The 72,089-nt window shown below is 38.9% G+C and overlaps 1 protein-coding gene and 1 long non-coding RNA gene across 2 annotated transcripts; one reads left to right on the top strand and one right to left on the bottom strand.

Moving 5' to 3' along the window:
- Window positions 1–6,353: 6,353 nt before the first annotated feature.
- LOC311290000 lies at window positions 6,354–8,205 on the bottom strand. The gene is made up of 4 exons (XR_014627272.1): window positions 8,127–8,205; window positions 7,653–7,720; window positions 7,375–7,471; window positions 6,354–6,477 (listed from the first exon to the last, which is right to left on the bottom strand). It is a non-coding gene; the product is annotated as an uncharacterized lncRNA (long non-coding RNA).
- Window positions 8,206–31,199: 22,994 nt separating this feature from the next.
- Window positions 31,200–67,078, top strand: LOC311289942 (stonustoxin subunit alpha-like). Its single transcript, XM_084408223.1, has 4 exons — window positions 31,200–31,280; window positions 36,904–38,625; window positions 57,036–57,071; window positions 66,090–67,078. The coding sequence occupies exons 1-4, from the start codon at window positions 31,244–31,246 to the stop codon at window positions 66,644–66,646; spliced, it is 2,352 nt and encodes a 783-aa protein (XP_084264349.1). The 5' UTR covers window positions 31,200–31,243; the 3' UTR covers window positions 66,647–67,078.
- The last annotated feature ends 5,011 nt before the right edge of the window (window positions 67,079–72,089 follow it).

The raw sequence follows: 72,089 nt of genomic DNA, 5'->3' as shown, positions 1-72,089 counted from the left end.
GACTTTTCTTCTCTACCCAGCTACAATCAAGCTCTCGCGGGGGAAAGATACTTATACTTTCCAGGAGGCGAGTGAGGCTGAAAAGTTCGTTGTTTCCTTGAAGGACTAAAACTATTGGTTTGGTGAAAAGCTTCGAAGGGTAAGATTGATGTTAGAAGCTTATTTCGACAAAAGTTCCTAGGAACCGCTCAGGCTGAGCTACATGGTGTTTATTTCTGTGTATTTTCTTTTCTGTATTATATTTTGATATGAGCTGTTCATATGTTGTTATTTTTTATAGTTAGTAGTTAATTTACTTGCACTCTTATGGCATGTTAAGTGAACAGCAAGCTACTCTGTTAAGTGCTGAGGAAGAAATGGCTTGAGGATAACTATTTGCTTGATTTACTAAAGTGTGGCGCTCTGATCCGCAGCTCAAAGGCAAACTTTATATTTTGTTGGAGGATGGGTGGGGGGCTATGACTGTTCTACCAAGATGACTGGTATATTTTTTGGGAGGGTGGGTAGTTTTCCTCCTTTTTTGAGAGGACTTTGGATGGTCAAGGCTGAGCATTTTTTGCTTGTTTATGTGGTTGTTATGTTTTTTTTTCTACTTTTTTCCCTGTCTTATTATTATTATTATTATTATTATTATTATTTTTGTGATTCCTTTTGTGTGTGTGTGTGTGTGTGTGTGTGTGTGTGTGTGGTGGATGGATGTGCCGATTTGGGCATTGACCTTACCAAAACTTTGTTCCTTAGTAAATATTGTCCTTGTTTTGCTTCTTTATATTTACAAAACTACAATGTGATTAAATATGAGTAGAATAAATGTTATGTCATGGAATGCACGAGGCCTTAATTCTCCCCAGAAGCGCATAAGCACTCTGAAGTTTCTTTTTAGAAAGAATATCCACTTTGCTTTTATTCAAGAATCTCACTTACTTGAAGCTGATGTACATAGATTTAAGAATAAGTACTATCATGTGGTCGCTTCCTCTTGCTACACCAAGAAGAGCAAAGGTGTTTGTATAGTTGCAAAATGTAATCTAAATTATACAATTCTGGGCACAGGGGGATCCGATGATGGTCGAATTACTTTCTGTAAAATAGCTTTCAATGGTACTAAAATTGCATTGATGAGCGTTTACGCTCCGAATTGTTTTGATCAGCACTTTTATAATACATTGGCTTCTATATTAACAGATCTTCCAGAGTACCAACTGTTAATAGGGGGTGACTTTAATGCTGTATGGCTGCACGATATTGATAGAACAGGGGTAACAGAAAGCAGAGATCAGCGACTGGCATCTATTGCATTAAAAAAACTGTCTACTGACTATGGTATGACTGATACATGGCGAATGATGAATCCTTATTCCAGAGAATTTTCCTTTTTTTCATCTCGTCATAAATCTTTTTCAAGAATAGATTACATCCTCTCGTCTAAAACTCTTTTCAATGATATTTGTAGCACTGAAATGACCCCAATAGCTTTATCTGATCACAGGGCTGTTCTATGTAGTTTTTCATTAAGAGTTGGTCAATCTAGGGCAGTTCGTTGGCGTTTTAATACGTCTTTGCTCCAGAATGATGTATTTATAAGCGAGCTGGGGGCTGAGTTGGAGGAATTTATTAAAATAAATGGTCCATCAGTCGATGATCCACGAGTGTTATGGGATGCGGTTAAAGGGTGCATTAGGAACAAAACTATATCTTTTGCATCCTATCTCAATAAATCCAAAAAGTTTCGTATAAATTGCTTGGAGTCTGAAATTGCAGCTCTCGAACATGAAATGCTAAGTAATCCTTCTCCAGAAAACATCTGTAAGAGACAGAAATTAGTCGATGAACTTAGCAGTTTGTTAATAAGAGAAGCAGAATTTACTATCCATCGCACTAGGCAAAATCACTATCATAGTAGTGCTCGTCCCAGCCGTTTGCTTGCTTACAAATTAAGGAAAAATGATGATTTAGCAAAGATATCAGCTATAAGGACTAAAGAGGGGGAAATAACATCTGACCCGGTATGCATTAATAGTACTTTTCAATTATTTTATCAAAGTCTTTACACGTCAGAGGTACCTCATGATGACAAAGCCTGCTTTGAATTCCTTGAATCATTACAATTACCTAAATTGCCTTCTGAAGCTGTATGTTCCTTAGAGGCACCCATTCAGTTGGAAGAATTGAGATTAGCGATTAAAGCAATGAGTAGAGGTAGGTCTCCGGGCCTGGATGGGTTGCCACCAGAACTGTTCGAGGCCTATTGGCCCCAGCTTGGTCCTCTATTGCTGAATATGCTTAACTTCTCTATTAATAGAGGCTCATTTTCTGCCAGTTCAAATATTGCAATAATATCGTTATTACTTAAGAAGGATAAACCATCTCACGACTGTTCCTCTTATCGGCCCTTAAGTCTTTTGAATTGTGAGGTCAAGCTTTACGCTAAGGTCTTAGCTACACGTTTAGAGTGCTACATGCCTCATTTAGTTCATTATGACCAAACTGGATTTATCAAGTCTAGACTAGCATCGGATAATGTCCGTCGCTTGCTTCATATTATAGATTTTGCCTCCAATTCAGAAGATCAAAATGCCATTCTCTCATTAGACGCTGAGAAGGCTTTTGATCGACTGGAATGGTGTTATTTGTGGTCTGTCCTTCAAGTCATGGGCTTCAGTGATAGCTTTATCTCTATGATAAAGTTATTGTATACCAACCCCTCTGCAGTCGTTATAACGGGCAGCAACTGTTCAGTTAGGTTCCCAGTCACAAGATCGTCCCGTCAGGGTTGCCCTTTATCTCCACTTTTATTTTCTTTATCTTTGGAACCTGTTGCTCAGGCAATACGGCAGTCGGAGGCTTTAGAACCAATCATTATTCAAGACACTCCACATTGTATTTCTTTGTATGCAGATGACATTTTAATTTTTACAAAAAATCCTTCTAAATCCCTTCCACATCTTCTTAAAATTTTCGAGAATTTTAGCAGTATTTCAGGCTACAAAATAAACTGGACAAAATCGGCTTTAATGCTGCTGGGGGGATTGGACGATCAGATACCACTTTTCAATATTCCTGTTGTCAGTAGTTTTATATATCTAGGAGTGTCAATTAGTCCCTCACTCAATATGTTAACTGCTGAGAACTACAATAAAGTTTTAAAAAATGTGGAGGATGACCTGAATAGATGGGGGATGCTCCCTACTTCCTTTCAGTCTAGACTCTCAGTTGTTAAGATGAATATATTGCCTCGTGTTAATTTTGTGAGCAGTATGATCCCCCTAGCTCCACCAGGCGGTTACTGGAATAAGCTACATTCAACCGTTAGCTCCTATTTATGGAATAGAAAAAAACCTAGAATCAAAGCATCTACTTTACAAAGACATAGATTATCAGGAGGTGTTAATTTGCCTAACTTTGAATGGTATTCCTGGAGCTTTGTTTTACGTTCTCTTGCTACATGGTTGAATCCAGATATTCTGGTGTCATGGCGTCCTATTGAAGAACGTCTAATACATCCACATTGTCTGTCTAGCCTGGTATATTCCAAAATACCCCATAGTATAGTTAAACGCAATTTTGGACCAATAATTTCTTATCTTTTGATGGTATGGCGTAAAGTCCACCGATTTGCTAAAATCCCAAACACTTTCTTCGCTCAGTCCCCTATCTTCAACAATTATTCACTCTTAATAGAGAAGAAACCAATCATCTTCCCCCAGTGGAGCAATAGAGGGGTCTGTGTCCTTAAGGATATCTTAGGGGAACAGGGTCTTCGTGCATTCCATGATTTAGAGAGAGCTTATAATTTATCAGGCACTTTTTATTTTTATTTACAACTACGTGCAGCAATGCGCGCTCAGGGTGTTCCTTGGGGTATTGAGTTGGGGAATCATCCCCTTCACGTAATCTTTGAAACTAAAGGTAAAATTAGTGGCATTGTTTCAGAGATATACAAGTTTATAACTAAAGCTTCATATAAGCCTTTATTATTTTTCAGACTCTGGAAGACAGACATTAACATCTCCCAGGATCCAGATTGGTGTGTGATTTGGACAAATATATCTCTATCATCTAGAAACCTTGATCATCAAATGATACATTACAGATTGATCCATAGGTTTTACTTAACTCCGCGAAGATTACAGCAAATGAAACTCAGAGATAACCCATATTGTGATTTTTGTCCAGATAAAATAAATGCTACTTATTATCATATGGTGTGGCAGTGTCCAGAGGTCAATAGTTTTTGGCATAGTGTTTCATCCATCATGTCCAGTATTATCAAAAAACCCATCCCTCCTTCACCATGCTTGCTTCTCCTTAACGACACATCGTCTCTAAAGCTTACCATCAATAATAGGCGTTTCCTTCTGGCTGGGTTGACAGCCGCCAAAAGGATGATAGTTTGTCGTTGGAAACCACCACATACATTGTCCGTGAGGAAATGGCTTGCTTCTTATCGGGATATTGTTCAGCTAGAGCTCTCTACAGCACGTTTGCATTATGCCAAAACCTCTAATATTGACTGTTGGTCAGAGCTATTAGAGAAAATAAATGAAATGATGTAGATAAGGTCGGATTCTTTCTTTTCTTAATTGTTTATTTCTGATTTGTTTTATATATGCTGCCCAACTGTTGTGTTTTTTTTTTTTTTTTTTTTTTTTTTATACAATGTGTAATGTTTAAATGTTCAGCTCCATGTTGTACATGCACTTCATTTAGTTCTGTTATTATTATCCAGAATATTGTATTGATTTCTGTGAATTTTATAATATGAAGGAAGAATTCAGGACGCGCTTGATACTTTCAATTATGATATATTTGTTTGATATACGCAATGTCCAATATCCTGCGCTGTGTTCTATGATGTTATGTGGATATCATAATAATGGAGAAAGGATGGATGGGTGGTAATGGAAAAGGGTTGAGAGGTGTGTGTGTGTGGGTGTGCGTGTGTTCCCTTCTTATTTTTTTTTTTTATTTATTTTATTTTTTTTTTTCTCTTCGTTGTTGTTAATTGTTCAATACCTTGACCGAATCTTGTTAAGGGTTGGAGGGTGGGTTTGGGATGGGTAGGATATGGAGAGGGAAAGAGAAACAGAGACACAGACAACAGAATAAGCAATACTTTAATTGTGCTCTGTTTTATTTTCAGTGATGATGCAATCAGCCTAAGGTTTCGTGAAGGTGTTTCCTCTCCATTGTGTAAATAATGATTGTAAGAAAATAAATAAATAATTGATCACACAAAAAAAAAAAAAATAGCTTTCTAAGGTATGGTTCGGGGAACACGCCTATAAATGGTATACCTTTAGTTAAGTTATACCTTAAGAGTCTTCGTAGCATGCTAAGAGACAACGCTATCGGGAAACGCAGCCAAGGTGTTTATGAATGAGACACTGAATTAATTGGTTTTAAAGTGTTTGAATTAATGATTCAAATGAGTATCTTTTTTTTAAATAGACTAGAACATGTTATTCTGATGTATGTGATCTCCATTTTAAACAAAACAAAAACGATTTTAAACCAAATAGATTCTCAGTTTACCCTGAATTAGGGGCCGTTCACATATCGCGTCTAAAAACGTGTGGAAAGCGCTCTCTCCTTTCTAAAAGGACTTGCGCTCCCGTGGCGTCTGTCGTTGCTATGCAACCATGAACTGCGCTCTCCATGATGACAAGGAAGTATCAGCAAAGGAATAATTGATTTCTAGCCCTCGCATTAGCTTTACTACTAGATATATTTATGGAGATGAGAAATAAAAACTCGCCCTGTACAGCTATGATCAGCTGTTCGGTCGAGTTTTCCATGTTGTTACGGAAAGGCCAAAGCTGATCGGTTGGTTTTTGTCACATGACCTGCGGTGCGCTTGTGGCATTCTGAAAAGTTGAGATGTTTTCATCTCACTGTGGCATATGTGCGCCTGGAAAAACGAGCACGCCGCAGCGCATGCGCGTCACTTCTATTATGGTATTACCGGTGTTGTCACACTTGATTAACTGGTGGGGAAATATCCGAACGTATGACTTACAGAAGGTACAATTAACTAAGAATGTTTCAGGAAACACGTATTAACAATAAGGTACAGCTTAAGGTATAACTTAGGAACGACGTAGCATTAAGAAGGTTTCGGGAAATTCAGCCCTTATCATAATTAATAACGTGTTTCCTGAAACGTTCTTAGTGTTGCGCTTTTATTGAGCAGGTCATGCAATAACATAAATTAGTTATTTACACCAATAATGTGATGCGGCTGCTGGGCAATCTGGTGAGTTTTGGAGGTGGAGCATTGAAGAAAGGGGTGTGTTTGTTTGGGTTCATTCCAAATATCAACAGTGTCCAACAGCGTTTTTGAAATATCACTTACCCCACCTTAATATCTGGCAGTTTTTTTATGTCCATCTATAGTTGCCATCATCTGAAGTCTTCACAAGTGAGGCTGGATCCAAACTGGAGCTGCTATAATCTCTAGTGAACTTGCTGAGCATCCTGATATAGAAACAGGGAAACAACAGGAGAAAGATTAGCATAGCTGCAGTTCATATTATTTCAGGCAAAAGATGATCATGTGCACTTTTTACTATTTCATCACATATTAACTGTAAAACAAGATTATGAGATGTGTTAATTGAATGCTTGGCTAAAGAGTTGTGTCTTTAGTCTAGATTTAAATTGGGAGAGTGTGTCTGAGCCCCGAACATTATCAGGAAGGTTATTTATGAAAGTAAAAGAGTAGCAAAACTCGAGAGCATAAAGATGTGAATTTGAGAACTTGTCCCCTGTAAAATACAAGTCCAAAGTTGAATTTAAAGATTTGCACACGCAGAACGTGACTTAACGCATAGACAGTGATATTAAAATAAATAAATGATAACTCAGTAAACACCATACTAATTAAAAATAGACTGCTATGTACAGTTAAGCGTTTTCCTCACATAGAAAACTGGTAGAAAAGGCTTAAAGGTCCCATGGCATGAAAATTTCACTTTATGAGGTTTTTTAACATTAATATGAGTTCCCCTAGCCTGCCTATGGTCCCCCAGTGGCTAGAAATTGTGATAGGTGTAAACCAAGCCCTGGGTATCCTGCTACGCCTTTGAGAAAATGAAAGCTGGTAATAATCATAAATGTTTCTTGAGCGTCAAATCATCAAATTAGAATGATTTCTGAAGGATCATATGAAGCTGTGATGCTGAAAATTCAGCTTTGATCACAGGAATTAATTACATTTTACAATATATTCACATAGAAAACAGTTATTTAAAATTTGTTATTTCACAATATTATTGTCTTGGTGAACATAAGAGACTTCTTTCAAAACACAATTTTTTTACCAACACAATTAGTGTATGTTTGACATTAGTGTATGTTTGAAGTTTTACTTACTAATCATATGGTTCATAGCGCCTTAGAGATGATGATCCGAGATGATGATCCGCCCAACTCTGCTACGGTGGAGGCCAGGGCATCAACATTGAAGGATCTAGGAACACAACAATCCATTTGTCACAGAGCCAAACAATATTATTATATAATGCCAGGTTTATTACAAGTAAGAAGCTATAGCTAAGCTATATTATATATAAGCTACAGCAGAGGTGAAATGCTTTTCTGAGATGAGTTTCTGAATCTATTTGACCTGCATCTGGGCATGGAGTACCTACGGCCTGAGGGAAGTAGCTTGAACTGGCAGGACAAAGGATGACTAGGGTCAGCTGCCTTCTTTGCCACTCTGTTGGAGTAAATGTGTGAGAGAGGGGGAAAGTTAATGCCTGCAATCTTGCTACATGTCCTAACAATACTCTCTAATCGTTTTTTGTTTTTTGTAGACAAGGAACCAAACCAGCAGATAAAACAGAAGGTTAAAACAGACTCAATAAAACAAGAATAAAACATTCTCATCAAAGTGGGGTCAATGTTAAAATTCCTCAGTCTACTGTAAAAATACATTCGCTGGTGGGCTTTGGCACAAACAGCATCAGTGTGTGATTCAAAACATAGCTTACTATCAATTATTGTGCCATGGTACTTGTATTCTTGTACTATCTCAATAGGTTGGCCATCAATGATAGTGAGGGGAAGAGGGGGGCTCTGTTTCCTAAAATCAATAATTAATTCTTTAGGTTTGGATTTCCTACCTGTATTTCCTACTTCTCTGGCAGCAGCTTTCTTCAGAAATGTTGAAGTCGTGGAGCTTTCCCTCTATTATGGGTTATTTTGTTGCTGCTGAAATCACAGAACATTTTTTTTTTTATCAAATTTTGTTTACCACTGAGCTAACATAGTTTTAACCAATTTTATCACTCCATGTAAGTGACGTCACCGATTACATACGTTTATGTTTACGTTTGTGTAAAATAAATTAAAGTTAGCTCACTTCCAAGTAAAACCTTTACAAAACCTCTCATATACACAAAAGAGGTGATTAAAAGCCCAAACTTTCATAAACAAAAGCTCAACCGAGTTAACTTTAACGTTAGCTTAACTTACCTCTTCTGAAAACGGTTGAGATGCTAACGGACTTTTTCCGAAGACACAAAGCCATGTCTATAAAAGTAAATATTCAACATAAGCGTATCAATTACAAGTAAGAGAAGTGTCAAGAACAGTTGTGTGTATTATCCGTGTGATTTTAGAGACTAATATCACCTGAAAGCAGTGAAAACAACAGCGAGAGAGGGAGTTTTCTTGCTTACCAGTCGCAGTGGTCCCGCGGCGTTTCCATGGCAACTCTGCGCCGCGGCCGCTCCAGTGTTTGAAAGCGACTTGAAAGTTCACGCGCACAACGCGACATCGGCCTCCCGTATAGTGGGCCGACCAAAAGCCGACGTAACGGAGCTGGGAAATAGAGCACTGTCTGACAAGAGATCTGCCTACGCCTGGCCGACGCCTTTGCGATGTTATAGGGAGGGAGGCCGACGCTCGATGTTAGGCCAACGTCGGCCCGACGTACGTGTGCTATCTGGGAAGGAGTTCAGTGTTAATCTTTAAACGTTGTTAAAGGAGAACTCCGGTCAATTTTAACATTGAGCTAATTTTTTTGTACATTTGGAGTGCTGTCAGTACAGAGAACAACAACAAAAATCGGGGTTGCCTACACCGTGTTATCCTCTTTTTAAAATTTGCACCCTGTTGACTTCAATGGGGCAAGTTTTAAACCTGCTTTTAGCCTCTTAACATCCTTGATGTGTCATTACAAGTGTCCAGCCATGTGAGTGATTCCTTCGGAGTGAACGCGAGTGAATCTGACTGCAGTAGATGTGAAAGATATAAAAATGATGTTTATTCAGCCAGCTCACATACCTGTATTTACATCCTGTTTTCGGTCGAAGTCCACAGTAGTCAATTGTCGAGTTCACGCGCATAGGTTTAGTACCTATGATCACGCGCGTGAACTCGACAATCGAGGATGTTAAGAGGCTAAAAGCAGGTTTAAAACTTGCGCCCATTGAAGTCAATAGGGTGCAAATTTTAAAAAGAGGATAACACGGTGTAGGCAACACCGATTTTTGTCGTTGTTCTCTGTTGACAGCACTCCAAATGTACAAAAAAATGAGCTCAATGTTAAAATTGACCGGAGTTCTCCTTTTAAGACCAATTATATTGTTTCATAATAAATAATCATAGCTCATGGATATTGATCCGGGAAGTTGGAATCTGTGAATATATTGCCAACTTCTCTGAACTCCTTGAGTTAAGCACTGACTGCATTTCTTTATATTTGAGTCCAAGTTCAACCACTGTAAACGCTCCATTATTAAAACACAGATCTGTCTGAAACACTGCCAGCGGGACATTAAACATCAGGTGTGTGTCGAGCTCACTACAGGTTTGCGAGGGAACGCAAAGTTTCTTGGGGGAACACAAAAGATTTGACTTTTTTTTTTCTCCCATCCCAAATTTCCCCCACCACGTCCATTAAGGGGCTCCGTAATAAACCAATGTCCTTTGCATTGCACAAGGATTAATTTCAACAAATAAAATATCTATTAATTAGTCATATAAATCAATTTAACTATAACATTATGATATCAAACGAATAGTAAATGTTCAGAAAAGCACAAGACTCAGTTTTTGGAATTAGCTTTACACATTTTATAATCATTTCTGAAATTTAAATGTATGCAATACAGTAAATTCATTGAACTACAACACTGTTTGTCCTAAAGGTATCAAACCACCTGTAAATACTTATATGTGACCCTGGACCACAAAACCAGTCATAAGTCGCACGGGTATATTTGTGGCAATAGACAACAATACATTGTATGGGTCAAAATTATCGATTTTTCTTTTATGCCAAAAATCATTAGGATATCAAGTAAAGATCACGTTCCATGAAGATATTTTGTACATTTCCTACCGTAAATATATAAAACATTTATTTTTGTGAGTGGATGCAGCACAATCGCGAACATAAATGGACAACTTTAAAGGCGATTTTCTCAATGATTTCTTTGCACCCTCAGATTCCAGATTTTCAAATAATTGTATCTCGGACAAATATTGTCCTATCCTAACAAACCATGGTAGACTTATGTATTCAGCTTTCAGATGACGTATAAATCTCAATTTTAAAAAATTGACCCATGTGACTGGTTTTGTGGTCCAGGGTCACATATATGAGTTGAAATCTATTAACTGAATTTGCATTTTCATGGGTTTAAATAAAAAGAAAATTGTTATAAGAGAGAATAAAAACAACTTTGTGCATCAGAACCGTAAGGACCACCCATTGGCCTAACGACGGAATCCAATGGTGGGCGAAGGGATAATGCGTGTATGTCTTTTCAGCGCTCCAGTGAAGTTCACTTAATTTATTAGAATTTAGTTTCAATATTTCTTTAGCTCTACGCTTAATCTGACTCCAATTTCAAACGATAATCAAATTTAGATCGTGTTTCTGATTAGAAAATAGTCATAAATGTAAGCTTGCGCGCGATTGGCCCAAAATCAGCATCCGACCAGCGCGGAAGGTCTTAACGTGTTACTGTCTTTTCTCGAGGCAAAGTATTTTTTGATTAAATGCAATACATTTGAATATGTATTCTCTTGTTATTTTATCTGACTCCATAAATGAAAAGGTTTTAATGATAGCTGTGCATCATTAAATGTGAGCGAATGTTTGACTATTCCTTTTAACTCTTAATGAAAATAATGTCAAAGTCAGTTAGAATAATCAAATGTAACAATTTATTATGTCAGGTAACTGTATCATGCCAATTTCATAATCAATTCAAAGATAATCGATACAAAACATCAAATGCTCTGGAATAGAGAGAAGATGCAAACCATTATTAAGAAATACATGAGGCTGAGAGGTCTCACTCTCACGGGCTAATCTGAGTTACAGAAAAGGCACCGAATTCCCTGCTGCATTTCATTATATAGTCAGGACCTCTTTCACTTGGAAACATGTACTAACAAAATGAATTTGCATTCAGAGGTTGCACCTTTTGGGGGTGTGTGAACATTTGCCAGGAGATCACCTTCTTTTACACATCGGTATCGTTCCGATGGCAAATTAGAGCCGATGTGAACAGGCCGATAATCATTCCTGTGTATTTGACGTGTGAAGTGCAAGATGAAGTTGAAGATGCTGACTCGCGATCTTCGCAGAAAGAGAAATGCACATTTGAAGTCTGTTTTCTTTCGTTTTGAATTGTTCTGTTTAAAAGTACACATTTCAAGCTTTCTATATGTCTCAGGTCTGTGAGGCAAGTAGGCTACCTTATACGCTGAGTTTCGGTTCATTTAATTATGAGACAAGCACGGTTCACGCGCCGGCGCCTCCGTGTCGTGATTAACCTGTTAACCGTTGCCAGTGCGCCCGCGCACTGAAGCGTTTTTTTTTTTTATTTAGTTCAAAGTTACTATCAGATTTAATGTTATACCTTGACAAACTATACATCATTAAAAAGATATAAGACTCAAGTTTCAGTATTTGACCACTATTGTATTCTGAGAAACTTATAGCGACAGTTATTTCTTAATTTGTGTCAGGAGTTATGAAATGAAAAAATGAGGCGATATCATTCATAAAAAAAACTCTGTGCTGTTGTCATGACAGCGCTTGACAAAACAACGTCACTCAGGGCTTTTAGCTCAAAAATGTGCAGATTTGGAGAAATATTGATAGATTCTCATAGGTTTAAATCATATTTCTATAGACAGGAATAATATTTATTGAATTTATACCCAAATGCGTCGATGTAATCATTATGAGTGCTGTATACGCTGATTTACTGTGGTTTCAATTCATACCAACAGCCTGAGGGTGCTATATGCACAATAATAGTCCATATATGGAACATGAAGAAGAGCCATGATCATGTGACATTCCAGGAAGCCACGAACACACACAAAGCTATCAGAGATCGCAGTAATATGCAGATAAAGATGTTTTGAAGACAATAAACATGATTGCAATGATATTTGAGTTACCTGTGTTTTTCAAGCCATGCCAGGTATTTTCATAATAATAGATTATATTTATAATGTAATGCTAATCTATATAGGCAAGGCAAGGCAAGGCAAGTTTATTTATATAGCACATTTCATACACAATGGCAATTCAAAGTGCTTTACATAGAAGAAATTAAAATAATAAGAAGAAATAAGAATAATTAAAACAGTTTAGAAAAATACAAAATAAAATACAGTACAAACAGTCGGACGAACATTGGCACAGTGCTCATTTAGTAAATGCATAGTTAAACAGATGTGTTTTGAGTCTGGATTTGAATGTGACTACTGTAGGAGCACATCTGATCTCCTCTGGAAGCTGGTTCCAGCTGCGGCTGGCATAATAGCTAAAAGCGGACTCGCCATGCTTAGAGTGAACCCTTGGTATTTCTAGCTGATATGATCCTAATGATCTGAGTGATCTGTTGGGTTTATATTCAGTGAGCATATCTGCAATGTATTTAGGTCCTAGGCCATTGAATGATTTATATACCAGTAATAATACTTTTAAATCAATCCTAAATTTAACTGGGAGCCAGTGTAAAGACCTGAGGACTGGTGTGATATGTTCATATTTTCTGGTTCTGCTCAGAATCCTGGCGGCAGCGTTCTGTATGAGCTGCAACTGTCTTATGGTCTTTTTGGGAAGGCCAGTGAGGAGTCCATTACAATAATCCACCCTGCTGGTGATGAAAGCATGAACAAGTTTCTCTAAGTCTTGTCTGGAAACAAAGCATCTTATTCTTGCAATATTTTTCAGATGATAGTATGCTGATTTAGTTATTGCTTTGACATGACTACTGAAACTAAGGTCTGACTCTAGTGACACACCAAGATTCCTGACTTGATTTTTAGTTGTTTGACCCCTAGAGTGAAGGTATGCGTTCACCTTGAGAACTTCATCTTTGTTTCCAAATGCAATGACTTCAGTTTTGTCTTTGTTTAACTGAAGAAAGTTTTGACACATCCAACTGTTAACTTCATCAATGCATTGGCACAGGGAGTCAATGGGGCTATAATCGTTTGGCGATAGGGCTAAGTAGAGCTGTGTGTCGTCTGCATAGCTGTGGTAAGCAATTTGGTTCTTTCTCATTATTTGGCTCATTGGGAGCATATACAGGTTGAACAGGAGTGGTGCAAGAATTGAGCCTTGAGGGACTCCGCATGTCATGGATGTCCACTCAGACTTATGGTCTCCTATACTCACATAATAACCTCTCCCATCTAAGTATGACCTGAACCATTTTAGGACTATCCCAGAAAGCCCCACCCAGTTTTCCAGCCTGTCCAGAAGTATGTTATGATCGACAGTGTCAAATGCAGCACTGAGGTCGAGTAGCACCAGCACTGATAATTTGCCTGAATCAGTATTTAAGCGAATATCGTTTATTATCTTTATGAGCGCTGTCTCTGTGCTGTGGTGCGGTCGGAAACCAGATTGAAAATTGTCAAAGTATCCATTCGAGCATAAGAATTTGTTCAGCTGATTGAAGACAACTTTTTCAATGATCTTACCTATGAAAGGAAGATTTGAGATCGGTCTATAGTTGCTTAATATGGTCTTATCCAGATTGCTCTTTTTCAGGAGGGGCTTGACAACTGCAGTTTTTAGGGAGTTTGGAAAACTCCCAGAGAGAAGTGAGGCATTTACCACTTCTAGAAGATCTGCTTCTAAACTGTTTATCACACTTTTGAAAAACGATGTGGGAAGTGTGTCAAGAGCGCAGGTTGATGTTTTAAGGTGCTGTACGGTTTCTTCCAAAATTTTCCCATCAATTTCTTTGAAATCAGACATAGTAACTACTTTCTCAGGTGGTTTGATCTGTCTGACCCCAGTGCAACTCAAGGATGTGCTGATCACCTTTCTGATATTATTGATTTTCTCAGAGAAGAAAGAAGCAAACTCACGGCACTTGTTGTCTGAGAGCATTTCACTGGGAATCTGGCTTGGGGGGTTTGTCAGTCTCTCTACAGTAGCAAAAAGAGTGCGTGTGTTGTTTAAATTGCTGTTTATAATATTTGAGAAGAAAGTCTGTCTAGCTTTGCCTAGTTCCATATTGAAAGCATGAAGGCTGTCTTTGTAGATGTTATAATGGACTACAAGTTTTGTCTTCCGCCACATGCGCTCTGCTTTTCTGCATTGTCTTTTCATATTTTGCACTGCTGTTGAGTTTCTCCAAGGTGCCTTTTGTCTGCCACTCTTCTTCCTGACTTTAACAGGAGCAATATCATCAATTACACCTTTAACTTTTGAGTTAAAAGAATCAAGGAGAAAATCAACAGAGTCAGCAGATATGCTTGGTGTTAAGGATATAGCCTTCATAAATAGGACACTAGTGTTCTCATTTAAGCATCTCTTCTTGACAGACACAGATCTAGCTTCAGTGGCAGGAGAGATCAATATATCAAAGAAAATACAGAAATGATCAGACAGTGCTACATCCTTAATAACAATCGATGAAATGTTTAGACCCTTACTGATAAGTAAATCTAGAGTGTGTCCACGATTGTGTGTGGGTCCATGTACATGCTGAGTCAGATCAAAAGTTTTTAAAACACTTTTGATTTCTTTTGCCATATTGTTTTCTGCATTATCTATATGGATGTTAAAATCTCCAGTAATGGCAAAACAGTCAAACTCTGAGGTAATTGTTGATAACAGTTCTGTAAAGTCCTCAGCAAAGGCTGGAGAGTATTTTGGAGGCCTGTAAATAATGATAAGTAAAATGCGTGGAGCACCTTTTAACACAATACCCAGATATTCGAAAGACAAGTAATTCCCAAATGATATTTGCTTACATTGATAGATATCTTTAAAAAGAGCAGCTAGACCCCCACCTCTCTTAACAGCTCTGCAGACACTCATAAAAGTAAAGTTAGGAGGGGCTGCTTCATTGAGGATTGTTGCACTGTAGCTGTCTTCTAGCCAGGTTTCATTTAGAAGCATAAAATCCAGGTTGTTTGTGGTTATTAAGTCGTTGACTAGAAGTGATTTATTTTTAAGTGAGCGAATGTTTAAAATAGCTAACTTAACAGACTTACTTTTCCTCACAGCAATATTAGTTTGACGTGTAATAGGCACCAGATTAGTTGGGTTTGCTGTACGGCTATTGAAGGCCTTAGACTTTCTATCATGTAATAGAACAGCAATAGAGAAAGATACAGGCACACTGGGTTCCCGCTTGTTTTGTAAACATTTGAGAAAGTTACTGTTATCAGAGCGGAGACCCGACACATATCACTGAGAGCTGGTATCAGTTGTTTTTGGTTCACCTCGAGCAGATGGAGGAGGGTGTGGGCCCTGGCGTTGTGGCAGAGGCCGAAGAGCTCTCACAGGAGGAGGGGGAGGGCGAGCTGGGCCCGCAGGCTTTGGTGGTAGTGGTGCCTGTCTTTGTTTAGTTGGTATCTGGGGGCTTGCAGCAAAAGAGTGGGATAGTCTGGTTCCAGCATGCACCAGTTCTTCCATTTTCTGTGAGAAGCACAGTAGTGGCGTTGCAGGGGAGAGGGAGAAAGTGTCTGGTGAGAGGGGCTGTTGCTCTGGTGTTATAGGAGGCTGTAATATGCTGTCCTGGCTTCCCTGGCTGTTTTCCAGGAAGTCGTCCTTGGGTGCTGAATCTTCAAGCAGTTCTGATATGGCTGTCTGTGGTGAGCTCTGTGTGCAGGGCTCAGCTGAGATTGTGTCCGTGAGCAGAGGTTGTTGTGGCGGAGTGGTGTTATCATGTCCATTTTGCTGCTGAAGTGAAGTCCCGTGGTCATTCATACTGTGTCCAGGTGTGTGTGTGCCGTTCAGATTGAGTGGATTGGCACAAACCGCAGAAGGATGATTTAGGGAGAAGTAGATATTGTCCTTTAACACTCTTGAACCAAGTTTGTTTGGGTGATGGCCATCCCGATGAAACAGTTGTCGTTGACTCCAGAAAAGATTGAAATTGTCAATGAAGTTCACTGCTTTTATATTGCAGGTTTTTTGCAGCCATGTATTTAGCCCAAGCAACCGTGAAAACCTGTTTGTTCCTCTTGCTGGGAGTGGTCCACTGATGAATGTTTGAACTTTCAGTCTTTTAAGTGTTTCAAAAAGTTCACTGAAATCCTTCTTAAGGAGTTCTGACTGCTCTTTATGAATATCATTCTTCCCCACATGAATGATGAGTCGATTTGCAGTCTTATGTTTCATCAGAATGTTCTGAAGTTCCCTGTTTATATCAGAAGTTGTTGCTTGTGGAAGGCAGCACGTAGTTGTATCCCTGCTGCTAATGTTTCTGATTATGGAGTCCCCCACTATCAGAGTCCTGGGCCCGGCTGCGCACTGAGCTGAGTGCCGCTGTCTGCTCGACCTTGAGCGCCAGTTTGCATCAGTGTTAGCTACTGGCCTATTCAGTCTGTGTTCGATCACATTCATCACATTTGTGGATTCCTCATTTACATTCATTAGTACTTCAAATCTGTTCTCAAGATGTATAGGCGGTGGTAGGAGGCCAGTGTTTGCAATCCTTGTCAGAGCTGTATCTGGGGTAGAGGATGCTACTGCGGTAATATGTGAGGCTCGTGACAATCTGATGTCTCGAGTGCCTTTGGGTTTAGCTCCCTGTTTGTGCCATCGATTAGTAAGTCGATCGGCTTGTTTCTCTACCTGTCGAGGAGTACTAGTTTCATGGGACTCACCGGCTGTATGCTGAGGGTGTCCATGACGAAGCTCTGTTGTGTGCTCCGTCTGGTTTGGTGGTCCCGTAAGTAACTTTGTTTCTAGAACTGCAATCCTTTGTAAAAGTCTGTGGCAGTTGGTGCAGCAAGTAGATTCCAGAAGAGGCATTTTCTCTTATCCTTTTAGGCAGTTGTGTTTTCCTTTCCCGGTATGTAAGCTGGTCGGGTAAAAGAATTCTCAGTTTTTGTAGTAATCCAAACTTTGTCGTATGAGCACTGTGCTGATTTGCTGAAGTTAAAATTAGGTGATAAAAGGAAATAAAATAAAGGAAATCAAATATAGAAAAAATAGGAGATAAAATGTAAAAGCGATAGAGCAAAGCGCGGAGCAGTAAGCAAGAGCGTCCGAACAGTAGCTGAGCAGGAAGACTTTTTTTTTATAGACTTTATCATTGTGCAGAATACTATAAAATAATATATTTTCTGTCTGATTTTTTTATCTGAAGCCAAATTAGATCACAGAAGATTATTTAAAACACTCGACTTGCGTGATAAAGTAAGTTTGGAGCACAAACATGGTTTTAATCTCATAAATTGTCGTGTATTGATGGTGTGCTAAGGTAACATGCTAGCTAGCTCTGGGTGCACCTGCCACATAGCCGTTATTATTTTATTATTTTTTTTCTAAATAGGAATCCTTACTGAAATGTTTCTTTATTCAAGAAGGGCATTTGATACAGTTAGATACAGTGAGAACTTTGATAAAAGAAATTAGTTATTGAAACTCTATGAATAGCCTGTGAATAGCCAGTCGTTAGTAGCTATAATGCAGACAAAAGAAATGCATATTTAGAGCCATAACCAGGCTGGAGAGGTGTGAATGTGTGCAGGGGGAGACTGAGACTGAATGGGGCTCGTTTGCACCACAAAACAATAGAGACAAAAAACTGAATGGATGACTTAGAAGATGACTAAACATCAGTAGCATTTTAGAGTCTAATCAAAATAAAGTCATGACATGATCTTGAAAAACATTTAACTAAATACAGAGTTTTAGACTTAACATTAGGGATGTCCCGATACCACTTTTTCACTTCCGATACCGATACCGATGCCGCAGCTTTGGCTATTTGCCGATACCGATATCAATCCGATATTTTTATTTTATTCTTGAACTAATACTAATAATAATAAAATATAATGGAAGCACTTTGCTCAATTAGCCACATAAAAACATCTCACTCAAATGGAGAACAAATACTTCTCCAGTATATAGTCCACAACAACAGCTGATAATGAAAGACTGCCAGCCTTTATTCAAGACCTTGAGATATGTTTGGTAACCTGAATGAATTTAAAATGAATTTGCTATATTTCAGATCAATATATTTGTTTCCTTAAAATTTTAATTAACTTTAACTTTATTCTCATCTGAATTATAAATAATTTATTTCTGTATAAAATAATACTACTTTTAAAAACACATTTGATTTTCTTTTTTATTCAATGTAGAATGTGTAACTTAAAAATAAACAGATTAGTGCTCTGTTTTAGGACAAGAAATGAAAACCAATGCAATGATGAATGTCCAAAAGATGAGATCATTTTTGCTTTTAAACAGCGCGTGTGTGTGTGTGTGTGTGTGTGTGTGTGTGTGTGTGTGTGTGTGTGTGTGTGTGTGTGTTATTTTGGTTGGGTGACAGTAACAGTTTGACAAGAGTTTACAGTTTGACAAAAGCACAATATTGTGTTTTACACAAATATAAGTAGGCTAAACACTTTTTGCAGTTTTAATGATGTCCTGTATGAAAATGACGGAGTATGTTTTTATGTTTCCACTGTTCGATTGCGCCTGTGCCTCTCTCTCTCTGACACACACACACACTCCAGCATTGCAATCTTGACATCGCAGCCTGTTCATTTTGCTGCGTTCACACCAAACGCGAATAGAGCGTCAAATTTGCGTCTATCGCGTCTAGTTCGATGCTTGAACAGTTTGAATCCATTCGCGCGTCCAAAGCGAATAGGACGCGCCGCGCGCGTATAATGATAAAGTGAGCGTTTGAAGTGATATAGACGCGCGTTCAGAGCTAAGGCGGGGCTACAGATTAGGTGTCCCTAAAGAACCCGCATATGCGCGTATCTAACAGTAACGTTAGTTCCGTATTACATTAATTAATGTGCACGCGAGATTTATTTATTTTTATACTGTGTATTCTCTGTGTAAATCCATGCACCGAACGTACGTTCAGTACGAATACGTACCGTTCCACCCCTAATGGGTATCGGATCATAGGTATCGGATAATTTTTTTTCTCCCCTCCGATATCCGATCTAGCGTTTTGGGCCAGTATCGGCACGATACCGATGCCGTGGATCGGATCGGGACATCCCTACTTAACATATTCATATTTAAAATATAATATGGTCAGACATATGGCTTTAGCTGCAGTGCATTTCTAGATTGCTACAGTGCCAACTTCAATTATATTTTCATGAAAATGTTTCATAAAAATTAATTTCTAATAACTTTACAAAACTTTGAAGCTATTTAAAACTATTTTTTTCATTATGACAATAATTAATTCTACATTTACAATAAACTGCCAGGTGTCAGCTTTCAAATGAGATCATACTTGTGTTTTTAGTGCAAAGGGATCATGAACTGTATCTGTTTCAGTTTGGGTATGTCATTTCTGGGGATTTTTCAAAAGTGGGGTTGCAGCTTAACAGGTTAAATATTTTGTACTATATTTACTTCTTATTTATTAAATCCAGGCAATTGGTTAATATTTTAACTGTTAGTTTTCTCTGTGAAATAAATTTCAAAATAAATGCGACTTATAGTCCAGTGTGACTTATATAATATAGGCCTATAAGTCGCACTGGACTATAAGTCGCATTTATTTCGAAATTTTCACAAAAAAAAACAATGTTACGGGACAGTTCTCTGTTACGGACGTGAGCGCTCTGAAAGCGGTACTAAAATTTTAAAACTGCTTTAAAACTTTAACAGAGACCTCAGACAGAAAGCACAAAGCCTGTCTTTAAATTTAATTTCGTTTTGTATTAATTGTATTAGGGATGCACTGATTGGGAAATTCTGGGCCGATACCGATGTTTAACATAACAACTTGGCCGATGGCCGATGCCGATGTTTTTTCTTTTTGTTATTTATTCCTTCTTTTGTGCCACGGAAACATACAAGTCTTTCAGCTCTTGATCACACTATCCTAGAATGAGCACAAATTCAATCAGACCAATTTATGAAACAAAAACCTTATAACCTTATTTATGACAAGTTCTTTTTCAGTGGTTATGAGGAGCAATATGAGAGAGAAATTTGGTAATCATTGTCTGACCCAACAAAAAAACATTATAATGTTAATTTTATTTTTCGTGTTCGCATTTATGAGGGAAAAAACAACATGTCAGTTCTCTGTTACGGACGTGAGCGCTCTGAAAGCGGCACTAAAAGCTTTAAAACTTTCACAGAGACCTCAAACAGAACAGCTGCCTTTCTTTAAATTGAATTTCGTTTTGAATGAATTATATCTTAATTTTAATCAATGATTCATGAACCAATTGTCTGGATTTAATAAATGACAATTAAATATAGCAGAATCACGACATGGAGGCGCCGGCGAGTGAACTGGAGTTCGTCTCATAAATTAACCGAAACTCAGCGTATAATGCACATTCACATTCACAGCGTATTTAGACACATTTAGACGCATTCATAATCATTACTTTTACCGGTTCTTTGTGGCAAGCTTTATGCGTGCGGTCGTGCGCTTGAGTGCGGCTATATTACGTAAACGCTCACTATCCTGTAGGCTATATAAGTAATTAAATTAATATAAAGGGGCGATTTGTCCACGAATGACTTAACCTGTTAACCGTTGCCAGTGCGCGGGCGCACTGAAGCGGTTTTTTTATATATATAGTTCAAAGTTACTATCAGATTTAATGTTATACCAGCAGCCATATCACCCTGTAGCCCAAGACTGGTTGCCCACTGAAGCTAAGTAGGGCTGAGCCTGGTTAGTACCTGGATGGGAGACCTCCTGAGAAAACCAGGTTGCTGCTGGAAGGGGTGTTAGTGAGGCCAGCAGGGGGTGCTCACCCTGTGGTCTGTGTGGGTCCTAATGCCCCAGTGTAGTGACGGGGACACTATACTGCCAAAAAGAGCACCGTCCTTCGGATGAGACGTTAAACCGAGGTCCTGACTCTCTGTGGTCATTAAAAATCCCAGGATGTCCTTCGAAAAAGAATAGGGGTGTAACCCCGGCATCCTGGCCAAATTTGCCCCTTGGCCTCTGTCCATCATGGCCTCCTAATCATCTCCATATACTGATTGGCTTCATCACTGTCTCCTCTCCACCAGTAAGCTGGTGTGTGGTGGGCGTTCTGGCGCAATATGGCTGCCGTCGCATCATCCAAGTGGATGCTGCACATTGGTGGTGGTTGAGGAGATTCCCCCATCTATGTAAAGCGCTTTGAGGTCTCAGAAAAAGCGCTATATAAATGTAACGAATTATTATTATTATTATTATACCTTGACAAACTATACATCATTAAAAAGATATAAGACTCAAGTTTCAGTATTTGACCACTATTGTATTCTGAGAAACTTATAGCGACAGTTATTTCTTAATTTGTGTCAGGAGTTATGAAATGAAAAAATGAGTCGATACCTTTAATATGAATTATGCGCGTCAGCCGCTTTCATTCATAAAAAAACTCCTGTGCTGTCGTCATGACAGCGATACACAAAACAACGTCCTTCAGGGCTTTTAGCTCAAAAATGTGCAGATTTGGAGAAATATTGATAGATTCTCATAGGTTTACATCAGATTTCTATAGACAGGAATAATATTTATTGAATTTATACCCAAATGCGTCGATGTAATCTTTATGAGCGTTTGGTACTCTGATTTACTGTGTTTTTAATTCATACCAACAGCCTGAGGGCGCTACATGCACAATAATAGTCCATATATGGAACATGAAGAAGAGCCATAATCATGTGACATTCCAGGACGTTAAAAATAAAGTCATTTGACATGGTCTTGAAAAACATTGAACTAAATCCAGAGTTTTGGACTTATTATCTTCAGATTTTAAACATAAAATGTTTAGACATGTGGCTTTAGCTGTAGTGCATTTCTAGATTGCTACAGTGCCAACTTCAATTTTATTTTCATGAGGATGTTTCATAAAAAATTATTTCTAATAACTTTACAAAACTTTGAAGCTATTTATAACAATTTTTTTCATTATGACAATAATTAATTCTACATTTACAATAAACTGCCAGGTGTCAGCTTTCAAATGAGATCATACTTCTGCTTTTAGTACAAAGAGTTCATGAACTGTATGTGTTTCAGTTTGGGTATGTTATTTCTGGGGATTTTTCAAAAGTGGGGTTGCAGCTTAACAGGTTAACCCTCTGGGGACCAAGCTGTTTTTGGGGTCCTTGAGATGTTCTGACATGCTCTGACATTTGTGCTTTTTTCAGTTATTTATAAACATGTTAATGGCAAAGGTGTAAATTCACTCTATATAGCACAAACAGGGCTACCATAATATGCGAGCAACGTGTATGTAGATGTTTGTATTTTTAAGAGAATAATGTTTATGCGTGGTTATTGGAAAAAATTTAAATGAAAGTTGCTGAATTAAGACCACAAAACACATATTAAATATGTGTCCACAAGACTTTTGACTAATGGATGTTGTCCCTTTGAATTCTAGCTTCAAAATTATGTGAAAGTAGTCTTGCTTTATCGTTCACAAAAAAAAAATACATTGATTTAAATGGTGTAAAACAGGTTTTGCTTGGAAAGCCAATATGCGAGGGGGAGGAGTAGTTTACACCTTAGATTACAATGTCCCACCCACTCTGCATAATGACTCTGCATAATTAGCCATTCATTCAGGTGTGACACTGACTGAGCCACAATGCAAGGACAAAAGATGTATTTAGAAGAAGACTTATATTGACCATTTAAGATTTCGCTTACATCTATCTTGTAAATATGTTTTGCTATTTTATTAAAAATGTTACAATTACAACAATAATTAAAATTTCAACAATATTTCAAGTGTACTCTTTCTTTGTAAAAAAGAAAAAGAAAAAAGATTATAGGCCTACATTTTATCATATGTATTCATTAGTTTGAATATAGCAAATATATATATATATATATTTAATATATATAAATAATATAGTTATATATATATATAGTTATATATATATATATAACGTTAGATATGAGCAGAAATTGCTAAACAAAAGCTTATTTGATGTGGCAGTATATTCTACAGTAGCCTAAAAACTGTACCCAAATCTAGTCAACAAGTGACTGACTGTAACGTTGTTTTTATGAAATATTAGGGCATATAAATGCTAATTTGCAGTTTAATTCGTTGCTTATACAAATACATTTTATTTCAACATATTCCAGTCGATTTTTACTCATCTCAGTAGGCTATAGCAAAGCAGTTTATTCTTTCACACACAGACGCGCGATTCATATTTAGGCTAAACAGTCTTTACAAATATGTACCCTTCATTCATCTCACAGAAAGGCGAGTCATATTATAGAAATGCGATTCATCTTTTTGCGGTTTGCATAGGCCTACACTAACGTTATTCCATAACGTTATTCCACATCAACACTTGAGAAAAGAAAACAGCCTACCTCACTCCTCAGCGGGATCTGCTCCTCATATCAGGAGATATTGCTCCTCATATCAGCACTGTTCTGAGGAAACTTTTCTCCATAAGGTAGGCTATATTATGCCTCACTCGCTGCGCTTTGTTTACAGCTGATGTGGGGGCGTTTCACAGACTGAAATGGTTCTCAGAATTTGCATTTGAATAGCACGCGCTCTCCGGGGAGTGGTCAAATTACTTTTGAATGGCTCGTAATGAGCTCGACTGAAGTCGCTCTCTTTTTATACAGATTACAGAAGCTGAGAATATTTGTTTTTTATATAAATTACTTCATTTAAAAGATGCGATCTCAAGCTTTATGCCCGTGGGTCTGTTTGCCTGTTTGACTGAATTTTCGCGGAGTTATAGATCATTTTCGAACGCGTTTCAAATGGGAGTTTACTGACAGAGAGAAGGCAGAAATCGCATCATGTTCATTTTTCTTTATTTGTCAAAAAGCAAAACACTTTATTTTTATTGTGAGTATACAGAAAAATAAAATAAACTGAACAGGATCGATTGATGTATTACACGAAAATGAAAGATCAAAATTAACAGAGCATTTAGTGTTTATTTTCATTGCTAAAAAAAAAAAAACGAGCAAAACGCACGGGCGCGTTTTTGGTCCCCAGAGGGTGAAATGAACAACTAGCCTACTAGTCGACTAGAAAAAAACTTTAAGTCGGAAGCAGCCCTTATTCCACATATTTTCTAACCAGGAAACAGGACAGGTTGAGCGAGCGACCCTGCGGAATGAACGAGCAGAGCGGAATATTCAGAAATGCGCTCTCCACTCACGAGCTCTGATCGGAACAAACCCGAACCTCACTGTCTGCTGAACTTGCGCAGAAACATCAAAATATAACCCGTTTTGTAAAACTACACTATTTTAGCACAAATTATGAGCTTATTGGCGATTTTTTTTTTTTTATAATTATTGACAAAATAATATTATTTTTTTTTGTTGTTGAAAGTTTTGGGTGGGCCTGTTGAAAAGTGGGGCCGTGCCTGAGCTACAGGACATCGTCTTTCAAAACATAACCTGCGCGAAAGAGAGAAAAAAAATGAATGCGTCATTGTACCCAGCACTTCTGAAAATGCACTTCCGAATGCGTCTCTGTCCCCAGCACATTTCAAACCAAACTGACGCCCATGTGACATCGGCGAATGAATAAATATGGATTTATGAAATGAATTTAATAAATAAGAAGTACATATAGTAGAAAACATTTAATCACTGAACTGGAGCTCGTCTCGCTGAAAAACGATCAGTCAAAAAATGCGTCATGAAGAGGAAGAAAACATATTATGTTTTTTCCTCTTCATGACGCATTTTTTGACTGATCATTTTTTGACTCGTATATATTCGAATACATTGCTTGATATTTGATACCTGTTCGAATGAGATTTTTCTCAAAAGTGACAGCCAGGCAAATCCGTGTATCATTCGTTCAATCGTTTTTTGATTTAATATTGAAAGTAGAAAAATGAGAAAACGGTCCCTTTTTCGATTTTTCATTTTTTCCAAAAAAAAGAAAACAAGAATTCAGCTTGATTTTTCGTTTTTCGTTCTGAGGTAGTAAAATTAATAAACAGCTGGAATATTCGATTTCTACACGTGGACAGGAATGAAACGCCCCTTTACTCTAATTTGTCAGCCGAAGATCAAACTGTCCCGTCATCAGTTCTTCCTCAGTTCTGCACTGCAGAATAAGAGTCCTCCGTTGTGCGGATTCTTAATGTGTTTATTGCAACTACATTTCATCTTTTTTTCATCAAACAACCAGACTAACGAATGGTTCGACACAACCCGTACTGGGGAATAGACTAGACAGGGCTTTCTTCTGTGTAGATATAAATTCACCAAACTTACGCTTTGCATCAGCTTTGTATGCAGGGTAAATGACGGCTGTTAGCCTACCAGAGTCCTCCGTTGTGCGGATTCTTAACGCGTTTATTGCAACTACTATACATTTCATCTTTTTTTCATCAAACAACCAGACTAACGAATGGTTCGACACAACCCGTACTGGGGAATAGACTAAGACAGGGCTTTCGTCTGTGTAGAAATAAATTCACCTACGCTTTGTCTGCGTAGTCTTTCCAGACAAGACTTAGAGAAACTTGTTCATGCTTTCATCACCAGCAGGGTGGATTATTGTAATGGACTCCTCACTGGCCTTCCCAAAAAGACCATAAGACAGTTGCAGCTCATACAGAACGCTGCCGCCAGGATTCTGAGCAGAACCAGAAAATATGAACATATCACACCAGTCCTCAGGTCTTTACACTGGCTCCCAGTTAAATTTAGGATTGATTTTAAAGTATTATTACTGGTATATAAATCATTCAATGGCCTAGGACCTAAATACATTGCAGATATGCTCACTGAATATAAACCCAACAGATCACTCAGATCACTAGGATCATATCAGCTAGAAATACCAAGGGTTCACTCTAAGCATGGCGAATCTGCTTTTAGCTATTATGCTGGAACCAGCTTCCAGAGGAGATCAGATGTGCTCCTACTGTAGTCACATTCAAATCCAGACTCAAAACACATCTGTTTAGCTATGCATTTACTAAATGAGCACTGTGCCAATGTTCGTCCGACTGTTTGTACTGTATTTTATTTTTTATTTTTCTAAACTGTTTTAATTATTCTTATTTCTTTTTATTATTTTAATTTCTTCTATGTAAAGCACTTTGAATTGCCATTGTGTATGAAATGTGCTATATAAATAAACTTGCCTTGCCTACGCTTTGCATCAGCTGGGTATGCAGGGTAAATGACGGCTGTTAGCCTACCATGGTCGCCCTCGCCCAGTAATTTTTTTTAAATAATAAATGAAGATATAAATCAATATAATTAGTTGTAAATTAAATATTTTTAACACTAATAGAAAAAGAAAAGAATAATGCATTGACTAATATATAAGCCTATATTAACGTAAACGCATGAACTGTCATTCAGACTGACTATCTAACAACCGAAGAACAGAGAACAACTGAGATATTAAAATACATACTCTTCTGAGTTTTATAATGTAGGCCTTGTGTTTTATTAAAATGTATTAATTTATAGGCTATCTCAAAGATGTGCGCAGTGCACCGGGTCATGTTGAGAGGGAAACAAACGCATTTTATTATTAGCCTATTCAGAAATAGTGTAAAAGACCGGTAAATAAAATACAACATTAAAGGTGCTGTAAGCGATGCGACGCGTTTTTTAGGCCAAAAATGTTTTTGTCACATACAGCAAACATCTCCTCACTATCCGCTAGCTGCCTGTCCCCTGAACACACTGTAAAAAAACACGGTCTCTCTAGACACCACAGGCTCCACAAACGGCAACAAAAACAAACTGGGCTCACCCGCACCACGAAACATAATAAACAGAGTTCCAGCCAATCACCGACAAGAAGTATTGGAGGGTGGGGTTTGGGGGGTTAGTGCGCGTGCACGTGAAGGGGGTGTGTGGAGAGAGAGAACAGAGAAGCATGAAGAGGGAAGTTTGAATTATGGCCGACACACGACCAAAGAGACGACGTTCCAATGAACAAATTGCAAAGAAGAGGGACAAGGATAAGGAACGCACGAAGTCCCGAATTCACATCGGAAAAACCTTTAAAGAGCAACTTGCAGGTTAGAAGACCCAACAAGTCAATGTATAGAAAAATAATGTAGGAACTAGGTTTTCTTAAAAAGTTTTTTATAAATACGCTACAGTGGCTTCTGGAGTCGTTTTTGTGAGAAAATTTTACTTCCGCATCTGAAAATGGGCGTGACGGGCGAGAGTCGTGACGTAGCGCGAGTGAGAGCGGTCGATTCAAACAACAGGGAAATATGGATTGCAATGACATTTCGGACGCTGAGGAAATTGTTGACGGACCACAGCCATACAATTATGAGCCTGCTAGGCTGCCAAGAGAGCAGGGACAGGCCAGGATCAATGTTAGACAGAACATATTGGAACTTACAATAACAGAAACTAAGCTTTGATCAGGCGTTTGTCATGCTCATTAATATCCGCCCAGACTAACGTTACGTGATATAACTTAGCGGTTTCTCATCGAGAGACAGAGAGATATTTATTCCTGCTAACATTTTTTGTTCCATAGGTGCTTGTGTGGGAAATGCGAGGCAATGTTTACAGCTGAGGATTCAGTGTTGCAGGGAGGTGGATGCATACTGGGCCTTAGTGGAAAATGCCAAACTTCCATGGTTGCAGTTAGTGTTACTACAGTAAAGCCATGGTGAATGTTGCTGATCTGTGGACACTGGATAGTTCGTTCATTCATTGCACAATGTTTATTCCTGGTTTCCACGTCAGCGCTGTTTGATCCGTTAATAACGGAGAAATGTGAATATTTCTCACTAGATCTCGCAGCGATGTTATTACTTCAGTGGCGAATTCAAATGCTTGATTTACTGGATCTCGCAGTTACAGTGTTGCTTGATCAGGCTCGCGCTGCACTAGTCCAAACTGATAAACGGTCCACACAAACACAATAACGAGTAGCTCAGTTTCGTTCCGCTTACATTACACAAACGACCGAGTGTGCGAGTGTGCGGTGACAGACGCGGCAGTGAAGTCTGCTCTCTTCACCTGAACAAAACGCACCCAAGAACGAAAAGCCTTGTTTTTCCTAGAAGGAAAATGATGGACACGATGTCCTGACAGGCTGGATTTTGTGCAACCAGCACAAACACAATAATTTACCATTATGGCTTCTCTAAAACTCGATCTAAAACTTTCTCTGTCGCTCACTACTGCTCTAACTACTACACCCACAATGAGAGCGCTGGCTGAACGCGAGCTCATATTTACCTCGGCATACGTCATATGACGCGTTACTATAGGGGGAAAGGCGTATTCCAGAGCCTAGCACATTTTCATCAAAATCTCTACAACCAATTAGATTTCATTAGTAATTTCTACATATGTGTTTTTAAAAAACCTCTTCAGACAAAATCAAGTATTAATTCAGTTATAAATTTAACCTGCAAGTTGCTCTTTAAAAGGTGGCGAGAACTCCGCCGGCAGAACGGCTTCCAATCCGACATAACGTAAGTTGCTCTGTTTTTGCAGAACAGGTAAATCCATTTTTCTTTCTAAACTTACGTTCATGTTCGCTAAACCAACACAAGGATGTAATTAGCTAGATCTATGCAGTCAGCGTTAACTTTGGTGAATATACAACATGTATGTTTCTAGCAGCGATCAAATACTATTGTAAATAATCAAGCAAATTCACAGTAGGGCGACAATATGTGTGTATGATTGTTTTCACCCACTGATTGTTATGAATTTGAATGTTCATTTATAGACAATTGACAACTTTGACTAAATTTGTTTACGCCGCCGCCGTTGTTTATGCTCACTGGGAAACGCGAACGTTATCATGCTATTATTGCGTCCTTGTATGGGAGCTATTTATAACCTCAGGTGGCGAGACGATTTTAAGACAATGTTTCTCTTTTTCTGCATTCTGTTCTGCAATATATAAAAGCATTTATCTAACTTGGCGACATTACACATTGAATGAAGTATCAGTAAAACTTAACTTTGTTTGTAGTGACTATTTGGACTTTCCTTTATGTCGGAAGGGAAGGGAGGGGAGGAGGGGAGGGGAGGAGAGGAGGGAGGAGACGGGAGGAGAGGAGGGAGGAGACGGGATGAGGAGGAGGGAGGGTCTAGCTAGCCTCCGTTTTGTTTGACAACAATTCGAATGTCAACAAGAAGTAACGTCTCCCGGGATCGCTTACAGCACCTTTAACATTATAAACACTATTAATACCATATAGGCTTAAATGAATGGTATTCAGAAAAAAACAAGAATGAAAAACAAGTAGCCACGTATAATAAAAATATAGCCTAATAGCTTATAATAATAGCCTATTGTGTCCTTTATTATAAACAACATTTAGTCTATTTTAAACGCCAAGCCTAAACAAATTTATTTGAATCGAAACTGAAACTTTACCGACGTTGGTTTCGCGCATCTCTCATTCAGTCCAAAGATTCCATATTTGCAATGTAACATTTGGATGCTAACTAGTAATGTAAAGAAGGCTTCATACTTCAGTCGAGTCCCAATATACACGTATAGGCTAAATCAGCATCTTCACAGCAAAGGAAAATGAGTTTGGAGTAACAGCAAGTAGGACTGTGCGGCACAGCCTTTATTGTACAACAGACCAATTAAATTAAGCAGAATAACTTTTTATATATTTCGTTGACTGTGTTTTATTTTAATAATGAACAGGCTGCGATGTCAAGTTAGCATGCCAGAAGTGAACTGATAATGATGCGCCGGCGCCATCACTTGGATTTGTTGCTCAGCAGGGGAAATAACTTAATATTTTGTCATTTAATACTCTGTCATTAGAAACAGTAAAATTTATATTTTTAAGTGTACATTCAAAATGGCTACAAAATGTCATGCCTTTGAAAAATAAAGAAAACAACATGATGCGCTGCTTTAGTGCGTCTCAGTCTCCTTGAACATCTTTCTGGCGCACACCAAAAATGAACCAAAATAGAGTGAATAGCCTTCTTTTCAAAGCCAACATTTAGATTATTTGAAGTAAAATGCATTATATAGTCACTTAGGAATAAAACACAGCGTGGTTCATGAAAAAAAAAAAAAATTTGACTTTACAGTTCGGAAAATAGGAAAATAGCAAACCCCTGGCACTTGAGAACTCTGGTCTACACAGAAGAAAGCCCTGTCTAGTCTATTCCCCAGTACGGGTTGTGTCGAGCCATTCGTTCAGTTGATGGAAAAAAGATGAAAAAGTTGCACTAAACGCGTTAAGAATCCGCTCAACGGAGGACTCTTATTCTGCAGTGCAGAACTGAGGAAGAACTGATGACGGGACAGTTTGATCTTCGGCTGACAAATCAGAGGACATTCGTTAGTCTGGTTGTTTGATGAGAAAAAGATTAAATGAAGTTGCAATAAATGCGTTAAGAATCCGCACAACGGAGGACTCTTATTCTGCAGTGCAGAACTGATGACGGGACAGTTTGATCTTCGGCTGACAAATCAGAGGAAATGGGCGTTTAATTCCTGCCCACGTGTAGAAATCGAATATTCAAGCTGTTTATTAATTTTTCTAACTGAGAACGAAAAACGAAAAATCCAGCTGAATTCGTTTATAAAAAAAAAAAGGAACCATTTTCTAATTTTTCTACTTTAAATATTAATTTAAAAAACGACTGAACGAATGATACAGGGATTGTTAATACGATTAGTAAACTAATGAAATTAGTAACAAGTAAAAAGAATTTTAGAATGATAAAGTAGTCATTATTAATCTTCAAATGTATAAATATCCCCATTGTTCATGTTATGTCCTGCAGCCATGGCTTCATCACAGACCATTGAAGTGGCAGCTCTAGGAAGACCTCTGTATCCTGGTATGCTTTATGACTGCCGCAAGGATACCTTCATTCCAGGTGTGTACAGTACCTACTAAAATGCTTTTTATTCTACTTTTCACCCAATGTGAATCAACAATGTGGTAATTTAGAGATTTAAGACACAACTATTAAATTGGTAGTCTTATAGATACAAAATCTGTATGTTGACTTGAACAGTTGCGTCTTCACATGTTAATATTCAACAATATTATTGATCTGCCTGCATTGACACCATTAAATGAGAACTGAACTGAGTTTTTCCAGAGCGGCTATATATATCCAGGGCCGTGCACAGACCTTTTGAGGGGAATGTGTTGAAACTGAAAAAGGGCACCCCCCTCCCTTTTCTTTTATATTAAGATTATTTAGTAAAACTACATAAAAGATAGAAATGGTCATATCTTTATGACAAATTCAATAACACAAAATAATAGTCTCAAAAGCTTTAGATTTATTTACTATTAATAACAACCATAATAATAATAATAATATAGATAATATAAAGGATTAAAGCCCTAAGAAAAACATGTTTTACTACATTTACACATGTGAAGAGGAGCAGAGAGTATAGAATACTAAAAATGAGCTAGATTATTGAATATGTGCATTAACACCCTTGAATTAACCATAATTTAATATTATTGCCATAACGTGACTAAATGATTAAATGCAGCAATCATAAATCAAAGAAGAAATTTCTTGAAAATATGTTACCTAGGTGACGAGGATCATTCAGTCGCTTTATGTAAGTTCCAGTACGAAACAGCGTGGGGGCGCACCTGTGCTTATGATTATCATTTTCCGATGGTTAAAAACAAATTATATGTTGTTGTAACGTATTACTTATCAATATATTGTTAACATTTTACAAAAGTCAAACTCAAATGCAGTTACGGGGTTTTTGACCAGCGAATGTGTGCAAATGTGCACACATGTCCGTCATTAAATGTCCGTCATTAAAATGTTTAGTGTTTTATTAAAACATTAACGTTACATTACATTTTCATCAACAGGTTACAAACTAGTTTGTTGTAGCTGAATGGGTGCTCAGTTTTTCCTATTGTAGCAAAATACATTTGGGAAAAATCTCATTTTATAAAAGATGAAATGCTAGGCTACTGTATGCACAGGTTATTCAAGTGTAGGCTATGTATTGGCTATGACTATATGGAAAATGCTAGACCTCTCTCTCAGGTCCCTCATGTCTCAGTCAGACATCAAATAAATAAAATATGAGCCTTTATAGACATAGTGTTTAGTACTTATTCAAACAACAAGATCTTTGTTTACCCTTGCAAAACTTCGTCCAGCTGCTGTCTGCTGTGTGGCTGCTGCGGAACAGTTCATTCAGTACGATAGAGGGGCGGAGTTATCAGATAGAGGGGGTGGAGTTATCAGATAGAGGGGGTGGAGTTATCAGATAGAGGGGTGGAGTTATCAGAGAGAGGGGGTGGAGTTATCAGGTTTACAGGTTGAGCCCTAACTTGTGCACGTGCCTGTATGTGTATATATATATATATATATATATATATATATATATATATATATATATATATATATATATATATATATATATACTAAATTAACCCTTAATCACTCCTAAAAAAGGACAACACTTAAGGTCTTTAAGGTTGGACAACCTTAAGGTCAAACTTTTAAAGAGCGATTGCATAAGGAAATATACATTTTTTTATATGGAAAACTATATATCATTTTTTTTATTTACTTCTCAACTATGCATTTATGCTGTGTTTTTGTGGAAATTTTGAAGTTTTTTACCTATTTACTGCACAATTACATAACTAGGCCATAAATTGGCTCATGAAAAATGATTTTTTAAAGAAAAAATCACTTAAATGATGATCTTAATTAAATCTAAATAGTTTCTGGACATTGCTCTATGTGTTAGGGATAGAATACTGCCATCTAAAGGTTAGTCAAAAAACTTTATTTCTTATAGGTAAGGAATTAAAGTGCAATGGTCACATGTATCCAATAGAGTGCTATAGAGACTCATTCATTTTCACTTCATTTTTCTTGATGCTTCAACTTCTCCTCTCAGCTTTGATATATATTTTGTGAATATTTATTTAAACATTTTGAAATACATAAAAAATCTGTGGTTTTGTCAGAGTTAGAATTTGTTGTTGTTTTCTAATATATTTTGAATTATCTGCTTTTGCAAATTATTATACATACATTTGAAAAAACATTACAAGTCACCACTATGACATGATTGTAATCACACACTATTTATTTCAGAAAATTATTTATCAACAATTATTTATTTTTTTAGAACAAGAGATTTTAGAACAAGATGAATTTTAAAAGTAAATAAACCAATATAATACAAAACAACAGCACCAATAAACTGTAATGAACAGGAGTGAAGGGTACACAGAACAACTTTTTTTATAAATCACATTTTTTATAAATCACTAATAAACATGTGAAAGAACAAGCAGAGTGCAAAACACTGATAATGGTACTTCATATCATGAACTAAAATCGATGCACATCTGGCAGATGTTGACAGTATGAGCAGTGCAGATGTTCTTCCAGTTTGTGCAGTCCCATCTGAACTTCACGTCTCTGCTGCGTGGACACACCTCACAGCGCTTTCTTTTTGTGGATGGGTGAACTAAAGTCCATGCACATCTTGCAGATGTTGACCGTATGAGCAGGGCAGATGTTCTTCTTGCACTTTGTGCATTGCCTTCCAGACTTCGTGTCTTTGTTCCGTGGACACACCTCACAGCGCTTCCTTTTTAGGATTGAGGTTTGGTGGAAGGTCCTGGAGCTTCCTCTTCACTGTCAGATGAAGGATCTTGAATTTTCTTCAGTATGTTGACTGAGGCTGGTGTGCGAGGCAGGCGTTTTCGGCTCTTCATGTGTGGACTCACGAGAGCTTTTCCAAGTTGTTCAAGAAACAGCCTCCTCTGGAAACACTTTCCTCTCTCCCATGCAGGATTTATTGCTTTCCACACCACAAAAGCATTGATGGCGGACACGTCAATCATGGCTGAGAAAAGAGCCATTGGCCAACGAGCTGTTCTCCTCTTGCAGCTGTAGGTTGCAATCATCTGCAATATCACAAAGACACATAGATTAGTACATTCGCTGACAAAAGAAATGCATTATAAATTTAGCAAATTATGCATATGAATACCAAATATGGAAATACCTTGTCAATGGTGTCAACTCCTCCTTTACAATGATTGTAATCCAAGATTACTTGAGGCTTCTTGTCCTCCCTGTCGCATATTATCGCCTCCTTGTGGCAGGTGCTCATTAGCAACACATTTTTGCCTTTTTTGGGACAATAAGATACAAGGCAATGTGTGTCACTGAAGGCAAAGAGAGAAGAAAAGCGATCTCTGCCTTTTGTTGAGAGAAGAGCAGGTGGAAGCTCAGGCTTGTTTTTTCTTATTGTCCCAACCATTGTTAGCTGTTTTTTTAGCAGCTCCTGTCCAAGGGCATGTGACGTAAAAAAATTGTCACACGTTATTGTGTGTCCCTGAAGACCAGCGGTCAAGTCGAGGACGACGCGCATACCCTGGTTTTTTTCAGGCTTTCCATCCAGAGGCTTCCCTGTGTATACCTGCATATTCCAGGCATAACTGCTTGTGGAATCACATGCAGCCCAGATCTTGATTCCGTACCTCGCAGGTTTGTTGGGAATGTACTGCTTGAAAGCACATCTTCCTCTGAATGGAATCAAGCACTCATCTACAGTAACATCTGGGCCTGGGTTATACATCAGAGGGAGACGCTCAACCCACAGATCCCAGATGTCACGTATTGCAGCCAGCTTGTCCGTCTCACGTCGACCTGTTCTTGTGTCCTTGTTGTCAAAACGGATAATTCTTGTCAATGCTGTGAATTTTTTCAGGGACATGACGGCACGAAAAATTGAACGACCAGTTTCAGCATCCCACAAGCTTGTCAAGGCCTCATTGTGTGAGCGATAAACACCGGCAAGAAGGATCAATCCAAAAAAAGCTTCCAACTCTGTCCAATCTACATCCTTCCAGCTGTCACCATACACTCTCTTGCCTTCCAAATTAGTAATTTCAATCAAGATGTTCTGGATAGACGTTGGAAAAAATAATAAAAAGGCAGACTTTATGTCATCGACGCGAGAGCATGCGTACCTGGTCGGTCCTGGTGTTAGTTTGATGATTCTTGATGCTGAAGCTCTTCCTGGCCTCTGTAGAGGTGGAGTAGAATTCCAGACAATGTTTCCATTTTTTGACAAATATATTTCGTCTGCAAGGCCTTCCTCCTGATAATCCTCCTCTTCAGATTCCTGGTAATCTTCTTGAAACTCTGTTTCATCTTCTGTGTCAGTGGTAAAGTCCTCAGGATTATCTGGGTCAGCGTTCTCCAGGTGTTCTTCATTATCACTTTCATCCAGTATGAAATCCAGGGTCTCCTCAAGACTGTACCTTTTGGCCATAGTGCTGTCACAGAATGAGCTGTGTGCGGGAACCAGACTGCCACTTTTATAGTCTAACTGGGATGTTTTCAAAATACTGCTGCAGCTCTTTCATCTAACTGTAAACTTTCTCAGAGTGCAAAAGTTCAGCTGCATTTCATCTTTCTTGTATCTGCCCTTTCCCTCTCTTTCTCTCTCTCTATCTGTGTGTGTGTGTGTGTGTGTGTGTGTGTGTGTGTGTGGGAACAAGCTTGTTCCATGTTGCATATTGACATTTTTCAGATTTATGCCAGTTTAGGTGATTTTATTTGCCAATTTCTATAAAAATGCTCTCTGTTGCAGTGGCATACGTGTGTGTGTGTGTGTGTGTTTGTGTGTGTGTGTGTGTGTGTGTGTGTGTGTGTGTGTGTGTATGAGATAGAACGTTTGTTCCACTTTGGGTTTATGCTCTAGGACCAGACCCTGATTTAAATGTAATTTTTTTTAGATTGATGCCAGTTTTGTTCATTTTATTTGCCAATTTCTGTAAAAATGCTCTCTGTTGCAGTCACATACATGTGTGTGTGTGTGTGTGTGTGTGTGTGTGTGTGTGTGTGTGTGTGTGTGTGTGTGTGTGTGTGTGTGTGTGTGTGTGTGTGTGTGTGTGTATGAGATACAACGTTCGTTCTACTTTTTATTTATGCTCTAGGACCAGACCTTGGTTTATTTGTAGAAATTTTCAGATTTATAATGGATTTACTTTTATTTTTTTGACAAACAAAATTTAAAAAAGTAATTTTTTGCATTTTCCCATTCATTTTCAATGTGGGGTCATTTTGACCCCAAAGACCTTAAAAGGTTTTTTTTTTTTTACACACCTTTAGAACAACCAAATCAAGCCCAGTTTTTTTGTGCATGTTTAGATAGATTATTTAGGAAAAGTCACCGAGTTTCATGCCCCTTAGATGAAGGTAACACTTTAAAAAAATGAAGGAAAAGTCCATTGGGGTCATTTTGACCCCAAAGAGTGATTAAGGGTTATTAAAAATTTAACTAAATGAATAACTTTCTTTACAACAAAAATGAACCAGCTGGACGATGGTGCTATTTTCTTCTAGAAACAAACTTTGTTGCATTATTTTCCTGTTATAACTGTAAAGCTGCTTTGAAACAATATGTACTATAAAAAGTGCTGTAGAAATAAAGGCAACTTGACTTGACTGTTAAAGCCATTTCTTTCAGGTATCACTCTGTGGGATAAGAGGTCACTGAATGAAGATTTGGACACCCGTCCACAGCCCAAGACAGATGTGAAGTTCAGTAGTTCCGACTCTCTCTCCAGTAAGTCCAGTCTCTTGGATGTGAGTGATTCCCTGAAGGCCAGCTTCTTGGGAGGGCTGGTGGAGGTGGGAGGATCTGCCAAGTTCCTGCGTGACACCAAATCCTCAAACCAACAGTCCAGAGTTACAATGAATTACAGTGAAACCACAAGATTTGAACAGCTCACTATGAGCCATCTGGGTCAGATCACCTACCCTCAGGTCTTTGACCAGAAAACTGCAACTCATGTGATCACAGGTGTACTGTACGGAGCTCAGGCCGTCATGGTGTTTGATCGGACATTTACAGAAGAGGAAGAAAAGAAGGAGATTGAGGGAGAACTAAACGTCATGGTCAAGAACATCCCTAGATTTTCTATTGAGAGACAAGGAGCTTTACAAATGACAGATGGTCATAAGAATATGGCTGAGAGCATCACCTGCACATTTTATGGTGACGTCCACCTTGATCAGAACCCCACCACTTTCATGGAGGCCCTAGAGGTGTACAAGAAGCTCCCCACTATACTGAAGGAGAATCCAGATAATGCAGTTCCAATAAAAGTCTGGCTCTATCCTCTTTCTCTACTGGATACAAAAGCAGCTCAGTTGGAGAGAGAAATCACCACACGTCTGGTTTCCAACATTGAAGATATAATAGGGGACATGGGAAAAGTAGAGAGGACATGCAACGACTTCTCCAGAAAAACTCTGGTAAATGTTTTCAAAGACATCAAAGATAGGCTCCGTTTATTTCAGGGCTCTCTTAACATTTACAAAACGGTGCTCCTGAAAGAAGTGGCCAAGGTCTTGCCTGCTATTCGAGGAGGAGAGATGGAGCAAGATTCATTGGAAGACATCCTGAAGATCCACTACAGCTCCCCCTTTAATGCTGGCATGCTTAACCAGTGGTTAGATCATGCAACGGCTGAACTTAACATCTTGAGTTCTCACACCGAGATACTGAAGGGAATCAATACTGAAGACTCAAACCGTCTCAACACCATCCTCTTTAATCCTAATATTGATGTTGTGGTGTGCTTGACCTTCACATCTCTGAAATATGAAGACCCATATCTTTCAACCTTGAAGAAGTTTCTGGAATCTGATGAGTTTAAAGAGCTTGATGTGGGAATGAAACACAATTATAGCACGTTAGTATCAGAAGAGTGGCACAACAATCCTGGTGTCAGCTCAAAGATGAGAAAGAACTTATCTCTTTTCAGAAGTTTTTCAGAGGCTAATAAAGATGAAAAGAGATATCGATTCATTATTTCTGCCATCTCCGATCCCTCCAGTCCAGGCTCCTCTATCTATCTGTATGAAACAGGGAATCTGACAGACACACAGTTCCAGCCCGTGTCGAAGCCTCCTCCACCAGAAGTGATGAAGGTCCTGGAGCGCGGTGTGACCCTGAAACTGAAGAAGTCCCCAACTGGAGAAACTGTGCAGTTCAGAGTGGAGTACCAGCAGGAGAAAGCAGATTCTGGCACTGAGGAACAGTGGATGATCATAAACACAGCTGATGAAGACTTTACTCTGACTGGATTGGAGTCTGGAAAGCAGTACTCGATCAGCTACAGGATAGTGGGTAAAGTGGGAGTGAGTGAAGCCAGTGACACCATCGGCCCCATACAGTCTTCAGGTGAGTGTCATATGCACTTTTCTTTCCATTAATCTATCAAAAAAAAAAATATATATATATATAGTGCTGGGGTAATTAATCGTGATGTGTCGTATTAATCGTATGTGTGTGTATGGTGTATAATGATTTTGTATATATAAATACACAGACATGCATGTTTATTTTTAAGAAATATTTGCATGTTTATACTGTATATATACATGTATATAGGCCTATATATGATCCGAAGTAACTAGTAACTAGCTACTTGAGTAGTTTTTTCATTGGATACTTTTTTACTCTTACTCAAGTAACTATTAAGATCATTACTTTTACTTTGAGTAAATATTTCTATAAGTACTTGTACTTTTACTTGAGTACAGTTTTTGGATACTCTACCCACCTCTGATAAACTGTAATGGCGGACCACTCTTAGCTGGGACGCATTGCTTAGCTTCTTTGACAAGCTATCCAACACAGAGAAACTTAAATTGTACCTTTTTTGAGGTGGATGAGACGGGATTCCAGCAGATAGGTACAGGGGCGGACTGGGACCAAAAAATGGCCCTGGACTTTCTGGCCATTAATGTGCAGAATAATTTTTAACACCACTTATAGCATAAAAATATAACAAAATACAAGAAATGAGAAATGAACAGAAATGCTATTTAAACATTTATTTTAATTAACGCAACATATATTAGGTAACATTTGTAAAACAAAGGGAAACAAACAGAAGAACATACAACATTATTATATAAATCTATTAAGACTACTTCTGGGAGCAGGTCAGCAGTTTTATGAGGAGGAGGAGATAGCTTGTGTATGTGCACATTTGAAAGAGAGATGAGAGAATTCCTGTGAAGGAGACAAAAACAGATTAGGGATTATTATCTGTAATAAATATTTGTTAGTGTGAAGTAAAGTGTAAAGCAAGTAGCCAAGACAACATAGAAATATGGTTAAAACAGGGCTTATTGTACACACATCTGAAAATGACTACCTTCTTTTCCTTTTAATTAGGTGAGCAATTTCCGTAGTTGCTCACTTCTCTCAGCAATGCCATCTATGATCTGATCACTATCCAAGGCCATTAAAACATCTCTTTCTGAGGCCATGAGCATGAAAGCTTCTAGATGCTGTTGTGTGAGAGAGCTCCTGACCCTACTCTTTATGAATTTAAGAGTGGAGAAGCTTCGTTCGCAAGCCACCTGGGTGACTGACAGTGTAAGTAAGAACTTGTAAGCAAGTCCCAAAATGGGGTATGCATTGGTCAATAGGTTGAATTGACTAAGAATACGGTAACAACACACTGGACAGCTCTTGCAAGATGAACAGCTCTTGTTCACAATCTCCACCCCATCGTCTCCTTCAGGTACATCCTCTGTTGTCCTGATAGTGTATTCATCAAATGTTGATCTTTTCAATCTAGGCCACTGTTCAGCCAGACTTGAGAGCTCACTTTGTAAATTGGTCACTGTTGCTGTACTGTCAAACTTAAGCAAGCATTTGCTTAGTTCTTGAAGTGCGGTCTGTGGAAGATCGCTGGTGCTGGCCAAAATCTGGTCAAAATTCTTAGGGTCCAGAAGAGCCAAGTCAGCATACAAAGTGCCATTACTCAGAAATCGTTGATGAAGGCTCTCAATAACTGTATCCATAATCAAATTATGGTTTCTCAATTCTATATGCACTCTCTGCATCAGTAAAAGTTTCATGTTCAGCCATCTCTCCAAACCTAGTTTTCTTCCTCCGTATCCTTTTTGATGGCAGAGTGCCCTGCAACTCCAGGTCTGTTTCTGCATCCCACTCCAGTGTCTTCCTGTTGGCCCACTGAACAAATGTGTCTGCAGCTGCTTTGACACTCTCAAAATCTCGTGCCACTTTTTTCAGCTGTTCCTCTGAGGAGACAATCATACGATGGGCAGAAAGGATATCTATGCCACTTGTCTGCAGATATTTAGACACTGGAGAGGTTACATCAAATATTCTCAGGAATATCTGGGCTGTGAGGATAGTCTCATATTTCAGAAGACCTTCGATGAAGCCTTTTGCCCTTATCCGTGCATTTGTGTTGAAATTTGTCTGGTCTTTTATGGCTGAAAGTGTGAAGAGAAGAGCTACATACATTCCACTCTCTGGCTTACCAAAATCTCCAAATACCTTCCGTAACATGCTGTCTTTGGACCACCACCTTGTTTCTCCAATGGGGGCGAGGTGTTTGTGTTTTGGGTCTTTGCTTTCGTTCTCCCAGATTCTCATCCTCTGGTATGATTCTCGAAGGAAAACAGCAGTGTCATTCAAAAGGGAAAAAAGTGATCCACTTCCCAACACACTCTCTGTAGTGTCTGCCAATACCAGGTTCAACACATGAAAATAGCACCATACGTGTACCTGATTAGGAGATTTTGCAGAAAGCAAGGCACTGAAGCCCTTATACTTCCCCTGCATACTAGCAGCTCCATCAGTAGAGTTGCTAATGAAACAGCTCAAGTCTAGCTTCATCCTTTCCAGTACATCAGTCAACACCTGGACAAAGTATTGCCCTGTGGATGCCTCACATTTCACCACTGCAACAAGCCTCTCGTGGATGTTGTTATCAGTGACATATCTGACAATAACAGAACACTGGTCTTGTGTTGTAATGTCCTGTGTTGTATCAATCTGCACAGAAAACATACCTGCTTTCTTAATTTGTCTGGCCAGGGTGGCTTGCATCGTCTGGTGAATGGTGGTAATGACGTTATTGACAGTAGTTTTGGACAACAATGTGATGTGAGCACCTCTTCCCCCTCTTGACACAGACTTGTGGAGTGCTTGGCTTTTCTTTATATAATCAACAAGATGCTCATTCATACAAATGTCATATTTCCCCAACAGGATTATCATCTCTAAAAAGTTGTTATGGTCAAGACTGCTATCATCAAGGGTGTATGCTGCTTCAGACTTTGTGCCTCTGTAACTCAGCCCTCTTTTGCCAACGACTTTAATAACATCAATGATTCGTTCTAGCACTTGCCTTCTCCTGCGTACTTGTTCTCTGTGAGCTGATAACTGACTCCCCATAAGCAGACCCTCAATGTTACTTTTGGAGACCCTCAGAAAATATGCCTCAGCATAATCTCTGTGCATTTTGCTCTTCTCATGCTCTTCTATTCTTTGATGAACATGCTTCCAATCTAGTTCTTTTCAAGAATGTGTTGACATGTAGTCCCCGGGAGGCGTAATCAGCGGGATTGAGTTTTGTGCCTATATACTTCCATTGGGAGACATCTGACGCAATTCTGATGACATTAACACGGTTTGCCACAAAGGTTAGATCTTCTGCTTTAATTCCGGATGTACCTTAGAACAGTCTATCTGTCCAAAACAGAGACATTTCCAATTCCATATGCAACTCCTCAGAGAGCTTCTTGTCCATTCATACGGCCAAAACTGCAGCAGTGAGGTCCATTCGTGGTGTTGTCATCAGTTTTAAGGGAGCAACTCGGCCTTTCCCATTATAAAGGTGACGTGGACCTTGTTGCTGCTAGTCAGCCTAAGATAGGTAACTGTTCCATACCCAAGGTCACTCGAATCACAGAAGTGGAGCATCTGTGCTGTTTTGACATCTCCAAAGTTGTTTGGTGCAAAATATAGGTTGACCTTGAACTCCCACCATTGCTTCCAGGCTTGAGCGTGGACCTCTGGCAATTCTTCATCCCATCCAATGTTCTGCTTGCATAACTCTTGCAAGATGTGTTTTGCCGGAAAGGTGAGAGGTGCAAGGAATCCAAGGGGGTCATATATAGAACCATGGAAAGAATCCCACGTCTGGTGCATGGACGCTCCTTTATGGTCACCTGGAATGTGAAAGTGTCTTCCTTAACACACCATTGCACACCGAGAGCTCTTTCAACTGGCAAATCTCGTCAAGGTCGAGATTCTTTATGTCCTTGGCCCTCTCAGTCCAAGACAGCTCTGTTATTACTAATCCATTTGGTCAACTTAACCCTCTGGGGTCTGAGGTGTTTTCTGGGTCCTGGAGGTGTTCTGACATGCTCTGACATTTGTGCTTATTTCTGTTACTTGTGACATTTTCATGGCTAAAGTCTGATTACACTGTATTCAGCACAAACTCTGCTACAATAATATATCAGCAGCATGTATGTAAAAGTTTGTAGTTTTGAGATAATGACATTTATGCGTGGTTTGTGAAAAAAAAAAAATATTGTCACTGAAATAAGGTCATGAAACCCCTACTGATTATTTTTTCACAAGACTTTAGAAAATTGTATCACGTAGCCTAGAATATTTGCTCCAAAACTATGTGAAAATCATCCTGACTGCTCATTCAGAGAAGACAATTTATTGATTTAAAATTTCTAAGACGTGTTTTGTGTGAGAAAGCTTTATGTGAAAGGGGCGTGATCACCTCATTAATATGTAAGCTTTTCACACCTGAGAAAGACAAAGACGCTCCCTAATGGCCCTATTTTAGGAGCTATCAGGCCCTATCATCCTGAGCAACCTTGCACAAAGAATGAGGAGATTTAAAAAAGAATGGCTTTTTGATTGTTTGGATTTATTTACAACACAACATAATCCAAATATACACAACAAATGACAAAAAAGCACACTATTGAAAACAATCATCCAAAGACAGAGACCTTTGTGCCATTCCTAAAAACATTGTACATACCTTTCATTTCCAAGGTGTTTGATTTTCACTTTACCATGTTCATGTACAGAGACTAATGTGAATGTTGAAGTCAGCAGGACTCAGTGGCATCTGGTCCCTGAAAGAAAAAAAAAGTGAACATACTTAGCCTGACGTCGTCATACTCAGATTCTAGTAAGAATGTGAGTCTGATACTGTTCCACTGAATTTTGATTATGGGGCGTTTCAACCGAACCAGGAAGGAAAATGCCTCTGCACTCAATTGGATAGTCAACGACTCTGCCTACAACCAATCAGAGCAACAAAGTGACGTAGGTTTTTCATTCATGTTTCCGATCTACAAATGCCTTGATCGCGGTTCTCTGTTCCTCTTTTAAAATGAATCTGCTGTCGATATCATCTAACACAGTCGCGATGGCGGAATCTACACATAATGTTTTATAAACAAAGTTCGAGAGTAGCACGTTCAAATAATCAATCCAATCAACTTGTCATCAAACAATGACCGTCTATGTTCTACACAGTCTACACTATCAGCATGAGAGGAAGCATAATATTTATTCACTCAGTCAACTCACCTAACATTCCTTGACAGTTTTCAGCATCCCTCCACTCACTCTCGGCTTGTTCTTCCACAGCCTGGAATACGGGGGGAGTACTTTGGGTTCGGGCCGAATACCGAGCCCGGAACCTCTCCTCGGACAGCATGCCAAATATGCATTTATTCTATCTGACTTATTTGTAAGTGTGAACTCGTGAAATAACAATTCTCCAGCGGCAGTCATCTTTGTTGTAAACGAATTCAACCTAAGCGCTCGTTGGTGACGTGGATGATTACGTTACGTTGCTCATCTGTCCATCATCGTATAAAGCCCGCCCTGACAATTTGATTGGTCCGAACAATTTTTGTTCGGGCATAATAGCTCCTCAACGGAGCGAGTCCAGACCGAACTTCCCGACCTAAAATTTTTGTGGGCGGGGCTAAGTTCGGCTGGCATCCAGGCTAGAACATACTGATATCAAGAGTAACTATTGGGAATATAGTTCTAAAATTGATTGGGAATAAATTTTTGATTTTTTTTGGTTAAAATTGCTTTTTAAAATTCACAGAATATACACAAACACAAATGTTTCCAACAATATATAATATAATGAACACCAGGTTTGTTGTGCCTTGTAAGCATAGGCTATGTGCAGTGTTGCATAAAATAATAATAACAATAACCTATAGCAGCATATAAATCTTCCAAAAGATTTCAGTAACAGCTACGCTAGATAAAAATATATTGATTATCATATGTTATTTCAAATGTTTTCATTCGTTATGATGATATGAAATGAGATAATAGTAAAAACATGAAGCCTTTGTTTGGTGCGTTTTGCTTTTCAAACGCGATCGTTTCAAACGCGATCGCAATACATTCAAAACCAGAGCTCGCTCCAGAATATGAAACATTATGGTTACCATATTATTATTATCTACGTTTGAGCAGATATCCACAAACACAGTAACAGTAAACACGGGTCCAAATATTATAATATTCACCATATATCTAGCAACAGTTCAACTGCAATGTGAAGTTTATGCAACAATAACATGAACTAATAATTAAGAATTTCTTACCTTACATCTTTCTTGTCTTCAAATCGCGTTCTTCTTCTTCTGAGGTAAATCCAATGTAAGCTCACGGCACGTCTTTCAAATTCGACGAAAAGCAGAGACTTGTGAAGTTGGTGCTTTGTTTCTTAGGTAATGAGCGCGTTCGCGTTCCATGTGGAGATTTGCATGTGAATTTCTTTTGCGCGCGTGGGCGTGGTCAAATTAAAAATAATTAGCAAGCGCGTGAGAAGCTGGACATCTTGTTGGTTTTATACAAATTACTTAAACAGACAATATTTGTTTTCAGTTTGAATCCGATCATTTAAAAGTACACACTTAAATGTTTATAAAGGTATATGGCTCATAAATGTGTGACAAGTATTCGCTGAGTTTTGTTTCAGTTTATAGACGTGCTCAAGAAAAAAAAGTTCACCGCAACGGAGAGGCAGAACGCACACCCTGTTTATTTTCTTTATTTTACAAAAGCACAATGGTTTGATTTGATTGTAAGTGGACACATACAAAAGTAGAAATATCACAGATTCTTTTTTCATATTTCTTTTTTCTGTATGACCATAAATGACGGAGAAATTTAAGTTTATTGTGCTACTATGTGAAGAAAATCCAGCAAAACGCGCCGGCGCGTTTGTTGACCTCAGAGGGTTAAAGCCTCCAGTTGCACAGATTAATTTCAGCTCTTTACAAAGTCTAATGGCATGGCCCTCTGTGTCCACCGCCTTCAACAAATCATCCACATAGAAGTTGTTCTTGACTGTGCTAGTTGCATCAGCTGAGAAGCACCCCTTGTTATCCTCAGCTGTCCTCTTTAAAGCATAGCTTGCACAGCTAGATGTTGGGCCAAAAAGATGTACGATCATCCTGTACTCTTTCAGTGGCTGACTAACGTCCCCAGTTGGCCACCAAAGGAAGCGCAAGAAGTGCACATGATGAGATGGGACCTTTACTTGATAGTACATTTTCTCCACATCAGCCATGATAGCGACGTTGTCAAGACAAAAACAAACTAAGACCCCAATTAAAGGAGTCATAACCTAGTATTACCTTGGATACCCACGCTCTATTATAGTCTTTCAGGCCCTTCTAAAAAAGAAAAGTGGAAAAAAAGTGGGAAAAAAATAAACTCCTCTGACCCTTATTTCTGAAGGCATTATTGTCTCGCGAGATCTGATGCGATATTTTGGCTGTCGTGGACGGTCATTGTAATAATGCAAATGAGGGGCGTGTTTATTGGTGGCAGGAAGGAGGGGGGTTGACACCGCAGGTAACGCTTCAGCATATCATTCCAAAATGACATCATGGCGCAAGTTGTGAATGAACGCGACCTGCCTTGCTCAGTTAGCGCAACTTTAAATGTGACTGCAATCTCAGTCATTTGTTGTTTGCAAAGTAGCAGCCATTCCCCATGTTTACCTCGAAGCTAATACTCCCGCTAGCATACAATAGCCGCATTAGCAGTTAGCTGCTGTTTGTTATACACAGTAGAGCAATAAAAACACAGCCTTACAGTTTCAATTGCAGGCAAGTCTCTGATTGTTGGAATGGCCCCTTTTTCCAAACGGAGCTTCGATGCCAACTTCGCCTGATATTGGCCCAAATTTGTGAAGGATTCCGACGTAAAATGTTTAGCACAGACACCTAAGCCAGTGGGAAGGGTTGTAGGAACCGCGTCATTAAAAATGAATTTAATCCACTGGTCCCTGATAGCTTGGTCTGTTCTTGGGAGAGAAAAAACATTTCCATGTTGATTCTGGCAGTCAACAACAGAGCAACTCACGTGTGCACCACGTTTCTGCATCTTTCACGGTCGAGTGCGTACTTCGAATCGGAATTCAGTAATGGCGGCGCTCGACTGAATATGAGGGGGAGAGGGGCAGGGCGGGCTTCCTGCAGCATAGGTCTGCGGTGTCCATATATGGTATATCCATATTACGTGAAATTAACATCACGTATTTGAGTGCGCGTGCACGTGGGCTGGTTGACGAACCCAGGGGTAAACAAACGCTTCACTTTTAAATATCGGCTTCCCGGCCAGTGTATAATCGTTAGGCAATAATAACATACATTTTTTCTCGTGGAAAAGTGAAAATTACAGGTCATGACTCCTTTAAGCTGTTTGTAAGATTGTAGGACCTTGAATGAGTTCAGTGTTCAGTGAGGCACCCTGATAAGCTGCAGAGCAGTCAAATACCACACGCAAGCTCCCCTTCTTTGGGTGAAACACACCATGGTGTGTAATATACCACACTTTTCCATTTTCCTGCATCAACTGGTCTTGGGGTACAAGTTCAGCATGTCCGCATGATAGGACCATTTCCATAAATGCCCTATATTCATTATTAAAGTCACTATTCCTTTGAAACTTTCCTTTTAAAGACAATGCTCATTGCTCTTCCATGTGACGGTTGTTTGGCATCATATGATTATCCTTCTTGAATGGCAAAGGCAATTGATAATGTCCAGCCACTATTTCAACAGAGCCGTCCATTATCTGCATGAATGTGTGGTCTTCCACCGAAATTTGTTTATTTTCCTCAAAACTCTTTTCTGGGAAATCATGGCTGTATTGATGAATCAAAAGTTCACTCAGGTTATCAACAGAAATCCGATGTGCATGAACATATTTTTGACCTTGCTTGTTGATGCATGCTTCCTCAGTATAGAGAAGTCCATTCACCACCCAACCTAGCAGTGTTTTAACAGCAAAGGGTCCATCAATTTGGGTGCATTAATCCCAATCAGAAGGTCAATCCCAGCATTAACCCTCTGGGGACCAAGCTGTTTTTGGGGCCCTTGAGATGTTCTGACATGCTCTGACATTTGTGCTTTTTTCAGTTATTTATAAACATGTTAATGGCAAAGGTGTAAATTCACTCTATATAGCACAAACAGGCCTACCATAATATGCGAGCAACATGTATGTAGATGTTTGTATTTTTGAGAGAATAATGTTTATGCGTGGTTATTTAAAAAAATAAAAATGAAAGTTGCTGAAATAAGACCACAAAACTCATACAAAATATGTGCCCACAAGACTTTTGACTAATGGATGTTTTCTCTTCGAGTTCTAGCTTCAAAATTATGTGAAAATAGTCTTGCTTTATCGTTCACAAAAAAAAATACATTGATTTAAATGGTGTAAAACAGGTTTTGCTTGGAAAGCCAATATGCGAGGGGGAGGAGTAGTTTACACCTTAGATTACCCAGTCCCACCCACTCTGCATAATGACTCTGCATAATTAGCCATTCATTCAGGTGTGACACTGACTGAGCCACAATGCAAGGACAAAATAGCCTATATATTTAGAAGACTTATATTGACCATTTAAGATTTTGCTTACATCTATCTTGTAAATATGTTTTGCTATTTTATTAAAAAGGTTACAATTACAACAATAATTACAATTTCAGCAATATTTCTGCAAAAAAAGTACTCTTTCTTTGTAAAAAAAAAAAAAAAAAGATTATAGGCCTACATTTTATCATATGTATTCATTAGTTTGAATATAGCCAACATTGGAACATCTTAGTCTATGACTTTATTTTTGACAAAATAGTATTTTATATATATGAGCAGAAAATTCATTCATATTTAGGCTAAACAGTCTTTACAAATATGTACCCTTCATTCATCTCACAGAAACGCGATTCATATTTAGGCTAAACAGTCTTTACAAATATGTACCCTTCATTCATCTCACAGAAACGCGATTCATATTTAGGGTAAACAGTCTTTACAAATATGTACCCTTCATTCATCTCACAGAAACGCGATTCATATTTAGGCTAAACAGTCTTTACAAATATGTACCCTTCATTCATCTCACAGAAACGCGATTCATATTTAGGGTAAACAGTCTTTACAAATATGTACCCTTCATTCATCTCACAGAAACGCGATTCATATTTAGGCTAAACAGTCTTTACAAATATGTACCCTTCATTCATCTCACAGAAACGCGATTCATATTATAGAAACGCGATTCATCTTTTTGTTTACATAGGCCTACACTAACGTTATAACGTTATTCCACATTAACACTTGAGAAAGGATAACTTAGCCTACCTCACTCCTCAGCGGGATCTGCTCCTCATATCAGCACGGAAAATTTTCTCCATAAGGTAGGCTATATTATGCCTCTTTGTTTACAGTTGATGTGGGGGCGTTTCACAGACTGAAATGGTTCTCAGAATTTGCGTTTGAATAGCACGCGCTCTCCGGGGCGTGGTCAAATTACTGTGAATCATCTCGTAATGAGCTCGACTGGAGTCGCTCTCTTTTTATACAGATTACAGAAGCTGATAATATTTGTTTTTTATATAAATTACTTCATTTAAAAGCTGCGATCTCAAGCTTTATGCCCGTGGGTCTGTTTCCCTGTTTGACTGAATTTTCGCGGAGTTATAGATCATTTTCGAACACGTTTCAAATGGGAGTTTACTGACAGAGAGAAGGCAGAAATAGCATCATGTTAGTTTTTCTTTATTTGTCAAAAAGCAAAACACTTTATTTTTATTGTGAGTATACAGAAAAAAAATAGCAACTGAACAGGATCGATTGATGTATTACACGAAAATGAAAGATCAAAATTAACAGAGCATTTTGTGTTTATTTTTCATTGCTAAAAAAAAAAACGAGCAAACCGCGCGGGCGCGTTTTTGGTCCCCAGAGGGTTAATGTTGGGAATATCAACATCTTGAAGATAAGGCCATTTTCAAATATCTTCTCGTCTGGGGATATGTTCCCTGTTGACTGGAATTTCTTGCTGAGTGTAAACTTCAGATAATTTTATGAATTCCTTTCACACTTCCAGGGCTACACACTTCCAGGCCCTTGACTACCAGGCTGTTAACAGATTTATTTTGCCCCATAGTGCGCAGAAGTATTTGTTGATGTTTCCCATTAGCATTCAAGTTCCTCCTAAGTTGTTCTGTGCAAAATGTTGCGGAACTCTCTGGGTCAAGGAAAGCGTATGTCTGAACTACATGATTTGAATTATTCATTTTGATTTGAAACTGGTATTATTGCAAGTGTACGTTTATCACTACAATCAAGTGCCTCTGTTTTCAGTGAAACCAACCCGCTGCTCACTGTTTTTTTGTCTGAAGGACCTGCATTACTCTGCTCTTTCGTTACATTTTGAGGTATATGCAAGATAGTGGGATGTACTTTTGAACAAATTGAACAGGTTTGTCTATTTTTGCAGTGTATCCTCATGTATCCTTTAGCAAGACAACCAAAGCAGACACCTTTAGTCTTTAGCAGCTCAACTCGTGTGTTGTGAGACTTCTTCATCAGCTCTTGACATGACACAATCTCATGCTCACCATTACAGGCAGGACAGAGTTTTGATGAACTGTTTTTGGGCACATTGGATACTTGCATTGTGCTCTCTGTGTTGTTCTTTGGCGCAACTGCTACTGTTGTGGCGAAACTTCTCCCTCTGCTCTTCTCCATGGAACTCATTGGTCAAGTCAAGTTTATTTATATAGCGCTTTTCACAACATAGGTTGTATCAAAGCAGCTTCACAGTATTAAATTAAAACAATACATCAATGTTTGTTTCTAGTGGAACGTCCACTAGAACGTCCATTGGCTTGCTACTGTTAGCGGATGTTTTTGGTAACCTTCTGTTTGAGGAGCCGTCTTGGAGGTTACCAAAGACTGGGTCTTGTAGAATCCTGGCCTGCCTTTCCAGGAAGAGGACAAGATCGGCAAACGTGGCTCTTGCTCCTGTTCGTTCCCTGATGTCAAAAGCATGTGATCTCCATTTTTCTTTCACTTTGTAAGGCACCTTGGAGATTAGAAGCCTCAGGTTTAATGGAAGGTTCAGCTCATCCATGTACCTTAAGGTACGCATTACATTACAGCATCCACGGAGAAAAGCAGCATAACTGTACAGAGCTTCTCCATTGTCTGATGGGATATTATTCCAATTTAAGGCTTTATCCATATAAGCATTAGTATTTTTAAATTCATCTCCAAAATGAAGTTCCAATAGCCGTTTTGCCTCTGCATACCCTCTATCTGCATCCATATGAAGGCAACTTCTGACCAGCTCCTTACGTTGGCCAGAGGTGTATTGTTCAAGGTAATACAGTCTGTCTTGGCTATTGCTGGTGTTTTTCTCAATACAGTGTTCGAATGCCTGCATAAATGGTCTGAAGTTCAGAGGTTCACCGTTAAACATGGGTAGGTGCCTAGTTGGAAGTAAAGTCATTTTCTGTTGCTGTGCAATAATATCAGCAACAGCACCCAGGTTGCTGGTATCTGAGCTTAAAGGAGAACTTGGTAACTTTTTTAACGTAATAAAACTGTCTAGAAATCATTTGGATGGTTAAACAACCTGTTCTGGTGATATTGGTGACTTTCCCCGCTCCCCCCAGCGTTCCCAGGCGGAAAACCAACCTTGCAACTTGGGGACTACCGTCCCGGCAAGATAGAAATTGGAAGTCTCGTGAGAAGCGAGAACGAGAATGAGAACAAGCGCGAAACACAAATTGCTTTACGGCAATTCGACATAAACACACATGTATGATGTATTACCAGATTACCCACCTCGGTAGACATAGCTCCACACAATACAGTTGGCTTGCTCCGATCAAAACAAACGCACATGAGCAGCGGTAGAGAAGGGGAGGAGGGGCCGCAAGTGAGTTTTTTACGACCGTGTTGTGAAATATACACCCTCCCACAGCTGTAGGGGGAGCTCGTGGGGAAAACATGCGACAACAAAAGGGAAAATCAGCGAAGAAGTGAGTAGAGTTCGCTAGAGTTACCGAGTTCTCCTTTAAAGGTGCATGTGGAAAGGAAGTACCTGCAGCTGCTTGATTGGTCGGATTAAATTGTAAGGTCTGAACAGGCCTTTGTGACCTGCGGTCTTGTATCCTGTGTTAAAACCTTTTGCAATGGTGTTTTGGGAACAGTAAAGATTCTGGCATATTCCACTGGTGAGGGATCTGGATGAACATGTTCCTTGATTCTGTCATAATTGCTCTCCAGATACACATTTATGCCATCTCCTGGCAATTCTGAAACTTCTGTCGATGAGTTTAGAGTTCATAGATTCAGCATCAATGCTCTGTAACACTCACACTTTTGCATTAGCTGCAGCCAACTCTGTTTCAAGTTCAACTCTTACCATTGCATTTTGCACTTTAATTCTTTCCATTTCCAAGGCGTGTTTTTTCTTCAGTCCTTCAGTACGTTGCAATAGAGCTGCTTTTTCAGCTTCAGCTTTTAAACGTGCGGAAGACACTGACAACGATTTTGAAGCAACACTGGCACCAGAACGTGAAGGTTCTACTTTACTGGCACGTGCTGCCACAATGGATATACTGTCCAGAGGAGACACCAGAGTTTGGGATTCATAGCTTTGAGCACTCTTCCACATTTCTACCTCATTCAAAAATGTTTCAAAGGTTTGCATCTTTGGTTGGTACCAATCATCATTGTCACTTTTCTTTTCTTTTCCTCTTCCTCATACAGCACTTGCACAGATTGATGCACATCTTTAAAATTCGTCCAGTGCCACATGGAGCTGTTCAATGCCTGTGTCAGTGGCTTCAATATCTCCTTTTAATAATTCCTTTAATTCATTTCATTCTACGTGTACACACGGCAAGTTTTCCTCTGCGCGTTGCACAAAGCTCTTTAAGTTTTAGCTTTTTTGAGAACAACAACAAAAAGAAAAATGTTATTTTATTTTTCCTTTTAAAAAATTTAACACAGCACAGTTATCTTCAACTCAGTTCATTCTCATCTGGCTTCATTTAAGCTTATATATGCATGAACAAAAATCATGGTCCGCTCCAGTAGCAAATCCAGTAACAAACAATAATGCACTCCAATAGTGAACTTGAAAAGGTAAATTCTCAAAAGATCCAAAACTTCGTCTACTCCAAAGTATCAAAAACGCTTCAATAACAGTCATACAAATGCTTCCATGGGTTCCAAACAATTCGATTGTGAAGCAGCGTAAACGATTGCAAAGTTCTTTACTTAGTTGTAATGGCGGACCACTCTTAGCTGGGACGTATTGCTTAGCTTCTTTGACAAGCTATCCAACACAGAGAAACTTAAATTGTACCTTTTTTTGAGGTGGATGAGACAAGATTCCAGCAGATAGGTAAACAGGGGAGGTAAGCAGAGCAAGGCAGGCAGCAGGCAGGTAAGTAGGTTGGTAGTAGCAGACAAAGCATGGACTCCAGTAATCCAACAAACGATTGGTAAGTGGTTGAAGAATGGTGGTTAAAAAAGGCACAACTTAATATCAAAAATAATGTCCAAATAGTGTTCAATAGTGATTCAAATAATTCAGTATCGATTCTATAGCGATGTAAAGAACTGAATGCTTAATACATTCCAACAGCTTCCTTGTTACCTTTTTTTTTTTTTTTTTTTTTGAAAGATGAGAGGCGGCCATCTTTATCTTCAAACATTCTCACCGACTGTCAAACTAAAAGTCCTAAATCTAAATCTAACAAAATATACCAGTGCTCCAATAGCACAACAATTTAGATTAACCTAAACTCAAAATGGCTCCTACATAAACATCTTTTCATATTCTATTTTGCCTGGAAACACTTCCAACATGCTTGCGTGTCGCGTGAAAAATAGGCATGGGTTCTATTTCTAACATGCATGCGTTTTCTGTTGCCACGCCTGAGACGTGCGTGTCACGCAGGCAGTGTGCAAGCTCTAACCTGTTAACATGGAAGCCGAAATAAAAACGGACACGCCACGGCCACGCAGCCAGTGTGTCCCCGGCGTAAATAAATGGTAAAGTTTGGGAAACATCTCGAAGACTCAATTCCTTCCCATCGTGAATCCATTCTATTAATAACCCAATTTATCATATTTTTGATCTGGGAAGACCAAAAATATAACTGGAAGATAGGGAGTGAGACCCCTCCTAGTTCCCTGGGTTTGAGTAAAGTAGAAAATTTGAGTCTAGGCTTTTTTTTTTATTCCAGATGAATTTTGATATGATAGAATTCAATTTTTTAAAGAAAGCAACAGTCAAATAGCAGGGCAAACTTTAAAATATAAAATTCAACCTGGGAAGACTGTGCATCCTTTATTTTATTTTATTTTATTTTATTTTTATTTAGTTTATTTTAGTTTAGTTTAGTGTTCAGTGGTTCATGTAGGTTGTCTACAAACCAGAAGGTTGGTGGTTCAATCCCCGGTTCCACATGTCCAAGTGTCGAGGTGTCCATGGCAAAACAAGGCGGTGATTTTAACTGCATAATTGATAATAACCTGGATGAATCCTCGAAAGGCATTTGATAGGGTGGAGTGGCCTTTCCTTTTCGCTGTATTAGAGAAGATAAATCTAGGACAAAATTTCATTAACTTGATTAAACTGTTATATTCCCAGCCTATGACGGTGGTTAATACAAACCGGCTAATGTCTAGTAGATTTCCTGTTGGCAGAGGCTGCCGTAAAGGCTGTCCTCTCTCACCTCTCTTATGTTCTTTGGTCATCGAACCCCTGGCTGCAGTAATGAGGGAAAATACAAGCATTATGGGTATTAGAGTTGGCTCAGATGAGCATCGTATTTCTCTTTATGCAGACGATGTGTTATTATATTTTAAATACCCTAGACTAAGACTTCGGTTGATGCAATTCTTTCTATTATCGGAGAATATAGCACATTTTCAGGATATAAAATTAACCTAAATAAATCTCAGGCCTTGTACTTGTATGCTCCCCCTGAAGCTGGTTTGGATTCCCCGTTTCGTCAAGCTCCCTCTGGTTTTCAATATTTGGGAATAAATGTTACACCCGATTTGTGTGATTTATTCAAAGCTTATACCATGGTCTGGGTGAATACTCGATTCTGATTGGCTGCAGGGTGTCCGTTAAAAAGTGATAGAGGACACCTAAATAAACCGTCAGGCGTAACCAAGGAAACCAAGTTATTGTTTGTAACTTTAGATTTCGATTGTAAAACTAATTAAAATATAAACTAATGTTTTAAAAATGTGTTATTTGGCAAGTGACCATGGTATAAGCGGGTTAATGCCCTTCGAGGTGTCCATTGTCACTTACTTATTACATCCCATTATTTACCAAAATTAGTCAGGACTTGTACGACTGGTCAAATCTCACCATTTCATTTCTGGGCAAGATTAATGTAAATGGTTAAATGGACTGCATTTATATAGTGCTATCACAGACCCAATGGCCACCAAAGCGCTTTACATATTACCTCACATTCACTCACTCATTCATACACCGACGGCGGTGTCAGCCATGCAAGGCACCATCCAGCTCGTCGGGAGCAGTTGGGGTTAGGTGTCTTGCTCATGGACACCTCGACACTTGGTCAGGTGGAACCAGGGATTGAACCACCAACCTTCCGGTTTGTAGACAACCTACATGAACCACTTAACCACTGAGCCACTGCCGCCTGTAGAGCCTCAGTTAAAGCTGACCGTGAACCGATCATCTCTTCCTTCTAGTTAATTTATACCACCAAATAAACATGAATGAACATAAGAAGGAATGTTGTTTTAACCATGGAAAAACGTCTGTACACTCCGCTTTTCAAGTTCAGATCCTCCCATGTTAATCTACTATCTCTCCTGACTGCTTTGTCGGACAAAATGGTGGATGGCGGATTATAATTGGTTAGATCGCCTGTCAATCAAACTCCCTGCGAAGGGTCAATTTGTAAAGTAAAAATTCCCCTGCAAATGACCTACCATATTTCGGCGAACACCGAGGTCCTGTGATAATATTAGTCCCGTGTGAATCAGCATCTCTGTGATTCGCGATGAATGGAGTGTTTTGATAGTATTTTGGGAGCTGGGTAATATCGCTACACTATACAACTATAAAATTTGCAGAAAGAGAAAACTGAAAACCATCAGAAGAGCAAAAACAAAAAGATTGATTAGATGGAGATGGATGACATGTATAGCAGCATCCGGTAAAGAACATTATTCTGTTTATTATAATATATCATACAGCTAGACCTATAACGACAAGACATTTCCAAGCAATAGCCTATTGACATCATATCCGGGAGATAAGTCAGTAAATTCGAGTAAAATCCAAGGGGGCAATCCATCCAACCCAAACCGAAGCTTCCCCGGGGGCTGCCATTGTAGCAGACCATCACCTGCTGTTAGCATCCCATTGACTCCCATTCATTTTGGCGTCAATTTAACAGCGAATAACTTTAAAGACTCCTTTTGTCCATTATTTATTTCTAAAGAAACACGACAATGTATAAAAGGCTTTCTTCATTACCTTCTATCTTACGTTATGGCCCTGTAGAAGCAGTTTTTGAAAAAATAGGCTAACGATTGCGTCATAACCTGCGACTCTCTGTCGCACAGTCGAGAAATTACCGTATAGACAGGCGGAGAAGCTCGCGGGCAATCGGGGGGACGTGGAGGCATAAAGTTAAGGGAGAAGCCCATAGAGAGTCATAAAGTTGCTCCTGCTCCAGCTAATGGAGAGCTCCTACTCACGCTCTCCGTCTCTACGAGATTCGGAAGGGAATGATTCAGATTTCTCTCGGCAGAGCGACTAGAAGACTTACAGCTGTCAGACGGGTTGCTCACGTCACATCTACATCGTCAAGCTCAGTTTGAGTCTGTGTAGTACTCCCAGCCATCAGGAAGAGAGTGCTTCTAATAGACTTCACTTTTCTCCGTTGAAGTCTATGGGGTCGCTGTGTCCATTTCTTTTACTGTCTAAGATAAAATCACAGGCTTCGCTTATCTCGTGCGAATGCACCACACAAAATTTCTAAATCACACGAGGTTCCCAGATAATACTAATCCAGTGCGAATAGGGCTTAAGTTGATAATTCAATATACCTACATTTATTAGGGCTTAAGACATATCTGAGAATTGGAATATCAAATTTCACAATAAGAAGACAATTGTTCAAGCTAAAAAGCAAGTAGGGTTTACCAAAGTGTAGACAATTTGTGTTATGCAGTTTAAAGAAAAAAAATCTATATTTTTAAATGTCTCACTTAATTCTATTCAATATTACTGAAGTGCAATTCAGAGTAAAATTTTATGCAATGTTGGTGTGTGGGGGCCTGAGATCCTGCTATGCTTGGGGCCCCAAAATGGTGAACCCGCTCCTGATGATAATCACACTCTTCATGTCTGTTCATTTCCACAGTCACTGTTCCCAGGACCAGGAGCGAGTTCCTACAATGTAAGTCACTAAGAAAACAAGCAGAGGAACTCACTGAGTGTAGTGTGTTCATGTTCTTCCTGGAGAAGCTGAAAGAAAATATGACTGAAGAGTTTTACAGTTGATCATGTAAATGATGATTAAACTGTAGAGACACTGCAGATTTATTGAACATGAAGAGTTCAGATACATTACACACTCACTCACTCTCTCTCTCACACACACTCACATATACACACACTCTCTCTCTCTCTCTCTCTCTCTCTCTCTCTCTCTCTCTCTCTAACACACTCACATATACACACACTCTCTCTCTCTCTCTCTCTCTCACACACACACTCACATACATACACACACACACACACACACACACACACATATACACACACTCTCTCAATTCAATTCAATTCAATTCAATTTTTCAATTCAAATTAGCTTTATTAGCATGACTGTGTAACACAATGTTGCCAAAGCATCAACATATTATATATAAATAATAAAACAAACAAAACATATAAGTATAGATCATTTCATATGTAGCATAGTAAATATAAAACAATAGATAAATAAACACAATCTATCCTAATAAATACAGAATAGAATAGAATTTCTTTATTGTCATTGTACACAAGATACAACGAAATTGCAGAGCTTCTGCATAAGGTGCATGGTACATAAAAATAAATAAATAAAAATATACTTAATACAAAGTGATGTACAATTAAAATATTAAGCTTAAGACAAAGAATAAAGAAAAAGAAAATAGAAAGAGTTACTTGTATATCTATAAGAATAATAATAAACCACAGTTTGTCAAAATGATTAGTGCCCTAATATGAGGTAGACTTCTGGCTTTGAATGAGAATATAAAAAACATTGCACAAAAAGTGAAGATATTTCACAGAAATACAAGACTGCACTAGACTGAAGGTATAAAGAAATGGAGCTTGCACAGGAATATGATGCATAAATACACATATTGTACTGAGTAAGATGTCAGTGCAGTCAGTGCAGAGTGTTCAGTGCAAATGTGTGTTTAGTGTAATTATAGCTCTGGGGAAAAAGCTGTCCTTGAGTCTATTTGTCCTTGACTTAAGGCATCTGTAGCGCCTACCAGAGGGCAGCAGTTTAACCCTCTGGGGTCTGAGCTGTTTTCTGGGCCCTGGAGGTGTTCTGACATGCTCTGACATTTGTGCTTATTTCTGTTACTTGTGGCATTTTCATGGCTAAAGTCTGATTACACTGTATTCAGCACAAACTCTGCTACTAGGGGTGTGACGAGATCTCGTGTTACGAGATCTCGCGAGATTAAAACGCGACGAGATTTCTCGTCGAGGTGAAACTTTGTCTCGTGAGTTGTTGTGATGTCAGCGTGATGGAGCGTGAGGGTGAAATTAGTATTGAATATGCCCCTGCCATTTTTAAATCATTTGTGTGCCGGGCCAATCACACACACACTCCGCGCGCACACACACAAATCACTGTCCCTCGCTCACTCACTCACTCGCGCGCACACACACACGCACGCTCGCTCCCGCGCGCACACACGCACACTCACTGTTGCTCGCACTCTCACTCACTCTCGCACACACTCAACCCGTCGTGGAGGACCGTTAAAATTAAACATGCTAGTCTTTCTGTCGTGATGTCCTGAAGCATCGCAGACGCATAGGTTGTCGGCCACTATCACACACTATAGCCTACGAAACGAAACGATCGAATCTTGCGTCCCGACGCCCGTTGTCCTTTACGAATCTCCACGAAACGGATCGTGCCAAAATCGCGCTAAAATAGTGTAATCTGAACCAGGCAGGTAATAAACATTTGACCTATCACGCAAATAACCTATTAAAGCACTAAGACATGGGAACAGTATAGCTAACATTCATATATCACAAGTCATATCGACATCGCAATATTAAACAATGTTATCGCACATCGCAGCTTTTCCTCATATCGTGCAGCCCTCAAAAAGGTCTCCTCAACTGCTGCCAGAAATCGTAGACATGCTAATATGTCTACTCTGTGTAGTTAATTTATCTCTTTTTCATGCTTGAAGAAAAAATGTGTTTCTGTTTGAACTTGTAGTTTTGAGAGAGCAGTAGCCTACTTTGATTATGGATACACACTTACTGTTTGCATTTAAAGTGTTATTTCAGTTATTTATATTTATTTTATTCATACTGTTTTATTTTTTTTTATGTTTGATTTGTGGAAAGGAGTTAGATTTCTCACATGAAATCGTACAGGGGATGCCAGACGGTAGAGTTTATAGCAAAACATTTAGCAGTGTTTGCATGTCCTTTACTGCATAGAATTCATTAAAATAGAAGTAAAATAACATTCATTACAAGTTGATTTCAAAATGCACCTAAATTGTTTTGCATTTTGTGATTTTCAGTTGAATAAAACACTATTTTCCATTCATATATTTCATCATTGAGGATTTCTTAAAAATTTGGTAAAAATCTCGTCTTGTCTCGTTCTCGTGAACCCAATCTCGTGTCTCGTCTCGTCTCGTGGAGTAAGCGTCTCGTCACACCCCTATCTGCTACAATAATATATCAGCAGCATGTGTGTAAAAGTTTGTTGTTTTGAGATAATGACATTTATGCGTGGTTTGTGAAAATACCAAAAAAAATTCTCACTGAAATAAGGCCATGAAACCCATACTGATTATTTCTTCACAAGACTTTTGAAAATTGTATCACGTAGCCTAGAATATTTGCTCTAAAACTACAGTGCTATGCATAAGTTTAGGCAACCATGCTAAAGTTGACTAAAAAGAGGAATAAAAAATCATATTTTGCAAATTTAACTTAATGCCTTATTTTAAAAAATGAGGAAAAATCCAACCTTTAAGGACACCAATTTTATTTGTGAATGAATAATGTATCGTAAATAAATAAATGTTCTTCCTTAAAAAACAGGGTGCATAAGTTTGGGCACCACTATGTTAAATTCCCATAGAGGCAGGCAGATTTTTATTTTTAAGTATTTTTTTTTTTTTTTTTTTAGGATACTATGCATCCTGATAAAGTTCCCTTGGCCTTTGGAATTAAAATAGCCCCACATCATCACATAGCCTTCACTATACCTAGAGATTGGCATGATTTTATTTCAGTTAGCCTAATAGCTAGTTTGATTTGCATTGAGAGATGATCTTATGGAAAGTACTCCATGCCAATCTCTAGGTATGGTGAAGGCTATGTGATGATGTGGGGCTATTTTAATTCCAAAGGCCAAGGGAACTTTATCAGGATGCATAGTATCCTAAAAAAAAAAAAAAAAAAATACTTAAAAATAAAAATCTGCCTGCCTCTATGGGAATTTAACATAGTGGTGCCCAAACTTATGCACCCTGTTTTTTAAGGAAGAACATTTATTTATTTACGATACATTATTCATTCACAAAGAAAATTGGTGTCCTTAAAGGTTGGATTTTTCCTAATTTTTTAAAATAAGGCATTAAGTTAAATTTGCAAAATATGATTTTTTATTCCTCTTTTTAGTCAACTTTAGCATGGTTGCCTAAACTTATGCATAGCACTGTATGTGAAAATCACCCTGACTGCTCATTCAGATAAGACAACATATTGATTTAAAAATTTTACGACGTGTTTTGTGTGAAAAAGCTTTATGCGGGAGCTCATTAATATGCAAGCTTTTCACACCTGAGAAAGACAAAGACCCTCCCCTAACGGCCCTATTAGGAGCTATCAGGCCCTATCATTCTGAGCAACCTTGCACAAAGAATGAGGAGATTTAAAAAAGAATGGCTTTTAGATTTTTTGGATTTATTTACAACACAACATAATCCAAAGATACACAACAAATGACAAAAAAGCACTCATTGAAAACAATTATCCAAAGACAGAGACCTTTGTGCCATTCCTAAAAACATTGTACATACCTTTCATTTCCAAGGTGTTTGATTTTCACTTTACCATGTTCATGTACAGAGACTACATGTGAATGTTGAAGTCAGCAGGAGTGGCATCTGGGCCCTGAAAGAAAAAAAAAGTGAACATACTGATATCAAGAGAAAGGCCTGCACGATTTTGGGAATAAATTTGAGATTTTTCTGGTTAAAATTGCTTTTTAAAATTCACAGAATACACACACACACACACACATAAATGTTTCCGACAATATATAATATAATGAACACCAGGTTTGTTGTGCCTTGTAGGCATAGGCTATGCGCAGTACTGCATAAAATAATAATAACAATATAGCAGCCTATAAATCTTCCAAAATATTTCAGTAACAACTAAGCTAGAGAAAAATATATTGATTATCATGTTACTTCAAATGTTTCCATTCGTTATGATGATATGAAATGAGATAATAGTAAAAACATGAAGCCGTTTGGTGCTTTTCAAACGCGATCGCGATCCAAAATATGATACATTCAAACGCGATCGCGCTCAAATATAAAACATTATGGTAACCATATACATATCTACATTTGAGCAGATATCCACAAACACAGTAACAGTAAACACGGGTCTAAATATTATAATATTCACCATATATCTAGCAACAGTTCAACTGCAATGTGAAATTTATGCAACAATAACAAACTAATATGTAAGAATTTCTTACCTTACATCTTTCTTGTCTTCAAATCGCGTTCTTCTTTTGAGGTAATTCCAATGTAAGCTCACGGCGCGTCTTTCAAACTCGACGAAAAGCAGAGACTTGTGAAGTGTTTTGGTGTTTTGTTTCTGAGGTAACGAGCGCGTTCGCGTTCCTGTGGAGATTTGCATGTGAATGTCTTTTGCGCGAGTGGGCGTGTTCAAATTAAAAATAATTAGGAAGCGTTTGAGAAGCTGGACATCTTGTTGGTTTTATACAAATTACTTAAACAGAGAATATTTGTTTTCAGTTTGAATCCGATCATTTAAAAGTACACACTTAAATGTTTATAAAGGTATATGGCTCATAAATATGTGACAAGTATTCGCTGAGTTTTGTTTCAGTTTATAGACGTGCTCAAGAAAAAAAAGTTCACCGCGACGGAGAGGCAGAACGCACACCCTGTTTATTTTCTTTATTTTACTAAAGCACAATGTTTTGATTTGATTGTAAGTGGACACATACAAAAGTAAAAATATCACAGATTCTTTTTTTATATTTCTTTTTTCTGTATGACCATAAATGACAGAGTAATTTAAGTTTAAAGTGCTACAATGTGAAGAAAATCCAGCAAAACGCGCCGGCGCGTTTGCCGACCTCAGAGGGTTAAACAGGTGGGAACCAGGGTGAGAGTGGTCTTTTCCAATGTTCTGGGCTCTGCTGAGGCAGCGGGAGTTATAAAGGTCCTTCAGGGAGGGAAGAGGGCAGCCAATGATCCTCTGCGCGGTGTTAATGATCCGCTGTATTCCCTTTCTCTCTGCCTCAGTACAGCTACAGTACCATACTGAGATACAGTATGTCAGCAGGCTCTCCACTGCAGAGCGATAGAAGGTCTCCAGCAGCTTCTCCTTTAGGTTGGTCTTCTTTAACACTCTCAAGAAGTGAAGGCGCTGCTGTGCCTTCTTGATGATTGCTGTGGTGTTGGCTGACCATTTGAGGTCTGCTGAGATGGTTGTGCCAAGGAATTTGAATGTTTGAACCCTCTCTAGACAGTCTCCATTGATGTTGAGGGGAACGGGGTCTGCCCTGTGCCTTCTAAAGTCGAGGATGATTTCCTTTGTTTTGGTGGTATTTAGTGTCAGGTTATTGGCTAAACACCACTCTGACAATCTCAGGATCTCATTTCTGTAGGCAGCCTCGTCCCCCTTTTAAATGAGACCCACCACTGTAGTATCATCTGCGAATTTGATGATGTTGTTCTGGTGATGTACTGGGCGGCAGTCATGCGTATAGAGAGAGTACAGAATTGGGCTCAGCACGCACCCCTGAGGGGAGCCAGTGCTGAGCGTGCGGGTGGAAGAGAAATGGGGACCGAGTTTAACAGTCTGAGGGCGGTCCGTCAGGAAGTTCCTGATCCAATTACAGGTGAGTAGAGGAAAGCCCAGATCTGTGAGTTTGCTGAAGAGGATGTCCGGTATGATAGTATTAAAGGCTGAGCTATAATCAATAAAATTGCATCCTCACATAGCTCTCCTGATGTTCCAGATGGCACAGCGCATTGTGGAGAGCTATGGCTATTGCATCCTCAGTTGATCTGTTAGCTCTATAAGCAAACTGATGTTCATCAAAAGTGGAGGGGAGGCAGGTTTTCAGGTGGTGCAACACCAGCCTCTCAAAGCACTTTGTGATGATCGGTGTAAGGGCGATAGGGCGATAGTCATTGAGGCCATCCGTGACTGATTTCTTTGGTATGGGGATAATTGTGGAGGATTTCAAGCAGAATGGAATTGAAGCTTGTGTCAGAGAGAGGTTGAAGAGGTTTGCGAAGACTCCTGAGAGCTGATTAGCACATCCCTTGAGCACCTTCCCTGGGATGCCATCAGGGCTAGAAGCTTTCCGTGTGTTCACTGTTCTAAGCACCCGCCTCACTTCATGCTCCTGGACAATGAGTGGGGGGGTACCAGAGTCTGTTGTAGGCTGAGGTGGTGTGGTTTTTTGCAGCTGTGGTTTGTCAAAACGAGCAAAGAAGCAGTTCAGTTCCTCTGCCAGTGGAGCCGAGATGTTTCCAGCTGCACAGCTGCTGCCTCTAAAGTTTGTTAAGTGCTGGAATCCCTGCCATACCTGTCGTGGTTTGCCGTCTGTGAAATGATCTTCTACCCTGTTTTTGTAGTCCCTCTTTGCATCCTTAATTCCTCTCTTCAGGTTGGCTCTAGCAGCACTGTAAAGAGCTCTATCACCTGACCTGAAAGCAGCTTTCTGATCTTTGAGGAGCTTGTAGACTTGGCTGGTCATCCAAGGCTTCTGGTTGGGAAAAACCCGGATGATTTTACTCACTGTGACGTTGTCCATGCAGTACTTGATGTAGGCCAGTACCGCCTCAGTGTAAACAGCCAGGTCATGATGTTTAAAGACTTCCCAGTCAGTGTGTGTAAAGCAGTCCTGGAGCTGAGAGAGTGCATTTTCGGGCCATATAGAAACAGTCTTTGTGAGTGGTGTTTTCCATCTTCTGAGGGAGATGTATGCTGGAGTAAGAAGCAGAGAGAGGTGGTCTGAGTGTCCTAGGTGAGGGAGAGGAATAGCTCTATATGCCTGTTTAATGTTGGTGTACACACGGTCCAGTGTGTTATCCCCTCTGGTCGGACATTTAACATGTTGGAAGAAATGTGGAAGTACTGTTTTCAAATTTGCCTGGTTAAAATCTCCAGCTATAATGTGTACTCCGTTGGAATGAGCACATAGCTGTTTATTTATGGCATCTAGCAAGAGAGCGAGAGCTGTGCTAACACTGGCGTCGGGTGGTATGTAAACAGCGGTGACAATCACTACTGTTAGCTCTCGCGGTAAAAAGAACGGTCGGCATTTAACAGTCATGAATTCCAGGTCCGGAGAACAGTGGCTATCTAGGATTATACTATTGTTTGACCAGTCGTTGTGCACAAATATACACACACCACCCCCTTTGCTCTTACCAGAGTCGTTGTTTCTGTCCCAGCGATGTAAAGTGCGACCCGCTAGCTGCACTGCAGCGTCGGGGATCCTTGGGTGAAGCCAGGTCTCAGATACTATCATAATGCAACAATTGCGGATGTAGTGGTTCCCGGCGATGTAAAGCTCCAGTTCGTCCATTTTGTGAGCCATAGATCTTGCATTGGTAAGAAACATACTTGGTAGAGGAGGCTTATGTGGTTGTTTTCTGAGTCTCGCAAAAAGGCCAGCCCGGCAGCCCCGCTTTTGTTTTCTTTCCCGACGTCGTCTGCCAGGACCGACAACAATCCACGGAGATTCCGGTGGTCTGGTGATATCCTTCGGGATATTATGTGTGCGATAAAAGTCAAGTGTGACTGTAATCTTGTATTGAAATCCGATGTCTAATAGTTTCTGACGGCTGTAATTATGCTTCACAGAAGCAACAGACAAAAAACACACGAGGAAACAAACAAAAATGCACCAAAAGCGAGAGCTGTTAGCCGCTGCGTCCGTGTGCGCCGCCATCTTAGATCAGTGGGTCTCTCTAGAGAATTAGCTGTCTCTGGCGTTGTGAATAGCTAACACATATTTAGCTGCTAGTGCAGCTGTACTATCATCTTCGACGAGTAAGAAGGACATTTTCTCAGTGTCACTCAGTTCAGAGAATGATGGGATCAAGATTTCAGATCTGGGCAGAAAGGTTTCTCTTATATTTGCATATTTAGAGCAGAAGAGCAGAAAGTGTTCCTCATCCTCGATGTGCTGTAGATCACAGTGTCTACAGATCCTCTGCTCTCTCTCTGTCCACACACACACACACACTCTCTCTCACACACACACACACACACACACACACTGTCGCTCTCTCTCACTCACTCACACACACACACTCTCTCACTCACACACACACACACACACACACACACACACTCACACACACACACACACACACACACACACACTCTCACACACACTGTCGCTCTCTCTCACACACACACACACACACACACACACACACACACACACACACACTCACTCACACTCTCTCTCTCTCTCACACACACACACTCTCTATATATATATATATAAATAGTGAACAGGATTAGAGTGTGATATTGTGTGTTGAACACATGCTGGAATATTTGGGGGAAAGTGCACTTCTGATGATCTGTTCTGATATTAGTACGAAGAGTTTTGAAAATGTAATTCTTGCTTGTGAAAATTGTGGCAAAGCTATTAAAAAAAAACTGTAAAGATCCGACAGTTTCATAATTCCTGATTACAAAAATATTTGACCATAAGAATCCTATATTTTCTGTGTGGTAACCATGGCGATTTCAGTCAGAACCTCATTCAGGACAAAAGCTGTTACAGAATGAGATTTCTTTAGTGCTTTATTATCATTGAAATAAATCAGCTTGTCAGATCTGAACTTAAGACTCAAGATAGAGAGTTTCTGTAATTCACTGATGTGTGTTTTCTCTCCATCAGATTCTCATCAGCTCACTCTGGATCTGAACACAATGAGTAAATACATCCGTCTGTCTGAGGAGAACAGAGTGATTACTAACTCTATTACAGAGCTTCAGCCGTATCCTGATCATCCAGACAGATTTAATGCGTGTCTTCAGGTGTTGAGTAGTGAGAGTGTGTGTGGACGCTGTTACTGGGAGATTGAGTGGAGTGGGACTGTGAGTATATCAGTGTCATATAAGAGCATCAGCAGGAAGGGATTGGGTGATGAGTGTGTGTTTGGATGTAATGATCAGTCCTGGAGTTTGTTCTGCTCTTCCTCCAGTTACTCATTCAAACACAATAAGAATAAGACTAAAGTCCCTGTAAAGCCCATCAGCAGGAGAATAGGAGTGTATGTGGATCACAGTGCAGGAACTCTGTCCTTCTACAGCGTCTCTGACACACTGAGCCTCATACACACAGTCCAGACCACATTCACTCAACCGCTCTATCCTGGGTTTAGGTTTTATAAATGGTTTGGGGTTTATCTTGGATCATCAGTGAAACTGTTGATGAATGAGAACAGACTGTAGAGAGATTCTACCCATAATGCTTTGAGCTGCATGGTAAATCAGTAACAGTGAGATGTTCTAGAGTCTCTTATTGTCTCTTCATTACATTAATACGACAGTAAAATATCATGTCAGAATAAATGTGTGTAATGAATCCTCATATAGACAGTCAGATCAGTGTATGTTTGAGAGTCACGATGAGTGACGGTGTGTGTCTGTGCTTTTCTCAAACTATATTCAGTTCTTATTGTCGTCTCACATAAATAATTTTTATTATTACTCTCAAAATGACCTTTCAATGAAATGTATCATTCTATAAAACATGTTATTTGTTGTAAAATTGATGTCCATTTATTAATAAATGTGAAATATATAAACCCAGATCATCTGATCATACTGTAAACACTTGATCAATTATTGTAATATAATCAAGTTTACTTTAAATAAACCTCCTGAACAGAACTGAATTTACAGACCTGGTGTTATTGTTAAAATGTCTTATCTTGAAGTATGATTTTGGTCATATTGCCAATCCCACAATGACACATATAGTTTTTTTCCATTGCTAAACGACAGTGAGCACAACTGGAGCTACATGTGCAAAACTCTAACTACAGTCTGCACTACCAACAGAGTTTTGCACATGGATAAATGCACTTTTATCATGGATAGATGCAATTTTATGATGGATAGATGCACTTTTATGATGGATAAATGCACTTTTATCATGGATAGACACTTTTATGATGGATAAATGCACTTTTATGATGGATAGATGCACTTTTATGATGGATAGATGCACTTTTATGATGGACAGATGCACTTTTATGATGGATAGATGCACTTTTATGATGGACAGATGCACTTTTATGATGGATAGATGCACTTTTATGATGGACAGATGCACTTTTATGATGGATAGATGCACTTTTATGATGGACAGATGCACTTTTATGATGGATAGATGCACTTTTATGATGGATAAATGCCCTTTTATGATGGATAGATGCACTTTTATGATGGATAGAGGCACTTTTATGATGGATAAATGCCCTTTTATGATGGATAGATGCACTTTTATGATGGATAGATGCACTTTTATGATGGATAGAGGCACTTTGATGAAAAATATACCCATTGACTAAAGCTTGGAAGAGCCAGGACACTTTTTAATATAACTCTGATTGTATTCTTCTGAAAGAAGAAAGTCATATGCACCTAGGATGGCGTCAGGGTGAGTAAATCATGGGCTAATTTTCATTTTCGGGTGAACTATCCCTAGGACCATAGACATAAAATACAAATAGGACTACCAAATTGCCTATCTCAGTTTTTGGCAAGTAAATCACATGATGTGACACATCCTATTGACCCTGTTCACATTTCTGGGTTTCTCAGAAGTGGAAGGCATCATAGTTGGGTTAACTTCTATAGCAGTGAATGAAAGACTACATTAAATATATTTTTTGTGTTCCAATTTGCTCAAATAGCAAAAGAACAACTTTCAAAAAGAGTAAAAAAAATAGATAATGGCAGTCGGAAGAGAGAAAGTTGTCAACTTTGTCACAGCCGCGCTATTAGAAACACCCTCACAGCAGCATTAACTAGTTTTTGTGTAATATAATACAAATATAGTGTTATATGCGTAATTATCTTTTATTATGACAGTATGTGGCAACATGTACGTTAAAAGCGCATCTTCTGCACTAAATGATGATATTGCAATATTCTAGACTCTTACATGTACCTAACACCACACTTACATTACAGAAGACTGTACATTTCTTTTTGTATTTTTGTATTTTAAAATTACAAATTACTTGTATTTTAATTAAATACTTTTTTCACGGCAGTATTTTGTATTTTATTTAAATACATTTGATGAGTAAGTATTTGTTATTTGTAATTAAATACTTTTTGATGTATTTGTGCCCATATCTGGTTAAAGGTTGTCAGAAGAACTGCTCCTGTGCAAAGAGGGCAATTCCATGCTACATAGGATGCCATTGCCAGGGGTTGGCAACCAAATGTAGTAGGATACAGCATGCTGAAACACTAGAGAGCAGCGACAGCAGCAGTGACTCCGAGAACAGCTAAACAAATTGTATAAACATTATTACAGAAATTAGTTATCACCCTGATTTGTAATCTGTTTGTGTGTTTCATTAATGTTTTTTTTCTTTTTTTTTCTACCAAATTTCAGTTTTAATCAGTAAATACTTTTTTTTTGTCATAGAATTTTTATTGTTGCAAACTGCATTTTTACATTTTATACCACCCCACCCACCATAAACAACCCTACCCAGCCCCAACAAAGCAATCCCCAATCTGATAAACAGGACATCTGAAGATCAGAGAAAAAATAAATAAAAAAATTACATATGTGCATACATTAATGTATATCTACACACAGGCAAAGATACATGCAAAATTGAGATGATCAACCCCCATTCAATCCATGTCTAAGGTTGGTAAGTCATTAAAGAATGTAATAAATTGTTGCCATTTTTTTGCCAAAAGATTCTCCCCTACCTCTGATATTGTACCTAATTTTTTCAAGTTTTAAAAAAAAGACCAAATCTTTGAGCCAAACTGAAATAGAAGGGGGTTGTGGGGAGGTCCAAGATAACAGTATTCTGCGCCTAGCGAGGAGAGATGCGAAAGCTATGGCATCGGCCTGTCTACGGCTTAAAGGCTGACGCCGAGATGGAACTCCAAAGGTTGCAATCAAAGGGCAAACCGCTAACTTGACCCCTAGGACATCAGAAACTATTTTAAAGAAAGAATTCCAAAAGTTTTGTAACTTGGGACACAATACAAACATATGGCTAAGGTTACATGGTGAAAGTTTACATTTATCACACAAATCTGAAACATTGGGATACATTTTAGAAAGTTTTGTCTTCGAGAGATGAGCTCTATGAATAGTTTTAAATTGTATAAAACTAAGCCTAGCACACGAAGTAGTGGTACGTACATTGTCTAATACTCTACTCCAGTAGTCATCTTCAAACTCTAATTCAAGTTCCTCTTCCCAAGCCCTGATAGTTTTGATGTTGTGAGCATTATCCTTTGACAAGATAATTGCATATATCTTTGAGATAATCCCAACCATATGAGGATTCAGTTTAAAAGCCTCTTCCCATGTAGACTTTGTAGGCAAAGAGGGAAACCCAGAGAACAGAGAGGAGGCATCTTCAAAGAATTTCAGACCTTTCTTTTCCCAAAGAGAGTATACAGAATCTGAAACGGGAGGAAGAAAGAGATGATTACTTTGTATAGGAGCCATGGTTGATGCCGAGGTACATTTAAAATGACGCCGAAATTGAAACATTTACATTTACATTTATTCATTTAGCTGACGCTTTTTATCCAAAGCAACTTACAATTGCTATATATGTCAGAGGTCGCACGCCTCTGGAGCAACTAGGGGTTAAGTGTCTTGCTCAGGGACACATTGGTGTCTCACAGTGGATTCGAACCCGGGTCTCTCACACCAAAGGCATGTGTCTTATCCATTGTGCCACACCACATGAAAGAATATTTTGAGAGAAGAGCATACTATTGGGTTTTTCGTGTAATGTGAAAGGGACATAGGGAGAGAAGAGAATACCATAGCAGGGAGAGATGTTAAAATACAAGACTTAGCTTCTAAGTGGCACCATGGTAAAGAGGGGGTCTGTACCCAGAACACTAATTTCTGAATATTCGCCGCCCAGTAATAATACATAAAGTTAGCCAGGGAAAGCCCTCCACTTAGCCGACTTTTTTGAAGCAAAATTTTGGAAACTCTAGGAGTTTTTCCTGCCCATATAAATGAGGGGATTAGTTTGTCTATATTCTTGAAGAAAGATTTGGGTAAAAACAGAGGAATAGCTTGAAAGAGGTAAAGAAATTTAGGCAGAATGTTCATTTTAACAGTGTTTATCCTACCTAGTGGAGATAATGGGAGAGTTGCCCATCTTAAAAAAGCGGACTTCATGTATGAAACCAAAGGTGTAAAATTAGCTGCCTTTAAGGCAGAATAAGAAAGGGTAACATTAACATCAAGATACTTGAATTTAGAACTCACCAAGTGGAAGGGTATGTCATTCTGTTTTAGTTTTTGGCCAGACTGATTTATGGGTAGACATTCACTCTTCTGTAAGTTCAATTTATACCCAGAAAACTTCCCAAAATCATCTAATAGATGTATTATCCCAGGGATAGATGCAGTTGGATTGGTAACATAGAGTAACAAGTCGTCAGCATATAAAGCTAATTTATATTCAGTTCCCTTGCGGATTATGCCCTGAAATATCGGAAGTGTTCTAAGCATTATTGAAAGGGGTTCAATAGCTATGGCAAAAAGTATTGGAGATAGGGGACATCCCTGGCTCGTACCCCGTGATAAAGTAGAATACTCCGATTTTGCATTATTAGTATAAACTGAAGCTTGAGGGCCAGCATGTAATAAACGTATCCATGAAATCAATCGATCCCCAAAACCGAACTCCTCTAATGTCCTAAACAGATAAGCCCATTCTATCCTATCAAATGCCTTTTCGGCATCTAACGAGATGATCACCTCAGCGGAGCTATTGTTTTGTCCTGTAAGGGGGTACAGTTTTCAGACCCAGAACCAGATATGATGAAAGAAGACCAGGAGTCGTGAAGTTCAATTAATTAAGTAAAAATTTACTGAAGAATAGTTTGCAGTTAAATTGGTAGGGCCAGCGTCAAAGTCTCACGAGGAGGTCGCAAGCTAACTCTACCTTACACAGAAATCATACACCAATTATACCTTTTCCAAGGACATGCATTCCATAAACATTCACTTCTGATTGGCTAAGAGAACATTAAGTCTAAACAAATAATCGACAACAGATAGATAGGTAGGGCATATCGTCGTTAATCAGGACCGTTGTCGCCCGACTCCGAGATGTACGTTCGAAGTGACCTCTTCGGGTCTGAGAATGTTGTCTCCAAATCCATAAATCGCATATCACAGGGTTCAGAACCTGCAAAGAATGTCAGACGCACACACACAACACTAACTAACCACAGTCCTTTCAAGGCTACAGAAGGCCTGTGGTCATTATCTAAAAAGCAGCACACCATAACAGACTGATAACACGTTTCACTCCTTAGGGAAAAAGGAACGACAGTGATCCTTTTTACTCCCTAGAGAAAAGCACATGAGGAAATGCACTCAACAAACATCAGTTTACACTACGTATACATTGACCTTTAACTTATGCAGGCCGACTAAGAAAGTTGGGCACGCAACATCTGGTTGCAGAGTCCTTTAAATCAGCGGTCCCCAACCTTTTTTGCGCCACGGACCGGTTTAATATCAGACAATATTTTCACGGACCGGCCTTTAAGGTGCGGCGGATAAATACAACAAAATATTAAAAAATATTAAAAAAAATTAAATATAATAATAAACTTGAATCCAATGTGTAGGCTTACTTGCAATTTT

This window comes from Rutilus rutilus (genome assembly GCF_951802725.1).
Source record: "Rutilus rutilus genome assembly, chromosome: 4".
Classification (NCBI taxonomy): domain Eukaryota; kingdom Metazoa; phylum Chordata; class Actinopteri; order Cypriniformes; family Leuciscidae; genus Rutilus; species Rutilus rutilus.
The sequence above is the reverse complement of the archived record's forward strand: the minus strand, read 5'-3'. Positions and strand labels throughout refer to the sequence as shown.

Coding starts and splice junctions, on each gene's coding strand:
- LOC311289942 (XM_084408223.1), top strand. CDS start 31,244: ATGCTTTATGACTGCCGCAAGGATACCTTCATTCCAG. Junction 38,626..57,035: donor CGGCCCCATACAGTCTTCAG/GTGAGTGTCATA, acceptor TCATTTCCACAG/TCACTGTTCCCAGGACCAGG. Junction 57,072..66,089: donor CAGGAGCGAGTTCCTACAAT/GTAAGTCACTAA, acceptor TCTCTCCATCAG/ATTCTCATCAGCTCACTCTG.